The sequence below is a fragment of the Ictidomys tridecemlineatus genome, unplaced genomic scaffold (assembly GCF_052094955.1).
Source record: "Ictidomys tridecemlineatus isolate mIctTri1 unplaced genomic scaffold, mIctTri1.hap1 Scaffold_847, whole genome shotgun sequence".
Taxonomy (NCBI): domain Eukaryota; kingdom Metazoa; phylum Chordata; class Mammalia; order Rodentia; family Sciuridae; genus Ictidomys; species Ictidomys tridecemlineatus.
The window spans coordinates 101,976-173,908 of record NW_027526098.1 but is presented as its reverse complement, the minus strand read 5'-3'; the positions used below and the strand labels follow the sequence as shown (position 1 = coordinate 173,908).

At 46.8% G+C, this 71,933-nt stretch overlaps 1 long non-coding RNA gene and 1 pseudogene across 3 annotated transcripts; one reads left to right on the top strand and one right to left on the bottom strand.

Moving 5' to 3' along the window:
* Positions 1–22,694: 22,694 nt before the first annotated feature.
* On the top strand, positions 22,695–69,314 carry LOC144374731 (uncharacterized). 3 transcript variants are annotated; one of them, XR_013434057.1, is made up of 6 exons: positions 22,695–24,611; positions 24,935–25,004; positions 30,983–31,099; positions 64,255–64,360; positions 65,645–65,842; positions 66,165–69,314. It is a non-coding gene; the product is annotated as an uncharacterized LOC144374731 (long non-coding RNA). The 3 variants fall into 3 exon arrangements; XR_013434056.1 differs by having other exon boundaries at positions 65,645–65,857; XR_013434058.1 differs by lacking the exon at positions 30,983–31,099 and having other exon boundaries at positions 22,697–24,611; positions 65,645–65,857.
* Positions 55,205–56,645, bottom strand: LOC144374732 (homeobox protein TGIF2 pseudogene; annotated as a pseudogene).
* Positions 69,315–71,933: the final 2,619 nt, after the last annotated feature.

Below are 71,933 nucleotides of genomic sequence, written 5' to 3'. Positions count from 1 at the left end.
CGAATGGCCTGGACGGGACGGGGCGGGGCGGGGTGGGGCGGGGCGGGGCGGGGCTGGGGGGGGGCTCAGGACAGTGGACAGGGCTGGGGAGGGAAGGGTGGGGGGCGGCTGGTGCCAGCAAGGGGAGGCAGGCTCGAGGCCCAGGTCTACTGCCAGGCGTGAGGGTTCGGGATGCGGGACCAAGGGCCCGGGAGAGCAAGGCGCCCAGGCCAGGGGCAGGGCTCTGTTTCCAGTAGGGAGCCTGCAGGACGCACAGGCCGGCCAATTCCACTGGGCTGCCCCAGGGGAGCAGATCCTCAGAAAGGGACAAGGGGGCCTGGCAAACGAGGGCCTAAGGAAGGAGGGCCCCGTGTGGGCATGCAGGAGGTCCAAGAGGGGGTGCGGGGAGAGCCAGGACCCAAACGAGGAGCCCAGGCTAGGGGCGAGCTGGGGAGGGGAGGGGAGGGGAGGGTCCGGGGCCCTGGTGCAAGGCTACAAGGCACCAAGGGATTAGAGGGGAGGTGCACGTGTGGCCCCACGCAGGAGGGCGCAGATCCTGGCACAGGGACAGGGTCTCAACAGGGCTGGGGAGGGACCGCAGGGGAGGCCATGGGGCAGGGGCAGGTAGGCTCAAGGCCCGGGTCCACGGCCAGGGGCCAGGCTTGGGGAGCTGGCGGGCAGAGAGAGGGCAAAGGGTCCAGGCGAGTGGCAGGGCTGCCTTGTCCCTTAGGGAGCCCGCAGGGCTGGGAGGCCAAGGGAGCATCCTGGGAAAGGGATCAGGCAAAGGTGCCGGGGCAGGGACAGGGACCAAACAGGGGCCAAGGGAGGGAAGAGTGCGGGGACGGGCTGGGCGCTCAAGGGGGGGGCAGCGCGACTTGGGGCCAGGACCCAAGCAAGGAGCCCAGGCTAGGCACCTAGAGGAGAGCCCACGCAAGAGCAAAGCAGGGAAGGGGCGGGGCGGGCGGCACTAGTACAGGGCAGTGCGGGCAAGCCAAGGAGAGCAGGGAGGCGGCCCAGGCAAGGGGCCCACCGTCAAAGCCCAGGGGCGCACTGAGCCACAAGGGCCAGCAGAGGCTCAGGCCAGGAGCCAGGCCAGGGAAGGCAGAGCCAGGGGCGAATGGCCTGGACGGGACGGGGCGGGGCGGGGTGGGGCGGGGCGGGGCGGGGCTGGGGGGGGGCTCAGGACAGTGGACAGGGCTGGGGAGGGAAGGGTGGGGGGCGGCTGGTGCCAGCAAGGGGAGGCAGGCTCGAGGCCCAGGTCTACTGCCAGGCGTGAGGGTTCGGGATGCGGGACCAAGGGCCCGGGGAGAGCAAGGCGCCCAGGCGAGGGGCAGGCCTCCGTTTCCAGAAAGGCGGAGTGGCCGCCAGGAGAATTCCTGGGCCAGGGCCGGGGACAAGGGGGCCTGGCAAAGGACGCAGGCCTGGAGGAGGGCGACGGGAGCGCGGCGAGGGGTCACGGAGGGGAAGGAGAGGGGTGAGAGCCAGGACCCAAGCAGGGAGCCCAGGCTAGGGGCGAGCAGGGGAGGGGAGGGGAGGGGAGGGTCCGGGGCCCTGGTGCAAGGCTACAAGGCACCAAGGGATTAGAGGGGAGGTGCACGTGTGGCCCCACGCAGGAGGGCGCAGATCCTGGCACAGGGACAGGGTCTCAACAGGGCTGGGGAGGGACCGCAGGGGAGGCCATTGGGGCAGGGGCAGGTAGGCTCAAGGCCCGGGTCCACGGCCAGGGGCCAGGCTTGGGGAGCTGGCGGGCAGAGAGAGGGCAAAGGGTCCAGGCGAGTGGCAGGGCTGCCTTGTCCCTTAGGGAGCCCGCAGGGCTGGGAGGCCAAGGGAGCATCCTGGGAAAGGGATCAGGCAAAGGTGCCGGGGCAGGGACAGGGACCAAACAGGGGCCAAGGGAGGGAAGAGTGCGGGGACGGGCTGGGCGCTCAAGGGGGGGGGCAGCGCGACTTGGGGCCAGGACCCAAGCAAGGAGCCCAGGCTAGGCACCTAGAGGAGAGCCCACGCAAGAGCAAAGCAGGGAAGGGGCGGGGCGGGCGGCACTAGTACAGGGCAGTGCGGGCAAGCCAAGGAGAGCAGGGAGGCGGCCCAGGCAAGGGGCCCACCGTCAAAGCCCAGGGGCGCACTGAGCCACAAGGGCCAGCAGAGGCTCAGGCCAGGAGCCAGGCCAGGGAAGGCAGAGCCAGGGGCGAATGGCCTGGACGGGACGGGGCGGGGCGGGGTGGGGCGGGGCGGGGCGGGGCTGGGGGGGGGCTCAGGACAGTGGACAGGGCTGGGGAGGGAAGGGTGGGGGGCGGCTGGTGCCAGCAAGGGGAGGCAGGCTCGAGGCCCAGGTCTACTGCCAGGCGTGAGGGTTCGGGATGCGGGACCAAGGGCCCGGGGAGAGCAAGGCGCCCAGGCCAGGGGCAGGGCTCTGTTTCCAGTAGGGAGCCTGCAGGACGCACAGGCCGGCCAATTCCACTGGGCTGCCCCAGGGGAGCAGATCCTCAGAAAGGGACAAGGGGGCCTGGCAAACGAGGGCCTAAGGAAGGAGGGCCCCGTGTGGGCATGCAGGAGGTCCAAGAGGGGGTGCGGGGAGAGCCAGGACCCAAACGAGGAGCCCAGGCTAGGGGCGAGCTGGGGAGGGGAGGGGAGGGGAGGGTCCGGGGCCCTGGTGCAAGGCTACAAGGCACCAAGGGATTAGAGGGGAGGTGCACGTGTGGCCCCACGCAGGAGGGCGCAGATCCTGGCACAGGGACAGGGTCTCAACAGGGCTGGGGAGGGACCGCAGGGGAGGCCATGGGGCAGGGGCAGGTAGGCTCAAGGCCCGGGTCCACGGCCAGGGGCCAGGCTTGGGGAGCTGGCGGGCAGAGAGAGGGCAAAGGGTCCAGGCGAGTGGCAGGGCTGCCTTGTCCCTTAGGGAGCCCGCAGGGCTGGGAGGCCAAGGGAGCATCCTGGGAAAGGGATCAGGCAAAGGTGCCGGGGCAGGGACAGGGACCAAACAGGGGCCAAGGGAGGGAAGAGTGCGGGGACGGGCTGGGCGCTCAAGGGGGGGGCAGCGCGACTTGGGGCCAGGACCCAAGCAAGGAGCCCAGGCTAGGCAACCTAGAGGAGAGCCCACGCAAGAGCAAAGCAGGGAAGGGGCGGGGCGGGCGGCACTAGTACAGGGCAGTGCGGGCAAGCCAAGGAGAGCAGGGAGGCGGCCCAGGCAAGGGGCCCACCGTCAAAGCCCAGGGGCGCACTGAGCCACAAGGGCCAGCAGAGGCTCAGGCCAGGAGCCAGGCCAGGGAAGGCAGAGCCAGGGGCGAATGGCCTGGACGGGACGGGGCGGGGCGGGGTGGGGCGGGGCGGGGCGGGGCTGGGGGGGGGGCTCAGGACAGTGGACAGGGCTGGGGAGGGAAGGGTGGGGGGCGGCTGGTGCCAGCAAGGGGAGGCAGGCTCGAGGCCCAGGTCTACTGCCAGGCGTGAGGGTTCGGGATGCGGGACCAAGGGCCCGGGGAGAGCAAGGCGCCCAGGCCAGGGGCAGGGCTCTGTTTCCAGTAGGGAGCCTGCAGGACGCACAGGCCGGCCAATTCCACTGGGCTGCCCCAGGGGAGCAGATCCTCAGAAAGGGACAAGGGGGCCTGGCAAACGAGGGCCTAAGGAAGGAGGGCCCCGTGTGGGCATGCAGGAGGTCCAAGAGGGGGTGCGGGGAGAGCCAGGACCCAAACGAGGAGCCCAGGCTAGGGGCGAGCTGGGGAGGGGAGGGGAGGGGAGGGTCCGGGGCCCTGGTGCAAGGCTACAAGGCACCAAGGGATTAGAGGGGAGGTGCACGTGTGGCCCCACGCAGGAGGGCGCAGATCCTGGCACAGGGACAGGGTCTCAACAGGGCTGGGGAGGGACCGCAGGGGAGGCCATGGGGCAGGGGCAGGTAGGCTCAAGGCCCGGGTCCACGGCCAGGGGCCAGGCTTGGGGAGCTGGCGGGCAGAGAGAGGGCAAAGGGTCCAGGCGAGTGGCAGGGCTGCCTTGTCCCTTAGGGAGCCCGCAGGGCTGGGAGGCCAAGGGAGCATCCTGGGAAAGGGATCAGGCAAAGGTGCCGGGGCAGGGACAGGGACCAAACAGGGGCCAAGGGAGGGAAGAGTGCGGGGACGGGCTGGGCGCTCAAGGGGGGGGCAGCGCGACTTGGGGCCAGGACCCAAGCAAGGAGCCCAGGCTAGGCACCTAGAGGAGAGCCCACGCAAGAGCAAAGCAGGGAAGGGGCGGGGCGGGCGGCACTAGTACAGGGCAGTGCGGGCAAGCCAAGGAGAGCAGGGAGGCGGCCCAGGCAAGGGGCCCACCGTCAAAGCCCAGGGGCGCACTGAGCCACAAGGGCCAGCAGAGGCTCAGGCCAGGAGCCAGGCCAGGGAAGGCAGAGCCAGGGGCGAATGGCCTGGACGGGACGGGGCGGGGCGGGGTGGGGCGGGGCGGGGCGGGGCTGGGGGGGGGCTCAGGACAGTGGACAGGGCTGGGGAGGGAAGGGTGGGGGGCGGCTGGTGCCAGCAAGGGGAGGCAGGCTCGAGGCCCAGGTCTACTGCCAGGCGTGAGGGTTCGGGATGCGGGACCAAGGGCCCGGGGAGAGCAAGGCGCCCAGGCCAGGGGCAGGGCTCTGTTTCCAGTAGGGAGCCTGCAGGACGCACAGGCCGGCCAATTCCACTGGGCTGCCCCAGGGGAGCAGATCCTCAGAAAGGGACAAGGGGGCCTGGCAAACGAGGGCCTAAGGAAGGAGGGCCCCGTGTGGGCATGCAGGAGGTCCAAGAGGGGGTGCGGGGAGAGCCAGGACCCAAACGAGGAGCCCAGGCTAGGGGCGAGCTGGGGAGGGGAGGGGAGGGGAGGGTCCGGGGCCCTGGTGCAAGGCTACAAGGCACCAAGGGATTAGAGGGGAGGTGCACGTGTGGCCCCACGCAGGAGGGCGCAGATCCTGGCACAGGGACAGGGTCTCAACAGGGCTGGGGAGGGACCGCAGGGGAGGCCATGGGGCAGGGGCAGGTAGGCTCAAGGCCCGGGTCCACGGCCAGGGGCCAGGCTTGGGGAGCTGGCGGGCAGAGAGAGGGCAAAGGGTCCAGGCGAGTGGCAGGGCTGCCTTGTCCCTTAGGGAGCCCGCAGGGCTGGGAGGCCAAGGGAGCATCCTGGGAAAGGGATCAGGCAAAGGTGCCGGGGCAGGGACAGGGACCAAACAGGGGCCAAGGGAGGGAAGAGTGCGGGGACGGGCTGGGCGCTCAAGGGGGGGGCAGCGCGACTTGGGGCCAGGACCCAAGCAAGGAGCCCAGGCTAGGCACCTAGAGGAGAGCCCACGCAAGAGCAAAGCAGGGAAGGGGCGGGGCGGGCGGCACTAGTACAGGGCAGTGCGGGCAAGCCAAGGAGAGCAGGGAGGCGGCCCAGGCAAGGGGCCCACCGTCAAAGCCCAGGGGCGCACTGAGCCACAAGGGCCAGCAGAGGCTCAGGCCAGGAGCCAGGCCAGGGAAGGCAGAGCCAGGGGCGAATGGCCTGGACGGGACGGGGCGGGGCGGGGTGGGGCGGGGCGGGGCGGGGCTGGGGGGGGGCTCAGGACAGTGGACAGGGCTGGGGAGGGAAGGGTGGGGGGCGGCTGGTGCCAGCAAGGGGAGGCAGGCTCGAGGCCCAGGTCTACTGCCAGGTGTGAGGGTTCGGGATGCGGGACCAAGGGCCCGGGGAGAGCAAGGCGCCCAGGCGAGGGGCAGGCCTCCGTTTCCAGAAAGGCGGAGTGGCCGCCAGGAGAATCTGGGCCAGGGCCGGGGACAAGGGGGCCTGGCAAAGGACGCAGGCCTGGAGGAGGGCGGACGGGAGCGCGGCGAGGGGTCACGGAGGGGAAGGAGAGGGGTGAGAGCCAGGACCCAAGCAGGGAGCCCAGGCTAGGGGCGAGCAGGGGAGGGGAGGGGAGGGGAGGGTCCGGGGCCCTGGTGCAAGGCTACAAGGCACCAAGGGATTAGAGGGGAGGTGCACGTGTGGCCCCACGCAGGAGGGCGCAGATCCTGGCACAGGGACAGGGTCTCAACAGGGCTGGGGAGGGACCGCAGGGGAGGCCATGGGGCAGGGGCAGGTAGGCTCAAGGCCCGGGTCCACGGCCAGGGGCCAGGCTTGGGGAGCTGGCGGGCAGAGAGAGGGCAAAGGGTCCAGGCGAGTGGCAGGGCTGCCTTGTCCCTTAGGGAGCCCGCAGGGCTGGGAGGCCAAGGGAGCATCCTGGGAAAGGGATCAGGCAAAGGTGCCGGGGCAGGGACAGGGACCAAACAGGGGCCAAGGGAGGGAAGAGTGCGGGGACGGGCTGGGCGCTCAAGGGGGGGGCAGCGCGACTTGGGGCCAGGACCCAAGCAAGGAGCCAGGCTAGGCACCTAGAGGAGAGCCCACGCAAGAGCAAAGCAGGGAAGGGGCGGGGCGGGCGGCACTAGTACAGGGCAGTGCGGCAAGCCAAGGAGAGCAGGGAGGCGGCCCAGGCAAGGGGCCCACCGTCAAAGCCCAGGGGCGCACTGAGCCACAAGGGCCAGCAGAGGCTCAGGCCAGGAGCCAGGCCAGGGAAGGCAGAGCCAGGGGCGAATGGCCTGGACGGGACGGGGCGGGGCGGGGTGGGGCGGGGCGGGGCGGGGCTGGGGGGGGGCTCAGGACAGTGGACAGGGCTGGGGAGGGAAGGGTGGGGGGCGGCTGGTGCCAGCAAGGGGAGGCAGGCTCGAGGCCCAGGTCTACTGCCAGGCGTGAGGGTTCGGGATGCGGGACCAAGGGCCCGGGGAGAGCAAGGCGCCCAGGCCAGGGGCAGGGCTCTGTTTCCAGTAGGGAGCCTGCAGGACGCACAGGCCGGCCAATTCCACTGGGCTGCCCCAGGGGAGCAGATCCTCAGAAAGGGACAAGGGGGCCTGGCAAACGAGGGCCTAAGGAAGGAGGGCCCCGTGTGGGCATGCAGGAGGTCCAAGAGGGGGTGCGGGGAGAGCCAGGACCCAAACGAGGAGCCCAGGCTAGGGGCGAGCTGGGGAGGGGAGGGGAGGGGAGGGTCCGGGGCCCTGGTGCAAGGCTACAAGGCACCAAGGGATTAGAGGGGAGGTGCACGTGTGGCCCCACGCAGGAGGGCGCAGATCCTGGCACAGGGACAGGGTCTCAACAGGGCTGGGGAGGGACCGCAGGGGAGGCCATGGGGCAGGGGCAGGTAGGCTCAAGGCCCGGGTCCACGGCCAGGGGCCAGGCTTGGGGAGCTGGCGGGCAGAGAGAGGGCAAAGGGTCCAGGCGAGTGGCAGGGCTGCCTTGTCCCTTAGGGAGCCCGCAGGGCTGGGAGGCCAAGGGAGCATCCTGGGAAAGGGATCAGGCAAAGGTGCCGGGGCAGGGACAGGGACCAAACAGGGGCCAAGGGAGGGAAGAGTGCGGGGACGGGCTGGGCGCTCAAGGGGGGGGCAGCGCGACTTGGGGCCAGGACCCAAGCAAGGAGCCCAGGCTAGGCACCTAGAGGAGAGCCCACGCAAGAGCAAAGCAGGGAAGGGGCGGGGCGGGCGGCACTAGTACAGGGCAGTGCGGGCAAGCCAAGGAGAGCAGGGAGGCGGCCCAGGCAAGGGGCCCACCGTCAAAGCCCAGGGGCGCACTGAGCCACAAGGGCCAGCAGAGGCTCAGGCCAGGAGCCAGGCCAGGGAAGGCAGAGCCAGGGGCGAATGGCCTGGACGGGACGGGGCGGGGCGGGGTGGGGCGGGGCGGGGCGGGGCTGGGGGGGGGCTCAGGACAGTGGACAGGGCTGGGGAGGGAAGGGTGGGGGGCGGCTGGTGCCAGCAAGGGGAGGCAGGCTCGAGGCCCAGGTCTACTGCCAGGCGTGAGGGTTCGGGATGCGGGACCAAGGGCCCGGGGAGAGCAAGGCGCCCAGGCGAGGGGCAGGCCTCCGTTTCCAGAAAGGCGGAGTGGCCGCCAGGAGAATCCTGGGCCAGGGCCGGGGACAAGGGGGCCTGGCAAAGGACGCAGGCCTGGAGGAGGGCGACGGGAGCGCGGCGAGGGGTCACGGAGGGGAAGGAGAGGGGTGAGAGCCAGGACCCAAGCAGGGAGCCCAGGCTAGGGGCGAGCAGGGGAGGGGAGGGGAGGGGAGGGTCCGGGGCCCTGGTGCAAGGCTACAAGGCACCAAGGGATTAGAGGGGAGGTGCACGTGTGGCCCCACGCAGGAGGGCGCAGATCCTGGCACAGGGACAGGGTCTCAACAGGGCTGGGGAGGGACCGCAGGGGAGGCCATGGGGCAGGGGCAGGTAGGCTCAAGGCCCGGGTCCACGGCCAGGGGCCAGGCTTGGGGAGCTGGCGGGCAGAGAGAGGGCAAAGGGTCCAGGCGAGTGGCAGGGCTGCCTTGTCCCTTAGGGAGCCCGCAGGGCTGGGAGGCCAAGGGAGCATCCTGGGAAAGGGATCAGGCAAAGGTGCCGGGGCAGGGACAGGGACCAAACAGGGGCCAAGGGAGGGAAGAGTGCGGGGACGGGCTGGGCGCTCAAGGGGGGGGCAGCGCGACTTGGGGCCAGGACCCAAGCAAGGAGCCCAGGCTAGGCACCTAGAGGAGAGCCCACGCAAGAGCAAAGCAGGGAAGGGGCGGGGCGGGCGGCACTAGTACAGGGCAGTGCGGGCAAGCCAAGGAGAGCAGGGAGGCGGCCCAGGCAAGGGGCCCACCGTCAAAGCCCAGGGGCGCACTGAGCCACAAGGGCCAGCAGAGGCTCAGGCCAGGAGCCAGGCCAGGGAAGGCAGAGCCAGGGGCCAATGGCCTGGACGGGGCGGGGCGGGGCGGGGCGGGGCGGGGCTGGGGGGGGCTCAGGACAGTGGACAGGGCTGGGGAGGGAAGGGTGGGGGGCGGCTGGTGCCAGCAAGGGGAGGCAGGCTCGAGGCCCAGGTCTACTGCCAGGCGTGAGGGTTCGGGATGCGGGACCAAGGGCCCGGGGAGAGCAAGGCGCCCAGGCGAGGCCTCCGTTTCCAGAAAGGCGGAGTGGCCGCCAGGAGAATCCTGGGCCAGGGCCGGGGACAAGGGGGCCTGGCAAAGGACGCAGGCCTGGAGGAGGGCGACGGGAGCGCGGCTCAGACACGACGCCAAGGCCACGCGACGCAGGGGACTGGGGCGCGAAAGGGTCAGGCTTAGGGACAGGCTGGGTAGGGGTAGGGGTAGAAGGAAGCATGCAAGGCCAGAGGGCAGGGGAGGGTGGGGAGGGTAGGAAGGATGGCGCATGGCCCACGTCCACTGCCAGGTGTCAGGGTTCGGGCAGCCAAGGGGGCCCAGGCCAGGGGCAGGGCTCTGTTTCCAGTAGGGAGCCTGCAGGACGCACAGGCCGGCCGATTCCACTGGGCTGCCCCAGGGGAGCAGATCCTCAGAAAGGGACAAGGGGGCCTGGCAAACGAGGGCCTAAGGAAGGAGGGCCCCGTGTGGGCATGCAGGAGGTCCAAGAGGGGGTGCAGGGAGAGCCAGGACCCAAACGAGGATCCAAGGCTGGGGGCGAGCAGGGGAGGGGAGGGGAGGGGAGGGGAGGGTCCGGGGCCCTGGTGCAAGGCTACAAGGCACCAAGGGTTTAGAGGGGAGGTGCATGTGTCCAAGGGTCGCTGTGCAAGGCTTAGGTGTACTGGAATTTATCATGGTTTGGGGATCAGTAACAAGACCCCATACTGTGCAAAGGGAACATTTGTTGAGCAGTGGTATTATTCCCAAAAGTAATCCTCTGAGCTTAGATGTCAAGTTTCGTCCCCTACCTCAGGTGAACATCTTCTGACAGGGACCTGGAAGAGTGCCCTGGTAAGGGGCAGGGGCAAAAGAAGGGGCCTAACTGGTTATATAAAAGAGAGAGGAGAGGAACGAAGAATTGAGCCCCAGTAAAGTAATCAGAGGAATGTCTGCTCTAGGAGAAAGCATTTAATTGGAGGAGTCTGGCAGTCAAGGGTACCACAGTGCATGGGAAACTTGGGAATAGATGGAGTCCAAGCAAGTGGCCTACCTGACAGGGGACATGGAGGCACTACTTGAGAAAGTAAGCCTGTGTTTCAAGGGGGGAGCCCTGCCCAGGGTTGTAGTGCCAAGGGGTCTGGTTAGGATATGCTAGGGTATGCATGTATGGGGAAAGATGTAGGATATCTTGCAGGGAGTGGTAGGATCAAAGGCCAGGCCTACTGCCAGGTGCCAGGTTTGGTTAGCAAGTCCAATGACCTGGGTAAGGGGAATCAGGAGAGGGACAGGGCAGATGGAGGATAAGGAAACTGAGGTCACCTAGGGCAAGGATGGGAGTCTATCGCCATGGAAGTTTTACACTATGACATGGTAATTTTGTGAGGCCAAGTTGTTCAGACCAGGAAGTAAACATGCGGGAATGGGATAATGGCACAGGACTGGTGCAGGGAGTGTCAAAGAAATGTAGCAAGTGTCCAAAGCAAGAAATCTAGGCAACAAGTGTAAGGAGCCTGTAAACACAAAAGGAAGAGTAGCTGGGGCAGGGGGCGGGGGGCGGGGAGGCACTTATGGAGTATCTATCTGCAGCTTCCCCCGAAAAAGGCCACAACTCTTGCACTGCCCAGCCACATCCCCATTTCCAATGTCCACACTTGCACTGTCCAACTGCATCTGATTTCCTGCACTCATGCCTACTGTGCTCCTGTGTCCTTTCCTCATAACCATTTCTCACACTTGCATGGTAGAGCTGAGAGACCTGATTGCCTGTGATGTTTCCAGCTCTGCTGCTGTGTTCCAGTGTTCAGCCCCAGGTGTGACAGGAACCCTACAGTCCCATGACTATCCAGTCCCAGGAAAACCAAAGTCCTAGTCAACACCCTACCCCCACCCCATCCCACCACTATATGAGGGAAGGAGACTCACCATCGGAAGCAGGGACATCCAGCTTGGCCATCTGTACAGCCCCTCAATGTGGAAAGGGTTTCTTCCTCTTCGTTTCAGTCACATGATTCTCACACATCAGACACTGGCTAGGAATGGGTCAAACGGGCCCTTCCTGGAAGTCTGACATGGGAGACTTCCAGGAGCGAGTCTTCTCAAATCTCAGTTTGTTTGTGTGAGAATGATGCAAACCCATAAAAAATGCTGAATTGTTGACAGAAACTTTACCTCTGTGGTTCCAGTTACAGTCATATATGACATAACATTTGAGTCAATGAAGATCAGTTTATAAGTAGGTCCCATCAGACTAGATCACCTAGTGATGACACTTTATGTGGGTACATATACTGATGTTTGTATACGGACAAAATCACCTCAGGATGCATTTGTCAGAAAACATTCCATCATAGAGCAATACCATAAGTGTATGTCTGTGAACAAGCATCATTTTGTTCTAGGAAAATCCTTTATATAAATCACTCTTACTTAGATGCCTTAAAATTAAAATTGTCTACTGTGCTCCAAAAAAGAGGCTAAGGTAGAAAGGCTGCCTAAAATTATACAGCCTGCTGCCTAAAGCTAGGAATGTCAATCAGTGATTGCTTGCCTAGCTTATACCAGGCCCTGGTTTTAATTACCAGAATGGCAAGAACCAAACAAGACTTAGAGCCTTAGTCTGCTAATTTCACCAACAATATGGGGCCATCAAACCAGAACAAATTCAATTGAACTTGCTCTTTCTCATCTCAGATATATATTGCTCTATGGAGAACATGTCAATCCTGTGTTAACTTCATAAAATCAATGCCCTGCTATAACAATCTCCCTCATGTCCTGCCCTTTATGAGTCTGGGTCTCTTCTGATACTCTAGACACTTGGACAATACAAAGTCATGCAACAAATTACATCATGAAACTCAGCTGTAACAACTAAATTATGGGGGCTGGGGATGTGGCTCAAGTGGTAGCATGCTCGCCTGGCATGCGTGCAGCCCAGGTTCAATTCTCAGCACCACATACAAACAAAGATGTTGTGTCTGCAAAAAACTAAAAAATAAATATTAAAAAAAATTATCTCTCTCTCTAAAAAAAAAAAGAACAACTAAATTACGCTAAAATAAAACCAATAATAGAATCTGATACTTTTTTTTTTTTAAATCTGGAAAACCCATAGTTAAGGCAATGCCACCATTTTCCAGAGGTGAATGTTCATGAGGTTCTGACTTTACCAGTGGGTTCATCTATTAGATGGCTTAATAATTTGAACAGACCACAGGTAGGTGGTGAAGAGTATAGGCATATGGGGCATGAATGGAGGAAGTAGGTCATTATGGGTTTGCCCTTGAGGACAGTATTTGTCCTTGGCCCCTTCCTCCTCAACCCTGCTTCCCCAGTGCCAAGAGCTGAGCAGCTTTCTCTACCATACCCTTCTGCCATGATATTCTGCCTCATTTGGGTGCCAGATCAATGGTGCTAACTGACCACGAACTGAGTCCACTGAAACAACGAACCAAAATAAACTCTTCTTTCTCAAATTTATTCTTATTCAAGTATTTTGGTCACAGCCATGAAAAACTAACATAGCATCTTTATATTTTTTTCGTGTTAGGTTATTCTTTTTTAAAATTTTTTTGGTTGTCAATGGACCTTTATTTTATTTATTGATATGTGATGCTGAGAATCAAACCCTGTGCCTCACCCATGCTAGGCAAGCGCTCTGCTGCTGAGCCACAACCTCAGCCCTGACGTCATTCTTAAAAAGTATTTATCAAATGTATAAAATCTCAATCATATAACCACAAATATTGATTTAATAAAATTATTAGTCACACCACCAGAAATATACCACTTGCCTGAGTCTCTGTTCCTCACAATTAATATCCTGGAGGCTTTAACCTATAGGAACTTGATGTCAAGTACCAATATTAAAGTATTTTAATTTTTAAATACATAACTGAAATTATTATTAATTTTAAAATAAAGGCACTTGGCTTATTTTTCTATGAAATATTTATACTGAAAATATAAATGTGCCCCCAGGTAAGGAAACATCCACCAAGTGGCTAAAAGCATGAACCAATTACAAATGTATTCCTTAAATATATCTTATCTTCATTTTTCTTGGAGTTAATAGTCAATGGAAATTAAAGTTGATAATTCCCTTCCATCTTATAGAAGATAACACTCAACTATTACTAACAGTTAACCATAAAAACCAAAATTCCTGAGCACTGATAACTATATGGAATACAACTATTTTAATTCATTTGGCAAGTGTTGCTGATACTTAACCTTGTGCCAGACTTTACAAATAACTTCTACTAAATTTCCATTTCTATCATTTTTGAAAACACACAAATAACAAAAATTCTTTTAACTCCCATATCAATATCATGTGGTCAATGCCCACAGGTCAAGTACAAACTCCAAAGCAAGACAGACTACCAAGAGACCCACCAAGGGGTCTGACACAAGAAAGAAGGTCCACCTGGTTGCATCTGTGTGGGCCAGGCCACCTAATACCACTTCCCTTCCAATTCCTTCTTCCAGAAGCTCCTCACCCTGTGTGCATTTTCAGCTGCACTCACCCTAGGACTTTGTTCAGCAGGTTCTTCACCTGAGTACTCACGGTTTGTAGAGACATACGAGGGCACTGGCTGCAGATGGGGAGGTGAAGGAAGGAGGTGTGAAAAGTCCAGTTTCACTTGAAGGGTCAAAGCTGAAGGACAAATGGAAGAGCTCATGGATGCCAGGCCTGGGAAGAACCTCAGTGTCCACTGTACTATCCCACTGCTTCCTCTCAACCCTCCTCTCAACAACTTTGCAACTTACTGCACCATCTACTAATTTATTTCCTATTCCCAATCTCTCCCCCACTAGAGCATATATCCTGTTAAGGGCAGCATTTTGCCTGGTAAAGAAACTATTGAAGCAAGGGCCCCCCACAGTCTAGATTGAAAAGGATCATGTTATGATTTGGATATGAAGTGTCCTGAAAAACTGTTAATGCAGAACTATTCAAAGGTAAAGTGATTAGACTTAGAGCTGTGAATTAAATCAGTTCATTTATTTTGAATAGAGTAATTGGGTGGTAATCATAAGCAGGTAGGGTATGATTAAAGGAAGTGGGTTACTGGGTACCTGTCCTGAATAGGTCCATATTCCCTATGGCCTCTTCCTCTTCCCTCTGTCTCCTGGCCAACAACAATGGGGCAGCACTCCTCCATCATGCCCTTCCACAGTGACATTCTGCCTCATTTGGGGCCCAGATCAATGGAGTAAGTCCATCATGGACTGAACCTCTCAAACCAATTGTTCTTGTCATGTACTTTCTTGTTAGTGACAAAAACCTGAGTAACACAGGCCACAAGCCTTTCTCTAGGGGAGGTGAAGGATACAGGAATGCACAGACTAGAAAATGCCTCCTTGGAGGGCCAACCAGTAAATAATTCTGCCTTGTGGCTCATCCAGTCTGCACCACTACTTAACTGTGCTCCTCTGCCAAGAAAGCAGCCATGACTGTGTTCCAGTAAAACTTTACTTAGATAAACATGTGGCAGGCCAAATTTGACTCACAGGTAGTCCTTTCCTAATGAAATAAAGTTCAAGTACAGAGAAAAATGCCATGATTGGGTTGGGTGGATCGGTCAAACAGCAACAACAACAATGGCAGAGGTTTTAACAAGTCTAATAGTGACACAAAAACCTGAAAATAATGCCCCAGGCTGGGAGTGGTGACTCCTACCTGTAATTCCAGCAGCTCAGGAAGGTAAGGCAGGAGGATTGTGAGTCTGATGTCAGCCTCAGCAATTAATTGAAGCCCTAAGCAATTTAATGAGACCCCGGTCTCTAAGTAAAATATTAAAAAGTGTTCGGTAGGTGACTTGGTAGTTAAGCACCACTGGGTTCAATCCTCAGTACCTTAAAAAAAGAAAAAAGAAAAAAAGAAAGAAATTAAAAGAGACCACACTGCCAGCTAGAGACAAGACCACAAATGTAAACATTAGGAATCTGAATCTAATATTGACCTCACAGCCTCAAGAGCATATTTTGTAAGGTCAATACCCACTTGACCTTTTGTTAAACCAAAAAGAGTTTAACACAGGTACAACTGAATTCTATAACCAGCCTCCTGGCTGAGCTAAAGGTCACAAGCATTCAGGGACCAGATAGGAGTACTGAAGAACATTTCTACTACCTGATGATACCTGCACCAATTATACAAAGTAGAAGAAAGAAAGAAAGAAAGAAAGAGAGAAAGAAAGAAAATAAATGAAAATGAAAACTCAACATTCCTTATTCTCATGAAAATCATTAAAAAAAAAATCACTGAATCAGCAATAACCTCCTACAAAAGTCCCTTTCAGGGCTGGGGAATATAGCTCAGTTGATAGAGTGCTTACCTTGCATGCACACCGACTTTGGTTCAATTCCTAGCACCACCAAAGAGAAAAAAAAAGTGTCTCTTTCACAACAGACATAAAAAGTTTAAATCCTCAGGAACAAACAATATAAAAAATATGCAGAGCCAAACTTCAGTAAGGGGTACATGTGGTGACTGGAGTGAACACATGCCCTACATGGGTCAAAAAAACATTAATTTTGGAAACAAGACGTCATAATGAATGTAATTTTAATCAAAATCACAAACTTTGGGGGTAAGACAAAGTTGTTAGAAAAGATTTTTGAAGAGGTGTGGGGAAGGAGGCCAACCTTGTAAAGAGAGGCTGTGATCAGTGGGGACCTGGTGTGAATGCTTTGTCTACTTCTGGACCCCACAGTCCTGCTGGCAAGAGCAACCAGGCTTTTTGTTTGGTTGGAGGTGGGTGGTGAGGGCAGTGCTGGGGATAGAACCCAGGGTCACTCTATCATGGAGCAACAATTGTGGCCATTTTTATTTTGAAACAGCATTTTGTAAATTGCTGAGGCTGGCTTCCAACTTGCAGCCCTGCGCTTAAGCCTTCCCAGTCACTAGAATTACAGGCATGGGCCACCAGGCCAGTCAGGTTTTTTTTCTAAGAACTCATTTTCCCCACCCACTTACCACTTACAGCCCCTGGGTAAGACTCTAGAATGTACAAAGGCTTGGAATAATGGAACCTTATGTCCACCTGTCCATGGTTTGAGTGTGGAACCAGGGCAGAGGGTGGCTTGGTTTTGGTGCTGGGCCGTGTGTTATGTGACTATGAAATGATCCTAAATACTTCTAAAGTTTGATGTTTTTGGAGCATGTTCTCTCCTCGCTAGAGCATGATGTGTTGCCAGATCTCATTCGTCCCATCAGACTCCCCACATGTCAGCTACTGACCTCAACTACTGAGCTTCAGAAAGGAGCCTAACTCAAGAGTTTGACAGACACCTTGAGAGTTTAGGTAAAGGTAGAGCCACACTGTCATGTGAAAGCCCATGACACTTCTCTGAAAGCCTAGAGCCAAGCAGTGACAAGTCCTCATCAGCTGCAAATTAATCTCAGAAACCTCACCAACTAATACCACCTGCTACCAACTAGCAATTAGAGACCTTACCTGTTATCGTGACTGTCCACCCAGATGGTCAAGCTGGCTTCTCCAAGAACTGCTCCTGTACAGGAAAACCTCAGCTTCAATGAGACTTGACTTTTCACAAGGCCTGTTTCCATATTAATTGAACAAGGGGGCTTTAAGAATTTTGGAAACTATTACTATGTGGTTAAAGTACTTTTCTTGGTATATTCTATAAGGTTTTTTCACACTATTCTCTCCCCTCTGAGCACTGTAAACCTACACAACAATTCAACTGTATTTTCAACTTTGATGACCTGGAAAGAATTTCTAAAAGTGGCACAAACTATAAGAATTCTGTGTCATGCTCACAAACACTTCTGTTAAATTAGTTGAGTACATAAAGCTGTTCTCACTATAAATTGTGATGTATGCACTGCCCAGTACCTTAGGATGATGGCATAATTGGGGCTTTTTTTTGACCAGTAAGTATATAAAGGTAAATGAGTAAATTACTATTCTTATTCTTTTCATTTTGAAATTTGGAAACTATTCTATCATAACAAGCTAGAAATTTTTAATTTACTTATTTATTTAGGTAACAGGAATTAAACCCAGAGTAACTAATCACTGAGCCATATCCCCAGCCCTACTTTGTGTTTTATTTAGAAATGGGGTTTTTTAGGACCTTCCTAAGTTGCAGAGGCTAGCTTTGAAGTTGTGATCCTTCTGCTTCTGCCTCCTGAGCTGCTGAGATTATAGGCATGCACCACCACACCCAGCTAAACTACCAAATTTTAAATACATGGTATACATAAAACAATAGGTTGGAAGCCAGGTATGTGCATGGAATCCCAGTGACTTGGGAGTCTGAGGCAGGAGGATCACAAGTTTGAGGCCAGGTAGGAAATTTTGTGAGACCCTGTCTCAAAATCAAATTTAAAATAACTGGGGCTATAGTTCCATGGTAGAGCACCCATATATACCAGCAAATTAAGGTATGAAGATCTCTACTGTCTACACATAGTAAATTAAAGACAGACAGACAATTTCAGATCATACAGACGGTTCAACTAGAACCTGTTTAAATCTCAGAACAAGGCTTATGTAAGGACTTTAGAAGTTTCTTTACAGGTTTAAGACATCAAGAATACACACTGCCTTTTATGAAAACCCGAACAACTGAGTGTTGTGAAGGCACTTATCTCACAGGAAAAATTTACATACTCACCGCTGCCACAGAGGAGCTACAGCAAAATGGGGGGGGGGGACGCGAAGAACTTGGGAAGGTTGATACAGCAGGAGTGGAAGCCGTTTATTGTAGGACAACACAGGTATTTATACATTTTGCACAGCTTATCTTAATTAGCATAAACTAGATACATCAGTCAACCAATAAGGAATCTCCACACTTAATGGCTCGCTTTTGTTACTTCTCAAACCATTCCCTCTGGCATTTTGCCAGGCACCATCCAGACTTGTTTACAAACTCTAACATTCCCCTGGCAAAATGCCAGGTGTTATTTTGACTTGTTTACAGACTCTAACAATGGGCTAATAATGAAATTTCCACACTCTTTATAATCCTATTACCTCTGTCTCTGTCAAATGCTTTAATACCTTGCTTAAATAAAAACTTCAATTGCTTACTAAACACTTAAAATAGAGGCAAAGACTAAAGTTCTATAGCAGGGTATAAAGTCATTAAAAAAAATGGAGAGGACGTGGTCCCTTGTAATCCCAGCAACTTGGGATGCTGAGGCAGGAGGAATGCAAGTTCAAATCCAGCCTCAGCAACTTAGGGAGGCTCTAAGCAACTCAAGGAGGCCCTAAGCAACTCACTAAGGCACTGTATCTAAATAAAATATAAGAAACTGGCTGGGGATGTGAGGCAGTGCCTCTGGGTTCAATCTTCAGTACCAAAACCAAACAAACAAACAAAGGTATAGATACAATAGCAACACTCATGTGAAAATATTACTACCAGCAAGGATCACCAATACATCTTATTATACATAAGATCACCATTGATTATCATAAACACTTGAAAGACTTAATTAAAAAACAAGAGAAGGCTGAAGTTGTGGCTCAGTGAGCTTGCCTGGCAGGTGTGAGGCACTGGATTGGATTCTCAGTATCACATATAAATAAATAAATTTTTAAAAAGGTCTGTTGACAACTAAAAAAAAAAATTAAAAACCAAACAACTAAAATAATTGGAAAACAAGCAAACAAAAAAAAATGAAAGCAAGGCAGAGTGGTAACCATCTATAATTCCCTCTAAGTCATTGGAGGAATAAGGAAGAAAGACAAAAGTTAGTGAACAGCCTGGGCAATTTAGGCCTTGTGCAGAATAAGCAATAAGATCTGCCATGGCCTAGTCAAGTGAGGTAGTGGAAACCTATAGTTTCAGTGGCTCCAGAAGCTGAGGCAGGAGGATTGACAGTTCAAAGCCAGTTTCACCAATTTAATGAGTCAGTAAGAAAATCGATGTGACTATCTGTAAAAAAAATATTTTAAAAGGGCTGGGGATGTGATTCAGTGCTTAAGCGCCCCCGGGGTTCAATCCCTTGTACAAAACAAAACAAAAAACCTCAATGGCTGTAGCTCAGTGGTAAAACTCCACTGAGTTCTATCCCCACTATCAAACACACACACACACACACACACAGACACAAACACACACACACACACAAGCGCGCACATGCACACGCACACACACACCCCCCAAGAATGAATGTCCAACTCGTTAATGAGGTGCACACATTTCTAGCAACTCTGCAAATAGAGGAAGGAGGAATCAAAGTTTGAAACCAGTCTCAGCAACTGAGGGAGACACTGTCTTAAAACAGAAAGCAAAAAAGGGCTGGGGCTGGGGCTCAGAGGCAGAGCGCTCACCTGGAGTGCATGAGGGACTGAGTTCGATCCTCAGCACCACATAAAATAAAATAGTTATTGTGTCTACCTATAATTAAAAAATAAATATTTTAAAAAATTAAAAAATAGAAACCAATAAGGACTTGAATGTAGCTCAGTGACAGAGAATATCTGGGTTCAACCCCTAAATCCCCACAAGAAAATAAAAAGGATGCTGGCCCGTGAGTGCAGCTCTGAATTCAAACCCCAGTCCCGCCAAAAACAGAGTACATATATTGTTATTCACTAAATTGTTTAAGTGGGCTGGGGTTGTAGCTCAGTAGAGAGTGCTTGCCTAGCATATGTGAGGCACTGGGTTTGATCTTCAGCACCACATAAAAATATACAAAAACAGAGGTATTGTGTCCGTCTATAATCTAAAAAAATATTAAAAGACATTGTTTAAGTGATAAGAATACTAGAAAACAAATATCTTTACAAACAAGAATAACCAGTTAGAACACAATGGGGAAAACTCATTAGGAATAGACGAGGAGGTGGTTGGGGCCCACCTGCACTTGAACTCTAGACAGTAAACCCAGGGCCTCACGCATGTGCAACATTCACCCTACACCCTCAGCACAGAAATCAGCAATTCTTAAAAGTGTATAACATCTTGGGCTGGGGATGTGGCTCAATCGGTAGCGTGCTTACCTGGCATGCATGTGGCCTAGTTCGATCCTCAGCACTACATACAAACAAAGATGTTGTGTCCGAGGAAAACTAAAAAATAAAATAAATATTAAAATTCTCTCTCTCTCTCTCTCTCTCTCTCAAAAAAAAATGTATAACACCTAGGAATAAACTCTCATGCAAGCTCTACAGTTATAAAACTGCAAAACACTCTTGAAATGATGAAAAACTTCACCCAACTGGAGTCAGACCTCTATTTGGATGAAAATGATAAGGAAAACAAAAGACAAATGCCTAAACCTTGACACAGAGCCTAAACCTGGACACAGAAGGTACCAGCCTGTAGTCCCAGCTGCTCAGAAAGCTGAGACAGGAAGACAACTTGCACCCCAAACTTTAAGGCAGGCCTGCACAATATAGGAAGATCCTCTTAAAAAAAAAAAGAAAAGAAAGAAAGAAAACCAACAGCAACAAATATGAAATAACTGTACTCTGGAGGTGAGGCCAAGGATGAAAAGTTGCAGGCTAGCCTGCTTCTAAATAAAGAATAAAAAGGGCCAGGGATAAAGCTCAGTGGTAGATCACTCCTGGGTCCAATCCCTAGTTCCAGAAAAAATAATAATAAAAGAGTCATAAAGCAGTTCACAAACAACAGGGATGGCTGGCATAGTGGCACACATGTGTAAACCCAGCAGAGCTTTGGAGGCTGAGGCAGGAGGAGCACAAATTCAAAATCAGCGTCAGCAATTTAGTGAAGCCTTAAGCAACTCACAGAGACCCTGTCTCTAAATACAAATAAAAAACTAGCTGACAATGTACACACACACACACACACAGAAACACACACACACACACACACACACACACACACACACACACAATGAATGTCCAGCTGGTTAAAGAGGTACACTCCTTTAATCCCAGCAACTCGGCAAAATAAAGAAGGAGGAACCAAAATTTGAAGCAAGCCATGGCATTTTATTTTAAAAATAAGTAAAAGGGGCTTGGGTTTAGCACAGTGGCAGAGAATCTCTGGATTCAACCTCAAAATTCCCACCAGAAAAAAATAAGTTGGCCGATGAGAGCAGCTCTGAATTTAATCCCCAGTTCCGCCAAAAAAATAGAGCATGTAATATTATGATCTGTTAAATTAAGAAATACTAGAAAACAAATATCTTTATAAACAAGAATAACCAGTTAGAAAACAATTTGGAAAAACTTGTTAGGAATAGAGGATGGGGGTGAGGGGTGGGGGGGTGGCGTGGCACTGCAGGTGAACTCCAGACATTAAACCCAGGGCCTCCACACGTGCTCAACATTCACCCTAGACCCTCAGCACAGAAAACAGCAATTGTTAAAAATATGTAACACCTAGGAATAAACTCACATGCAAGCTCTACAGTTATAAAACTGCAAAACTTTCCTGAAATGATGAAAAACTTCACCCAAGGAGTCAAACCTCTATTTGGATAAAAATCATAAGGAATACAAAGACAAACGCCTAAACCTGGATGCAGGAGGTACCAGCCTGTAGTCCCAGCTGCTCAGAAAGCTGAGACAGGAGGACAACTTGAGCCCTGAACTTTAAGGCAGACCTGCACAACATAGGAAGACCCTCCTCCAGAAAAAGAAAACAAACAACAACAACAAATATGAAAAAACTCTACTCCAGAGGTGAGGCAGTAGGATGAAAAGTTGCAGGCTAGCCTGCTTCTAAATAAAAAATACAAAGAGCCAGGGATAAAGCCCAGTCATAGATCACCCCTGGGTCCAATTCCTAGTTCCAGAAAAAAAAAATAAGAAAAAAAACATAAAGTAGTTCACAAACAACAGGATAGGCCCCAAAACAAAAAACAAACAAGCAAACAAAAGATATATGTACAATAGTGACACTCCTGTGGAAACATTACTACCAGCACCAATCACCAATACCACTTAAAGATTAACATTGATTATCAGAAACGCTTTAAAGGAAAAGTCTTCATTAGAAACATGAGAGCCAGCCACAGAGGTGACCAACTGTAATCCCCTCTCAGTCGCTGAGAGGGAACTAAGGCACTAAGGCAGAAGGAATGAAAATTAGAGAGCAGCCAGGGAATTCAGACCTTTTGCTAAAATAAGCAATGAAAATTGTCATGGCTGAACCAGGCAAGGTGCACACGTGTAATCCCAGTGGCTCAGGAGGGGAGGCAGGAGGATTGTGAATTCAAAGCCAGCCTCAGCAACTTAGCAAGTCACTAAGCAACTCAGTGAGACCCTGTCTCTAAATAAAATATTTTAAAAGGGCTGGGGATGTGGCTCAGTGTTTAAGCACCCTGGATTCAATCCCTAGTAAAACAATAAACAAACAAAACACCCACATAGCTGTAGCTTAATGGTAAAACTCCCCTGTGTTGAATGACCATTATCAAACATACACACACACACTCACACTCATACACATGCACGCAGGTGCGTGCACACACAAGAAAATTAATGTCCAGCCAATTATAGAGGTACACTCCTTTAATCCCAACAACTCTGCAAACTGAGGAAGGAGGAATCCCAGTTTGAGGCCAGCTTCAGCAACTGAGGAAGACACTGTCTTAAAAAGTAAAAAGGGGGGCTGGGGTTGTAGCCTGCCTAGCACATGTGAGACGCCGTTCCACCCTCAGCATCATATAAAAATAAAATAAAATAAATGCAGTGGGTCCAAGTACAACGTAAAAAAAAACTCAAAAAAAAAAAAAGTAAAAATGGCTTGGGATGTATCTCCGGAGCAGAAAAATATCGGTGTTGAAGCCCTAAATCCACAACAGAAAAAAAAAAAAAAAAAGAAAAAAAAAAAGCTGGCTCATGAGTGCATCTCTCAATTTAATCCCCAGTTATGCCAAAAATACAGCATGTATATATCTTTCATTAAGTCATAAAAATTCTAGAAAACAAATATTTTTATAAACAAGAGTAAGAACACAATGGGGGAAAATTCATTAGGAATAGAGGAGCAGATGGAGGGGGGGTGGCGTAGTGTTGCCTGTGAACTCCAGACATTAAACCCAGGGCCTCCACAGGTGCTCAACATTCACCCACCCTAGAACCTTAGCACAGAAAACGGCAATTGTTAAAAATATATAACACCTAGGAATAAACTCACATGCAAGCTCTACAGTTATAAAACTGCAAAACTTTCCTGATACCTTCTTTTAAATGATGAAACACTTCACCCAACTGGAGTCAAACCTCTATTTGGATAAAAATCATAAGGAAACAAAAGACAAACGCCTAAACCTGGACCCAGAAGGTATCAGCCTGCAGTCCCAGCTGCTCAGAAAGCTGAGACAGGAGGACAACTGGAGCCCCAAACTTTAAGGCAGGCCTGCACAACATAGGAAGACCCTCCTCCAGAAAAAAAAACAAACAACAACAAATATGAAATAACCTCTCCGTAGGTGAGGCAGTACAATGAAAAGTTCCAGGCTATCCTACCTCTAAACAAAAATTTTAAAAGGCCAGGGATAAAGCTCAGTGGTAGATCACACCTAGGTGCAATTTCCAGTTCCAGAAAAAAAAAGTAATAATAAAAGAACCATAAAGCAGTTCACAAACAACAGGATAGGCCCCCAAACAAACAAGCAAACAAAAGATATATGTACAATAGTGACACTCCTGTGGAAACATTACTACCAGCACCAATCACCAATAAGCTTACTATACAAAAGATTACCATTATCACAAATGTTTTAAAGGAAAAGTCTTCATTAAAAAACGTGAGAGCCAGGCACAGAGGTGACCATCTGTAATCCCCTCTCAGTCACTGAGAGGGAACTAAGGCAGGAGGAATAAAGTTAAGAGAGCAGCCTGGGAATTCAAAACTTCTGCCAAAATAAGCAATAAAAATTGTCTTGGCTGAACCTGGCAAGGTGCACACCTGTAATCCCAGTGGCTCAGGAGGGGAGGCAGGAAGACTTTGAGTTCAAAGCCAGCCTCAGCAACCTAGCAAGTTACTAAGCAAATCAGTGAAACCCTGTCTCTAAATAAAATATTTTAAAAGGGCTGGGGATGTGGCTCAGTGTTTAAGCTCCCTGGATTCAATCCCTAGTAAAAAACAACAACCAAACAAACAAACAGAAAAACCACATAGCTGTGGCTTACTGGTGAAACTCCCCTTGGTTGAATCCACAGTATCAAACACACACACCCGCACGCGCACACACACAACTGAATGAAAGCCCAGCCAGTTACAGAGGTACACTCCTTCAATCCCAACATCTCTGTAAACTGGGGAAGGAGGAATCCCAGTTTGAGGCCAGCTTCAGCAACTGAGGGAGACACTGCCTTAAAAAGTAAAAACAGGGGCTGGTGTTCTGCCTCAGTGGTAGAGCGCTGGCCTACCACGTGTGAGACAAGGAGTTCAATTCTCAGCACCACATATAAACAAATTACTAAAATAAGGTTCATTGACAACTAAAAATATATTTTTACAAAAATGGACTGGAGATGTAGCTCAGTGATAAAGTAGTCCTAGGCTCAATCCCCACTAGCAAAAATAGTTTAAACAAACAACGGCAGACTAGTATGAGGAAATATCTGTGCATTGGCTTATTCAGGCTTCTAAAACAGAACCCCATTGCATCTCTTTCTTACAAACAACCGTTTACTTCTTACCGTTTTGCAGGTGTAGAAGTTGGAGATTGAAGACTGCTTCCAAATTGCTTAAGACACCTTCCTGCAGGATCCTCACAAAAGAGAGAATCACTTTGGACCTCCTTTACATAGCCACAACCAGATCCTGGGGTGTGGACTCCACCCACAAGGTCGAAGGGTCCTCCCCCTAAGAGATAAGTTTCAGCACACTAATGGTCCACTTCTGGCGCCACCACTCCCTCCATAGGGTGGAGTAAATTAGAGTGCATCCAAACAAAATATCACTCAGCCTTTGGGAAGTTATTTAGACCATGAAGCAAATAAACTTTTCACATTTTGAGACAACTAAGGAAATCCAAACACCATCAGTGTGACAATAATAATGATTACTGTTGATAGTCTTGAGTATTTATGAAGACTTAACTTTTTTTTTTTAAAGAGAGAGTGAGAGAGGAGAGAGAGAGAATTTTTAATATTTATTTATTTATTTTAGTTCTCCGCGGACACAATATCTTCGTTTGTATGCGGTGCTGAGGATCCAACCCGGGCCGCACACATGCCAGGTGAGCACACTACCACTTAAGCCACATCCTCAGCCCAGAAGACTTAGCTTTGAGAGATACACAATAGAACATTTAATGCAATGGTTTTGCTGACCATGAATGGAGAACTATTGAACATAGTGAGCCCCTAAGCAACTTTGCAAGACCCTTTGGCAAGAAAGAGCAGGCTGCATCTAAATTGAATGGCAAATATCCAGGAACTAAGGGGAATGCTAAGCATAGTATTCTATGCAAATAATGTAAATTTCCAAAGGTGCCACCCAGTCCTACAGGAGTTGAAGCACAGGGGAGAGAGGGCATGTTCCTGGAACAGCCAGAACACCCACGTGCTTTCTAATAAGACAAACAGCTCAGACCCTGAGGCATAAGGATAGTTTCCATCCCTTTGTACCCACCAAGAGATCAATCTGATGCTAAAAATTTTAAATTATAATCCCTCCACTCCACTGAAGAAGTGCGTGATGCGGGTACCACTACCCTTATGTTCACAAGGAAATGAAAGGCCAGGAGCTTGTGCTATATTCAGCATCTCTCCCCACACTGGACTTTAAAGCCCTTCTTAGAGGGTCACCCACAAGCCAAGAGTAGAGGCTCATGTTTAGAAGTCACCACTAGGAGAGCTGAGGCAGTAGGACTGAGAATTCAATGCCAGTCTCAGCAACTTATGAGGCCCTTAGCAACTTGGTGAGACACTCTGATTAAAAAAATAAAAATGGACTGGGGATATGGATCAATGGGGTTAAGTGTCCCTGGGTTCAATTCCTGGTGCCAATAAATAAATAAATAAGAATAAAAATTTTAAAATAACAGGGAACAAAATTTGAGTTAATTCAGGTAAATTTATTTTTTATATGTGCATGTTAAACAAATCTAGGGTGATATTCTCAAATTAATTATGAAAATATTTATACTGGAGTCACATTAGACTCTGATTTCCATGACTACTTCTTAATGAGATCTTTCGACATCACTTGAATTTAAAAAAAAACTTTATTTTGACAATTTATTAAAATAAAATTATTTTATTTTCTAAATGATACAGAGGCACAAACATTAAGAAGATCTACTAAGATGCTAGGGGCATAGCTCAGTGGTAGGGTGCTTGCCTAGGATTAGGAGGCATATTTGATCCCCAATACCAAAAAGCAAGGGGAAAACAAGGGGGAGATTAAAGCTGCAGACCTAAGGTCAGTTGAGGGTCACCCACAAAAAATGCAGAAATAGCAAGGAGCAATAGAAGCAGATACCTTACACAGACAGTGGGCAGAGCAGGACAGTTCAGAGAACCACAGACCAATCAGAGTCAGGAGAGGTAGGGAGGGGCTGAGGGGGCAACCAAAGAATTCTGATTCTCCTTCAAAAGACAAAGGAAAGAAAGAGAGGCTGCATCTAAATTAGCAACAAGACTTGGAGGACCTAAAGAGAGTGCTCAGCTTAGTATTCTACACAAATAAGTTGAAGCACAGGTCATAAGGAGTTGAAGCACAGGTCACAATCTAGGTGAGAGGGGATGTTCCCAGAACAGCCAGAACACCCACAGGCTTTCTAATAAGACAGCTCAGACCCTGAGGTGTAAGGATAGGTTGCATCCTTGAGCTTGCAATCCTCTTTCCTCAGCCTCTGGAGTGGCTGGATTTACAATAATGTTAAATACTGAAGATGAAGGAAGGCAGACTGGTATCTGCCTTCATGTCAAAATGATCATCTCCACACTAACAATTACTTATCCCTTTCCACCACTCCTTCAAATGCTGCTCCAAAGGGAGTCACTTTTCCATCTGTTAAAGTTAAAACTGCCTGAAGAAATCATTATATTACGGTACCCTCCAGGAGGTCTGGAAGAGCTCCACTAACCCATGTCTACAATCTAGGAGCTCAAAGCTCTTTGGAAGTGCAAAACTCCAGAGATTGCTTAAGCATGATAATTCCTGCCCTCTACTCAAGCTGCATGTGTGTTGGGGAAGAGGAAGAGGGTACATTCAGGTATCCCAAACCAGGGAGAAAGGATTCTTAGTAATTCAGAGCCATTTCATCTCTTAGGCTACTTCTTTGGAGAATATAAAGGTACTTTTTTGGAGGGGAGGGGGGATAGCACAGCTAGAGATGCCAAATTCAGCAGGGTAGAGGTAGAAATAGCTCTGGAAACTTCTTTTCCAGGGTTTCCTTAGTTAGATTTCTGATTAGTTTCTTGTTTATTCAGCCTTTCAGAACTGCCTACTATGTCTTCAGAAATCTGTGTACTCAGGGGGAAAGTCAAGCCCATTAAATAAGAAGTTGAGAAGTTTAGGAGAGTAATGTACATGTGAGTAGTCCTAGGTCAGGGGATAAATAGGTGTGGCAGACTATGGACATGGGGCCTGGAGCTTCTTGATGGTACAGAACCAACAGGAGACTCATAAGGAGTTCAACAAGGTAGAGGAGCTTCTGAGACCCCGGGACTCAAGGACAGTTCAGTGGACCCCTGATGCTGGCGAAAACTAGGGCTGGGGGTGTAACTCAGTGGTAGAGTGCTTGCCTAGCATGGGCGATGCCCTGAGTTCTACCCAAGTGTGGGGGTGGCTGGGGACACACCAGCTAAAAACTTTTGGGAAAGGGAGTGCATGTTGCACTTACAAATTTTGATTATTGCCTTCCATTCTCCAAGACAGGCAAGAATTCAATTCAAACTGATGCCCTAAGTGAGCCAGATTCTGTTTTTTAGATTGTTTCGGTATATGTGTGTGTGTGTGTGTGTGTGTGTGTGTGTGTGTGTGTGTGTATGGTACTGGGGATTCCACCGGGCCTTGTTCCACAGGGCCTTGTGCATGCTAGGCAAATGTTCTATCACTGAGCTATACCTACCCAGCCCATCTTTTCCTATATCAAGCCAGGGTCTTGCCAATTTGCCCAGGATGGCCTTGAAGTTCCCAATCCCACTGTCTCAGCCTCTAGAGTGGCTAGGATTACAGACAATAGGGCCCAGCCAGATTCTGCTTTAATTTTAGGTGTTGATGCTGATACTGACAGTCAGCCCAGATAACCTGCCTGGCCAGCAACCCTGCAGGCAAGACTCAGCTGCCCCAATGCATAAGAAATAAGGAAGCAAGGAAATACAAATTGTATGCCTGTTGACCAAACTGGGAAGAAGCAGCTAGATTGTTTCTCTATAAACCCTAAAGAAACTGGTTACAACTTACAGAAATAAAAGACAAGAGATATATATGTACAGATGTAGCTTGGCTATGTAGCCAGAGAATGCGAATTTCACTTCCTTGGCAGGAGCTTGGTCAGGACTTGCTCTTAATTTCAAAGGGGATCTATTTCAATGCTGTCTATACATTTGAATTGAACAGTTCCTCATTCTGGTCAACTTTAACCATGTCCCTATGAGCACTTTTCTCAACTAAGCCTCACTTTCCATAGCCTAGTTTAAACAAAATCATCCTACCCTGGCTTTTTATCACTCTCAATATTTAATCAAATTCTTCACTCTCCCCACCCTTGATGTCTCATCACCCTAACCTGCCTTCAGCAAGAATCCTGCTTAGTAATTCTAGTAAGAATCTCCCCTACCCTTGATGTGTTGTAGTAATTTTCCATCCACATTGCCACCAGCCTGTTCCTTGACTATACTTGCACTCAATGTCAAAACCAAAAGCAAAACCAAAAAAAATCTTCCATACTGCAACAGTCTTATCACTTTGACCTATCACAATAGTCCTTAATAAATCTTCCTTACTCTGTTAACTAGGGTCAGATAAATTTTTATTAAAAAAAAAAGCCCCACCTATTCTAGACAGCCCTGATATGCATCTCCAAGAACTAAGAGACACTTATCAGGATCTTATTACTTGATAACATAAGGTGAGGGGGTACAGGACCAAATCAAAGGATACCAATTTCTCAGAATATTTTTTCCATTTCTTAGTGGAGAGAGAGAGAGAGAGAGAGAGAGAGAGAGAGAGAGAGAGAGAGAGAGAGAGAGAGAGAAAGGAGAAATCACATCCTTAAATGCAATAAAGTTGTGATATGGAAAAACACCAAAGTGTTTAAAATAACAATATCCTAATAATCATTCCATTTACACAATAAAATTAAATATGGATTATTAATTAGTTTCATATTAATATCCTTCCAGAATGTCTTAACATGGAGTCATATTCTTCAGATAAACGGCCTTGATCGGGAGTTGGACACAATACCCTAGCCACATGGTTGTGTCACACTGTATCCCAACCACCTCTTATCACAGCCTGGGCTTCTCCAGGGCAGGAGCTCTGGTTAGGAGTCAGGATGGGAAGCTGCTCATCACAGCTGAGCACAGGCCTCTAATTCCATTATCTCTTGAAGAGTATCAAGTACAGGACTAGTGTTGTGGCTCAGTGGTAGAGTGCTTGCCTAGCACGTGTGAGGCCTTGGGTTCAATCCTCAGCACCACATAAAAGTGGATAAATAAAATCAAGATATTTTGTCCATCTAAAAATAAAAATTAAGAAAAAAATGAATAAAAGGTACAAATTGTGGACCATGAGAAGCTCCAGACAATATTTTGGTTCCTTAGATATCCAATAATGTAAATAAGTATATAATGCAAATAAGTTATAAATTTGTGCCTAGAACTTTTGAAGTTGAAACTTTTTTAAAATTTATTTTGTTGTACTGGGGATCAAAATCAGTGCCTCCCACTTGCTAGCCAAGCACTCTATTATCGAGCTACATCCCACTCCTTTTTATTTTGGAATTACAGGTGTGTACTACTACAATGCACAGAAATTTAATTCTTTAAAAAATTTTTTAATCATAGCTGGACACAATACCTTTATCTTATTTATTTATTTGCATGTGGTACTGAGGGTTGAACCTAGCACCTCACATACTAGGTGAGCACTCTACCACTGAGCCACAATCCCCACCCCAGAAATTGAATTCTTTATTGCCCCTCTGGTCAAATTATGTCTGGTGCTATTTCTTTATATCATTACTTGATCTCAGTTAAAAAAAAAGAGAGAGAGAGAGAGATTTAAGATTTTTTTTTAGAGAGGAGAGAGAGAGACAGAGAGAGAGAGAGAATTATTTATTATTTATTTTTTAGTTTTCGGCGGACACAACATCTTTGTTTGTATGTGGTGCTGAGGATCGAACCTAGAGCCTTGCATGTATGAGGCAAGCCCTCTCCTACTAAGCTATAGCCCCAGCCTTCCCAGCCCTTTTTTATTTTTAAATTTTGAGACAGTGTCTTGATAAGTTGCTCAGGACCTGGCTAAATTGCTGGAGGTAGTCTCAAACTTGTGATCCTCCTGTCTCCGCCTCCTGAGTCATTGGGAATACAGGCATGTGCCACTGGGATTACAGACATATGTCACTGGGCCTGAAACGAGTAGGAATTATTGATAGAACAATTTTTATAGCAAATTTTTAAGAAGAGAAAGTAGGCAGGCCCAGGCACATGCCTATAATCCCAGTGACTTGGGAAGCTGAGACAGGAGGATTACAGGATCAAGACCAGCCTCAGCAACTTAGCAAAGCCTTAAGCAACTTAATGTTGCTGTCTCAGAATAAAAAACCAAAAAGTTCGGTGGTAAAGACCCCTGGGTTAAGTCCTCAGTACAAACAAACAAACATAAAAAGATAAGGAATGAGCCCTAAGTTTTTTTACACTTTTTTTAAATGTTTTTAGTTATAGATAGACACCATATCCTTTATTTATTTATTGTTTATTTTGTGTGGTGCTGATGATTAACCCAGTTCCTCACACATGCTAGGCAAGTGCTCTACCACTGAGCTACAACCCCAGTCCTTCTTATAGTTTTTGATCTAACAATTTTTTAACCTTTCTAGAACGATTCTATATGTACTTTTTCATTTGCAAGTCAAAATTCTAACTAAAAATATAATTTAGGTTACATGAGTGATGTACACATTTCAGGAAAACATTTATTATGTAAACAAAACTTTAATAATCAATATGTACACATTAATGCCTTATGCATCACCCTCAGTTTATGGTTCAAGATGGTGGTGATGATGATGATGATGATGATGACGACGACGAGGACGGCAAGGATGATGATGAAGCCTGATTTAGTTGAGAGCATGCTCTGTGACCAGGCATAGAGGTTGGTGCTTTCCTATGGTCCCAACTACTATGGAGGCTGAGTTTGAGACCAGACTGGGCAATTTAGAGAACCTCTGTTTCAAACTTTAAAGAGCCTGGGGGGGTGGTAGCTCAAGGGTACAGTGTTCCTGCGTTCAATCCCCAGTGCCAGGCAGGGTGTGGGGAAAGAACAGTTGGTGGAAGAGGATTGATTTAATTCCTGGCTCTTACTCTTATTGACTGTGTTGTCTCAAGGAAGTTACTTAATCTCTGGACTTTAATTTCCTTATCTATGAGAGGTCATGATGATCATGATTCTGATAATAATAATACCTAGCCCATAGGATATTTATGAGGATCAAATGAATTAATATCTGCACCGTTTTAAAATAGTGTCTAGCACTCAAATTCTTGATGAATTAGAATAGTGCCTAGCATATAGAATACACAAAGTAACTATTTTTTAAACAAAGCAATGATAATTAATATTCGCTGCAAACTTACTGTGTGCCTGATTCCAAGTTTAGTACTTTGAACACATTATTGCTTTTCATCCTCCCAGAATCCTATATGAAGGATAGAGATTCAGGTTACAGATGAGAAAACCTGAAACCCAGAGTGCTTAAGTAGTTTGTCCAAAGTGGCACAGCTAGTGTGTAGCAGAATTGAGCTGAGTTAGCCTATCTCTATCTAAAGGTTATATTAATACCCACTGCATGTCCTTGTTGCATTTAAACCATTCTACTATTGATGGAGTTGATTCTATACAATTTTCGTTCCTCTACAACCTCAGTGAGCTGCATAAACATTCCACTTTGTCATTCTTTTCTTTTTTGTAAGTATTCAGATAAATCTTAATTTATTCTTATCTTTTTGATATCAAGGTATACACATTTTTTTTTGAGACAGTTTCTCCCAATACTGTCCAGGCTGCCCTCAAATTTATAATCCTCCTACCTCAGCTCTCTGTGTAGATGGGATTTCAGACATGTGCCACCATGCCTGCATAGAGATATATATTTAATGCCAAACAAAATAACATAGATATCTTTAATAAACATATAAGGATAATAAAAATGGTATTAGGCTCACAAATATTCTGTCTCTGCTAATAAGGAGATTACTTGAATTATTTAATCTATTACTTTGGTGATCAAATATTTTATTTGTTTGACCCCAGATTGAATTCTTCTGAAGTAGAGTAAGGCCAGAGGTACCAGGAATTGAACCCAAGGGTGCTTAACTACTAACCCATATCCACAGCCACTCCCCAGCATTTTTTGTTTGTTTGTTTGTATCAGGGATTGAATTCAGGGGCACTCAACCACTGAGCCACATCCCTAGCCCTATATTGTATTTTATTTGGAGACAGGGACTCACTGAGTTGCTTAGTGCCTCACCATTGCTGAGGCTGATTTTGAACTGGTGATCTTCCTGTTGAAGTGGCACTCCCTTTCTCCACAGAAAAGCCCTCTTCACCATGGCTAATTTTAGGACTGTCAGCAAAAGAGTCCATTGTAGATAAACTTCATATTTTCATGTCACACTGTTGACTTGGCCACTGGCCGAGAAGATACTAGCACTCCAGGTGCTGGACACCCCCTTACTAGTTTTCACAAACGTATCCAGTATAGTACTTTGAAGAAATGTGCAAACAAGGCCTCTGGTCTTGAGCTGGGCTTCACCGAGATATCTACATTTTTAAGATAAGTTACAAATGGGCTCCATGGTGACAGCTGGCAGGGGGGGAGGAAAGAAAGGGGAGATGAAGCTCTCCCCTTCTCAGGTGTTGTCCTTAAAGAGTTAACTTGCCCAGAACAGTGAAAGCAAAAGCTGCTTTTATGTGAACTTCTGCAGACTGTGAACTTCTGAGCCCCTTCCCTTACATGCTGGGTATAAAACTCTGAAACTCCCTGAACTCAGGGTTCAGGGGATTAATTGATTACAGCAAAAGCTGTACCCTTTGAACCTGGCTGCAGCCAAATAAAACTGTTTCCTGCTATCTTCGGTGCCTTGCCTCCTTTGTCCCTACACAATTTTTGTCGACCCAAATGGGACAGAGGAGGTAAGAAAGGCTATTCTGCCTCTTTTGTCTCTGGGGACCGGCTTCCCCAGGGCAATGGGGGACTGCGGTCCCCTTGTCGGCCCAGGCCACTCTTGGCCTGAAGGAGTATCCACTCATCCAGCGCCCTGGGGCTGCCACCCCAGAGCACAACAGAACCCACAGGCAGCAGGAACCAGAATTAGGGTTTTGGAGCACCACCTAGCTGAACAGGTAGAACCGGGTCCATTTGGTTTTGCAGCCCACCTGACTTCCCCTTTGAGGCCTAAGCAGGTGGAAGAGAGGCTTGATCACCCTCTGTTGGGTCCTGAGTACCCTCCAAAGTGGTTGGAGCTGAAATGGACCCAGGGAGTCGCCCGAGTAGCCTCTGTTCAGGATCAGCGTGGTTTGGAATTGTTGGAATTTGGGTGGTATAGAAATTCTGTCCTGGCCATGTCTGTGTGAAAGTGTATAAATGAGATGGACAAAGGGAAGGGTTCCGACCCAACCCGAGGGCCGAAGCAAGTGCAGAGTCCTGATCCGCGGTTCCATGGCACCTCATACAGTCTATGGTGGAATTTCACCAACCAACATCTAGGTGAAAGCTCCAGGTTGGGGGTTGATACCGACCTACAAGGCTAACAGGGCCCTAAGTCCCCTAGAGGGGAGCGGCCAGAGATGGACGAAGCAAGTCTTGTAGTAAATGTGTTTTGTTCTAAGTGTGTGACACAGATGCAGGGTGGAACATGGGAGGCACACTAAGGAAACTGAGCCTTCTGAAATGTGTCTTAGAAACCTTTAGGAAGGTTTTTCTGGTAACTGTGGGGTGAGACTCACTCCACAAAGGTGGCATACTCTGTGAATTAGAGTGGCTCACCCAAGATGTGGGCTGGCCACCAGAAGGATCTTTACATGAGAGAGTCATTGCTGAGGTCCTTTTGATTGTTGTTGGAACCCTGAACCAATTCTCTTATATTGATTGTTGTCAAGAGATAGTACAGAAACAGCCCCCTTGGTTGAGAGACTGTCTAGATGGACAGTCCAAGCTGATGTCAGCCAGGAGCATAGTGGTCTCTAAGACCCACCGGAAAGCAGCTAAACAGAAAATCTGACTAGGAAAGACAGGAAAGGAAACAGTTTTCCCCATGAGCCAGAAGAGGACCCATAACCAACTTTGCCAAACCACTGGGACAGCAGAGTGTCCCCTCAGCCCTCTTGTCCTCAGAGGCAACAAATGATGGCCCCAATATTGGCTATTCCTTCCTCTGTGATGTCCTCAGAGCCAAATGCTTCCTAGGACCAAAGACTCTTTCACCTCCCAAGATGAAGGTGGGAGATTTGTCCCAAGATCAGAGCCATAACTCAGATGAGAACTCTCCAGATGCCCCTGCAAGGGATCAAAGGACACACCCATGTTGACCACAAGGGAAATGTCTGAGGGAGACAAGGCAGTTTTGAGTGCCAGCCTTTCACCACCATTGAGCTCATAAGCTGGAAAAACCATACTCCCTCCTACACGGAGAAACCCTGGGCCATGACTGATCTGATGCAGCCCATTATCCAGACCTACGATGGGGCCCCAATGAAGAAGGTCTAAAGATAAAGAGATGTCAAGGAGCCCTCAGAGAAAGTCTAAAAGAATAGAAAAAGAACAAAACATTGTCTGTGCTAAAGAGTTAGAAGGAATCAGAGCCAGCCATGAGCCCCAGCCTAAGAGGGCTTTTCTGTAGAGAAAGGGGGTGCCACTTCAATTCCCCCCTTAAATGATGCTCCCCAAAATTTAATCCTTTAAATTTAAGAGCAACATTACCATTATCTTGGCTTAAAGCCTTATATAATGCCATCCTTGTCATCCTTTCAACAGCAGCTTCTATAGTGGACCCCATAGTTTTAATGCACAGTGGAGCCAAATATGGGAGCAATGAACAGGTTAACAGCAGAATAACCACTACACCAGTTAAGCTTTTAAATCTACCAAGAGTTGAAAACTATCTCCCAAAAGCATGTTTGGGACTCAAACTTTAATGCCTTTCTAGGTATGAATGGGCACATGTGCTAGTTCTCTTGTGTTGTTGGCTATATTTTAACTCTTTGTCTATTGTCATCCATTGAGATGCAACAATCTGAGCTGTTGAACTCTCCACATATTTCTCTTTCCTCAGCCAGTAGTTAATCTAATGCCAAGCAGTTTTGATAATTAGCCACTTGCATCTGGTCTGTTGTGTGGCTACGAGGTCAAAGACTGTGGCAGTCTGATTAATAATAATTTCTAGTACAGCTTGTAAGTGAATAATTCTGTTTAACATGTGAATAGGAGTTTTATAGCTCCAACTGTCATTCTGTGCCCAGGTAGCTGGAGCATAAGTGGCAATAGTCCTCTGGGGTGGCCAGTTACCTTCACCCCAAGATTGGTGACCTCCTAAATCAAGTGTCTTTCCAATGGACCTCTTTTTCCTTTCCAAACAGTCATCCATCCATTGCATTCCTCTGGTGGACAGTTCTTAATATATGTTTTACCACCTCTTACTTATAGTGGATTGTCTTGACACATGGTTCACATGAACTTCTTGGTTAGAATAGGAGAAGGACAGAACCCCTTAAGGTTATCAAAGGAAACCAAACTGAATAATAGAGTAACATTTTGGTTAGCATATGTTAAACAGCATAAATTAATAAAGCCAAACTAATAACACCAAACAAATCCTAGAAAAATTATAATAAGCAAGATTAAAAAGTATAAGTAAAATTTTGCTACCCAGAGTCCAGTCAGTAAGAGTTCCTGTTATCAAACCAGTAGCAAAAACCAAACAGAGAATTAGGTATATATCTAGAAGCAAGAGGTGGCAATGCATTACAGTGTAAGAACTATCTTAGAGGTTGAAAGAGTTCATTAGTCCTGGTGGGAAGTTTATCTTTCACTGTGCTTTGATCAGCCAGTCCCTGAGGGCTGAAACAGAGCAGTAGTCTCCTGAAGCTTCCCCAGTGAGTAGACCACTCAGCTTCCGGAGTGACTGGAGCAGGACTGTTGTCCTTCTGATCCTCAGTCTTCTCTGGTGCTCCTTTTTCTTCAGAATGGTCAGCTTTAAGGACATAGCAGCATCTGGAGAGCACTCCCAGTCCTCAGCTGCAGGCATGACTCTGGTGTAGTGAATCCAGAGACCTATCTCTGCAAACCTTACTACAGTTGGGGTGGAAAAAAACAACAGTGAAAGGGCCCTTCCAAAGAAGTTTAGGAGTTGAATATTTCATTTTTTGACCAGACTCAATCACCAGGCTGGAAAGAGTATGCACCTGTGGTCAAACTTACTGGCAATCTTTTTCTAACTCATTGGTTGAGAACCTGTAAAGTTTTCTCTAAGTCCTGAAGATGTCATCTCAGGGTTAATTTTCCTACCTCTCTTAAGTCTCCCTGTAGACCCCTAATAAGAGGGGTCTCCTGTATATTATCTCAAAAGAAAAGAATCTATTCCTCCTAGTGGAAGTGGATCTAATCCTCAGCAGTGTAATAATGAGAAATTCATCACAATATAGGTGAGTCTCCTGACACAGCTTACTCAATTGAGCCTTAAAGTCCTGTTCATCCTTTTAACTTTACCAGAACTCTACAGCCTATAGGCAGTATGTAACTTCCATTCTGTTGGCTAGTCGGCCAGGCAGAGGGCAGCATTTAAACCTAGGACTGGATTTTCTTCCCATTTTTTGCAGACAGCTAACCCAGCCTCTCTGTCAGCTCTGTGGTTGCACTGAGAAACTAGTGTTTCCCATTGGATGACCTTGGCAATATATAATCACAACTTTCCTGGGAGCCCACAGTACACCCAAAAGTTTAAAAATTTCTTGCCCATACATCATGTCCCTTTTTTTTCCCTCTCCTGAGTAATTAGCCTACATAAGGCCCTATGAACATGAAGGCAGCGAATGCATATTTTGAGTCTGTAAATATCCACACAGACTCCTGCTGTCAACTGAGGTGCTTGAATCAAGCAATAAGTTTTACTTTTGTGCTGAAGTTCTCTGAGGCAGACATTCTGCCTCGACAGTAGAGTCCAGAGTGACCATTGCATATCCAGCAAAACATACCTCATCTTTTATAAAACTGCTTCCATCTGTGAAGTACTCTGCATCAGCGTCTTTGAAAGGCTGGTCTGTTAGGTCTGGTCTGCTGGAGAACACAACATCCATGACCTCAACATATTAATCAGGTTTTCCAGGTCCAATGGGCAGCAAAGTTGCCAGATTTAGAGTTCTGATGACCTCGAAGTGGATACGTGGGTTTTCACATAACATGCCCTGATATTTGATCATTTTTTTCATTAGTCAACCAATAGTGTCCTTTATTTTCTAACAATATCAAAATTGAATGAGGAACTCTGACAACCAGTTCTTGTCCCATGGCCAGTTTATCAGCTTCCAACACCAGAAGAGCTGTGGCTGCAAGGGCCCATAAACAAGGTAGCCAGCCCTGGGCTACAGAGTCCAGTTGTTTGGACAAATAGGCCACTTGACGGTGCCATGTCCCCAGCATCTGAGTCAAAACTCCCATAGCCACTCCAGACCGATCATGGACATACAGAAAGAAAGGTTTTGTGAGGTCAGGGAACCCTAACCCAGGTGCACTGGGAGTGCTTGTTTAATGTCCTCAAAGGCCTTTTGCTTAGTTGACCCCCATATTAGATCCCATTCTCCCCCCTTTGTGGCTTCATAAAGGGGTTTTGCCATAACTGAAAGCTGGAGATCTATATATGGCTGAACCCAGTAGCTCCCCAAAATTCTCTAGTCTGATGGCAGGTTGAAGGGACTCAGGAATTAAGCAGATCTCCTGTTTCTTTTGAGGCTCAGTGGTTGTTCTGTTGTTGAGTCAGATGGTAAACAAGGTATTTGAATTTTTCTTGATAAATGTGGACTCTAAGTTAGAGTCCAGTGTTGTCGCAAAGATGGTGTACTCAAACACCTGGGAGAAACTGTCATTTAGGGAAGGGAGGTGTACATAGAGCCTCTGGTGCTTTAAGATGCAGGAATTTTTTTGTTATTTCCCAGTGCAGGATCTTAATTGCTAGATTTTCCAATTCTTAATCTAATGTAAATCTTAGCAGAGATTGATGACCTGGGACATCATTTGTATAAAAGGCACCTATGTCATTTTCACTGTGGGCCATCTGCCAAGGTTGGAGGGCAGCGATGTGGTCCCATGCAGGTCCCAGTGTGGCAGCCACATTGTGCCCAGCTAGGTGTTTCTCTTTGTCTGCATGGTTTTACCCTCCTGCCAGGTGGGAGCCTGCTCTAATTGTATATAGTAGCTGCCCCCCTTGTGTTTTTGTTCAGTATGACTGGGTGCATGGGGCTCTGTGTCCCTTCATTCTGGTGGCTCACAGTGTGTGGCTTGGAGCCAGGGTGGCATGTCCTTTTGGAGTGAGCACCCTATGGCCCAGTATCAGCTGTTTACATGAATATATTCCTTGTTCATTTTGGGGCTTACAGCAGCTGAGCCCTCCTGAGGCACTAGGACCTGTGCATCAGATACAGTTGTGTGTGTCTATGGGACCCCTGCCATATTTGTCAATCATCAAACTTCTGAGCAAGCGGAAAGAAACTGAAAGGAGGAGCTAGGTCCAAAGGCTGGGGAAAATCATTCACTCCTTCTCTGTTCAAGGCTTCACATTTGAGCATGGCAGTGGGTGCTTGCCCACTGGGGCCACTGGAGGCGTCCCCTTTTGTCTGGCCAGGATTTTTTTTTCCTTATAAACATTTGAACCATTGGCTTTGTTCTAGTGAGAATGCCTTTGAGTGACCTCTGGGTTTGTGGTGAGGGCAGCTGTAAAGAGATCCATACTCCTCTCTATCTTGTTGGTCTGCCTGTCTTTGAGCCTCTGTGTATTGATTGATGGAAACTGTGGTGGCCATCTTCGTCAGCTCACTGGCACACTTCTCAGTAAAGCCCTCTAGGATTATAATTTTTGGCAAATGGCTCTCTGAGCCTGTCCCACAAAGGCTGCATTGATCACCTGTTGTTGCACCTGTGCATTTCTTCACCGACAAACTTGCATTGCAGCTGCAATGTTTGTATGGTGCCCCCTCCTCCCCCAGGCCCCTCTGGGTGGGGAGAGGGGTGGCAGTGGCAGTGTCCTGGACATTTAGCTCTGAGTCAGTTGGGCACATCTCTTTTGAATATTGCTGCCAGTTTCATAGGGCAGAGGGGTCTTAGGCAGATGTGGGGCCCAGAGAAATGTTCAGGGCTATCAGAGATTTCGAGAGGGAGATGCTGGAGCAGGGAGAGGCTTATCTTGGCTCTGTTTGTCTGTAGAAGCACTTGGCTTTGGCTAGGCCTCAGAGCTGGCTCCAATTCCTTCTAACACTTGGGCACAGACAGTGTGTTTTGATCTCTTTTTTCTATTTTTTTCAGACTTTCTCTGAGGGTCTCTTGACATCTCTTTATCTTTAGACCTTCTTCTTTGTTGCGACCCCATCCTAGGTCTGGATAATGGGCTGCATCAGATCAGTCATGGCCCAGGGTTTCTCCGTGTAGGAAGGAGTATGATTTTTCCAGCTATGAGTGCAATGGTGAACAAAGACTGGCACACAAAACTGCCTTGTCTCCCTCAGACATTTCCCTTCTGGTCAACATGGGCGTGTCCTTTGATCCCTTGCAGGGGCATCTGGAGAGTTCTCATCTGAGTTGTGGCTCTGATCTTGGGACAAATCTCCCACCTTAATCTTGGGAGGTAAAAGTGTATTTGTATTTGCCTTTGGCTCTGAGGCCATCACAGAGGAAGGAATAGCCAGTATTGGGGACCATCATTTGTTGCCTCTGAGGACAAGGGGCCTGATGGGACAGTCTATTGTCCCAGTGGTCTTGGCAAAGTTGGGTAGAGTGGCACATAAGGTCTTGGGTCCTCTTCTGGCTAATGGGGAAAACTGTTTCCTGTCCTGTATTTCCTAGTCAGGTTTTCTGTTTCGCTGCTTTCCACTGGGTCTTAGAGAGCACTAGGCTCCTGGCTGACATCAGCTTGGACTGTCCATCTAGACAGGCTCTCAACCAAGAGGGCTGTTTCTGTACTATCTCTTGACAGCAATCAATATAAGAGAATTGGTTCAGGGATCCAACAACAATCAAAAGGACCTCAGCAATGACTCTCTCATGTAAAGTTCCTTCTGGTGGCCAGCCCACTTCTTGGGTGAGCCACTCTAATTCACAGAGTATGCCACCTTTGTGGAGTGAGTCTCACCCCACAGTTAACAGGAAAAACCTTCCCAAAGGTTTCTTATATACATCAGAAGGCTCAGTTTCCTTAGTGTGCCTCCCATGTTCCACCCTGCATTGGTGTCGCACACTTAGAACAAAACACACTTAGGACAAGACTCGCTTTGTCCATCTCTGGCTGTTCCCCTTGCAGGGACTTAGGGCCCTCTTAGCCTTGCAGGTCGGTATCAACCCCCAACCTGGAGCTTTCACCTAGATGTTGGTTGGTGAAATTCCACCATAGACTGTATGAGGTGCATGAAACCGCGGATCAGGACTCTGCACTCCCTTCGGCCCTCGGGTTGGGTCAGAACCCTTCCCTTTGTCTGTCTCATTCACACACTTTCACACACTTTCTCACAGACATGGCCAGGACAGAATTTCTATACCGCCCAAATTCCAACAATTCCAAACCAAACAAAGGAGTCATGGTTTCCCCTCTGCTCGCTGACTCCGAATAGAAGCTACTTGGGCAATTCCCTGGGTCCATTTCAGCTCTAACCACTTTGGAGGGTACTCGGGACCCAACAGAGAGTGATCAAGCCTCTCTTCCACCTGCTTAGGCCTCAAAGGGGAAGTCAGGTGGGCTGCAAAACCAAATGGACCCGGTTCTACCTGTTCAGCTGGGTGGTGCTCCAAAACCCTAATTCTGGTTCCTGCTGCCTGTGCGTTCCTTTGTGCTCTGGGGTGGCAGCCCCAGGGCGCTGGGTAAGTGGATCATCCTTCAGGCCAAAAGTGGCCTGGGTGTGCCAAGGAGACTACTGTCCCTCATCGCCCCAGGGAAGCCAGTCCCCTGAGACAAAAGAGGCAGAATAGCCTTCCTTAACTCCTCTGTCCCATGTGTGTCACCAAAAATTTTGTAGGGACAAATGAAGCAAGGCACCGAAGACAGCAGGAAACAGTTTTATTTGGCTGCAGCCAGGTTCAAAGGGTACAGCTTTTGCTGTAATCAATCAATCCCCTGAACCCCAAGTTCAGGGAGCTTCAGAGTTTTATACCCAGCATGTAAGTACAAGGGCTCAGAAGTTCACATTCTGCAGAAGTTCACATAAAAGCAGCTTTTTCTTTCACTGTTTTGGGAAAGTTAACTCTTCAAGGACAACACCTGAGAAGGGGAGAGCTCTTCTCCCCTTTCTTTCCTCCCCCTGCCAGCTGTTACCATGGAGCCCATTTGTAACTTATCTTAAAAATGTAGATATCTCTGTGAAGCCCACCTCAAGGTCAGAGGCCTTGTTTGCACATTTCTTCAAAGTACTATACTGGATACGTTTGTGAAAAACTAGTAAAGAGGTGTCCAGCACCTGGAGTGCTGGTATCTTCCTGGCCAGTGGCCAAGTAAAACAAAGCAACACGAAAATAGGAAGTTTATCTACATTGGACTCCTTCGCAGAGACTCTTTTGCTGGCAGTCCTAAAATCAGCCATGGTGAAGAGGGCTTTTCTGTGGACAAAGGGGTGCTACTTCAATGGGATTTGGGCCTTTTTTAATCAGTTGATGGTTAAAGAGGAGTGTGGGGGCCAGACACTTTGTCAGGAGGGGGTAAAATTGTGATGTATGCAGTTGGGGGGAGAAATAAGGAATGGCCATGTGCTTCTGCCCCTTTAAATGCTTTGTTCACTCAAATTATTCAATGCAATTTCACTCTATAGGTTCTTAATCAAGAAAATGACAATCCTTAATGGTCAGCACTACAATAAACATAATCAATTCACAGCCAACAATTCTAGATTAATTCTAAGCACTGCAAAACACACTTAATCATGACAGGTTGATGACAGACATTTCCTGTGTGTGCTAATTTTAAAAGTCTTAAGCCTTAAGCTTTATGTCCAGCAGATGCACATTCACTTAGACCACAGTGACCAGGTCTGGAACCAAGGCAGGCTTTTCCTGGTGTGGAGTGGATGACTGGTTGAGCAGAGGATTATAGGGAAGGTGCAGCTCTCACCAGGGTCCAGATGAGTTGGTAGATTTTGAGAGTGGTGAGGATCGCAAGAGGATAAGGAAAGGATGACAAGTGATGGGATGTCAGGTCCTCATCAGGCTCTCCAGTTTCTACTGGCTGAATCCCTGTTCGTCAGCTCTATTATTTATACTAAATTTGGGGGCTTTTGACCCCTCTTTCAATCCTTATCAGCTACCACCAGATTTCTCAGTGATATCATTTACGCTGGGGTCAGAAACATCTGATCTGGTGGTCTCCACCCTGATCTTCTCGCCTTTTCCTCTTACCAGGCCAGTACAGCCTGCCAGGGGCTTCACTCTGTTTATCATGGTAAGGGGGAGTAACTTGTTTGAGGTCATCCTGGAGGGCTCTGTGGGTGTGCCTGGTGAGATTGCAGGTTTCAAACTGGAGTTTTTAAAATGGAGTTGCTTAGGCTCAGGCCTAAGGTCATCCTCACACACCTCCTGAGTAAGAGGCTCCCTATTGGTTGGGTTACTCTGGAGAGCCATGGCTAATACCAAATACTATTTTTTTCTTTCATTTTGGTCTAAAAACTCTTTCCTTGTAATCAGTCATAATGTGTGTGGCATAGCTCTTGCTAATAATTCAACTAACTCATAGGCGAATAGAGGGGCAAATTACTGGATTCCATTAGATTTCCCAGCCCTTCCCTATACCCCTCAGTCCCTATGCCTGAGAACCAATTCTTGAGGATGGCAAGAGCCAAAATATCTCTGAAGGGAGAGACCAATACAAAAATGGTTACGATGTTGTTGTGCCATTTTTAGGAAGAACCATAGAGGGAACAGCCATCAATTACCCAAAAACTTTAGACTGTGCCTATGTAAATTCCCAGCAACATTCTATTTATAGCCTAGGCTAATTAAATGTTCTCTAAGGTTCCTTGTTAACAAAGGTTTTCTGGCTCTTGTCAAAACTCAAGTGCCCAGGCCTGAGAGCTAGTGAGGTGCCATGGGGCCAGGACCTGCTCCTGACTGAAGCCCACACCTCCTCCCACGGAGACTCTGGGCACCTGCCCGAGAGCTCTTAAGAAAACCCGCAAGCTGTGCCCATTGGTGTCCCTGGGGAAGCAGGTGTCTTCCCCAGCAGCCTTGCCAGGCTGTACCGAGGACTGTACACCCTTGGTTCCCTGAGTCAGTGCCTTCGAACCTCCTCCTCACTTTTCAGGGGACCTGGGGGCCCTGCCTGCTGCTCCCCTTTTCTGGCCCCTCTCTTCATGCTGCCATGTTTCTCTGCTGCCAAATTGGGCTCCTTAGCCCCAGTTCTGCTTTTGGGGTGGGGGCAGGATTTCTGTCATGCCATACCTTGGAGCCCCAGCCTGGGAACAGTGGACACCAAGTGCCTTTCAAAGAGCCCCATCTTGCCCACTCAGCTTTCCCAGGGGCGTGGCTACCATCATCAGCTCCTGCGTGGACTGGCCTGCAGGTTGCTGAGGTCTAGGCTGGTCCAGGGGGAGCCAGTCTCTTCTCACCCCACACCTCCCTTGGAACTGACAGAGCCCCCACCAGTTCCTGTCTAGGCAGGGGAGGGCCCAGAGGGAAGAACCTCTTACCCCTTGTGAAAGGAGCAAGGGTCTTTCCTTCAGGACCCCACAGTCCAGCTTCTCCAAGGCTGATGGCTACTCCTTATGTCACCCAAACTGTGACCCCTTCCTTCGGCCTTAATTACCCCAACGCCCTGGAGCTTGGCTCACCATTTCTGAGTATCGGGACATAGGCAGGACCCCCTTGTGGTGCCATATAAATATGTATATGTGTATATAGGTTTTTAAGGGTGGAGAGAGGGAAGGGTGGGCATAGAGGCACCCTCCCTTGCCACTTTCCTGGGCCCAGAAATTGGGGGGAGTAAGGGAAAGGATTTTTACATTTTTTAAGCTGCTATTTTCTGAAAGGAACAAGCTGGGCCAAGGGGCCCCAGGCCCTTTTCCTTGTCCTTCACAGCCCTTTTGCTCCGTTCATTCAAAATACAATTATTGAGCACCTTGTGTGTCCAGCACTATGCTAGGCCACCAGCTAAGTGGGGGGCCCACCCCTAATTGGTGCCTTCTCCACCCACCCCAGAGTTCACCAGTGCCTTTGGGGTATCTGCAGGTGATGGAAACTTCTTGTGAGGTTTGGAGGGTCTCTAGGAATCTGGGCCAAGCTGTCCCTGTCCCCTGTGCCAACCCACCCACTGCAGCCCCTCCCTTGCCCCCTGCTGGCTGGGGGAAGCTCCCAGAATGTCTGCCTTCCAACTCTAACTTGTTTCTGAAACTCTTCCCCACACTTGCTGAGTCAGGAGGTCAAGGCCTTGGGCTCTCCCCAGGGTTGAACAGTTAAGTGGACCCACAAACCAGTGCCAAGGGAGTTGGTGGGGGGAGGGAGGAGATGGTTGACCTGAAGAGAGTGACCTTCGCATTTAGTGCCTTCTTGGTGACCCAGAGCCTCACAGTGTAACAAGAACTAAAGAGAAAGCCAGACCCCCCTAAAAAACAAACAAACAAACAAACAAAAAACACAAGTGAAAGGTTTTTAACTTGTTCATTTCCTCCTCTTGCTCTTCTTCTTCTTCTTCTTCTTCTTCTTCTTCTTCTTCTTCTTCTTCTTCTTCTTCTTTGAAAATAGTTTTGTTGTTGCTTATTTCCTATGTGGTGATGGAGATTGAACCCAGAGCCTCATGCATGCTAGGCAAGTGCTTTACCACTGAGCAGATACCCAACCGCTGCTCTTTTTTTTTTTTCAATGAAATCAGTTTGGAAGTCTCTTCTAGAGCAATGTCTTTAATTGGAGATTGCTTCCTCATTCATGAATGAAAAATGTGTCTAGCCAGGACATTGTTAAGATTCCTTCAGAATGAGCAGGAAACTATGGTGGTGCTCTATTCAGGATTGCAGAAACATCTGGAATATTTCTCTGTAACAAGAGCAGAACTTTATGGGAGGAGAAAAGTCAGAAGATGAATTTTTTAAAAAAGGTAAGAAATGGAGAAAAGAGTCTTTAAAATACAAAGCACAATGGACAGGGTCAAAGATAGTGAGTTGTGAAATACAAATAAGAAGAGATGGAGGACAGAATGAAAGGCACTGACATTCATCTGAGTGGCTAGTGGTTTAAGATATTAGGTCTTTTGTTTCTCCACATTACAGGAGATGAATCTTCTAGATGAAGACTCTCAGATACTTTGCTGTCCTTTAAAATGTTTCTCTTGAAAATTACCATGTGAAAAAGTGATAACCATAGTGAGATTGTGAAAAAATAATCACTTTTATTAATTTAATAAAATAGGCAATCAAATTTAGTAATTCAAGTAACCCCTTCTGGGCCCGATCCATAGTCCATCTTATTTTTAATTTAATTTCATTTTTTTTTTTACATTTGAGTCATACTAGGGAATGAAATCCACCACTGAGCTACATTCCAAACCTTTGTATTTGTTGAAACAGGGTCTCACTGACCTTGAACCAGGTTGTCCTTGAACTCATGATCCTCTTCCCTCATCCTTTGGAGTCTCTGAGACTATAGGCATGGGTCAGTGTGCCTTCCTTGTTTTTATCCTCCCCCCCTCCACAGGACTGAGGACAGGACCCTGGGGTGCTCTACCACTGAGTCATGAACCCAATCTTCTTTATTTTTATTCTGATACAGGGTCTGGCTAAGTTACTTAGAGCCTTTCTAAATTGGTGAGGCAGCTTTGAACATGGGATCTTCCTTTCTTACCTCTGAGTCACTGGGATTACAGGTGTGTTCTCCCCCACACCTGTCTCTTCTTTTTATTCTTAAATAATCTCACAGAATAAATCAGTTTCCCTTTCTCTCTCTCCCCCTCTTTCTCTGTCCCTCTCTCTCCCCCTCTCTCTATCTCTCTTTTTTCCCCCCTGGTAGTAGAGATGAACCCAGGACCTCAGGCATGCTTATTTTACTTTTATAAGTACATAGACTTTAAATTGATTAATATTCATATTATTAAAAATAATTTTAGTTGTAGATGGACACCATACCTTTATTGTATTTAATTATTTTTATGTGGTGCTTAGGGATTGAATCCAGTGCCTCCCCCCATGGCTAGGCAAGCACTCTACCACTGAGCCCCAGCCCTAGCCCCTGATACTCATATTTTGGCACTTACACACTGTTGCAAGGGGGCAAAATTGTGATGTATGCAGTCAAGGGGAAAAATAAAGACTGTCCACGTGCTTCTGACCCTTTCAATGCTTTATTCACTCAAATTATTCAATACAGTTTCACTGTATAGGCTCTTAATGAAGAAAATGGCAATCCACAATGCTAGGCACTGCAATAGACTTAATCAATTCACAGCAAACAATTCTAGATTAATTCTAAGTACTGCAAAACACTCTTAATCATGACAGGCTAATGACAGGCATTTCCTCTGCATGATAAGTTCAAAAGTCTTAAGCCTTAGGCTTTGAGTTCAGCAGATGCATACTCACTCAGACCACGGTGACCAGGTCCAGAACCAAGGCAGGCTTTTCCTGGGGTGGAATGCATGACCAGTTGAGGAGAGGGTCATAGGGAGAACTTGCAACTCTCACCAAGGTCCAGAGGAGGTGGGAGAGTTTGAGAGTGGTGAGAATCACGCAGAGAATCAGGAACATGACAAGTCATGGGATGTCAGGTCCTCATCAGGCTCTCTAGCTCGAGTGCATTCTTGTTTCAGCTGGCTCAATCCCCATTCATTTGCTCTATTAATTATACTAAATTTGGGGGCTTTTGACCCCCTTTCAATTCTTATCAGCCACCATTGGATTTCTCAGTGATATCATTTACCATGAGGTCATAAGCATCTTGTCTGGTGGTCTCCACCCTCATCTTCTCCCCTTTTCCTCCTGTCAGGCGAGGACCCAACAGAGGGTGATCTGAAAAGGGTGACCTTTGCATTTACTGCCTTCTTGGTGACCCAGAACCTCACAGTGTAACAAGAACTAAAGAGAAAGCCCCTGCCAGGGGCTTCACTTCACTTTGTATATGAGGGTGAGAGGGAGTAACTTGTTTGAGGTCATACTGGAGGGGCCACTGGGTGTGCCTGGGGAAACTGCAGGTTTTAAACTGGAGTTGTGAAAATTGGAGTTGCTTAGGCTCAAGCCATCCTCACACACTCTCTTAGTTCCAGAATTGCCAGTGTCTCCATATAATAAAATCTAACATTTATTCAATGTTCATTATATACTGAGCACTGATAGATGGTTTGTGTATGCTGTCTCATTTAATTTCACAACAATCAAACATGGTGAAGTGGCACCACCTTTCTCCACAGAAAAGCCCTCTTTACCATGGCTGATTTTAGGACTGTCAGCAAAAGAGTCCAAGTAGATAAACTTCCTATTTTCATGCCACCCTGTTTACTTGGCCACTGGCCGAGAAAATACCGGCACTCCAGGTGCTAGACACCCCTTTACTAATTTTTCACAAACGTATCCAATATAGTACTTTGAAGAAATCTGCAAACAAGGCCTCTGGCCTTGAGCTGAGCTTCACAGAGATGTCTACATTTTTAAGATAAGTAAAACTGGGCTCCCTGGTAACAGCTGGCAGGGGGAGGAAAGAAAGGGGAGAAGAAGCTCTCCCCTTCTCAGGTGTTGTCCTTGAAGAGTTAACTTGCCCAGAACAGTGAAAGCAAAGCTGCTTTTTTGTGAACTTCTGAAGAATGTGAAATTCTGAGCCCCTCCCCTTACATGCTGGGTATAAAACTCTGAAACTCCCTGAACTTGGGGTTCAGGGGATTGATTGATTAGAGCAAAGGCTGTACCCTCTGGACCTGGCTGCAGCCAAATAAAACTGTTTCCTGCTATCTTCGGTGCCTTGCCTTGTTTGTCCCTACAACATTTTTGGCAACCCAAATGGCACGAAGGAGGTAAGGAAGGCTATTTTGCCTCTCTTGTCTCTGGGGACTGGCTTCCCTGGGGTGATGGGGGACAGAAGTCCCCTTGGCATGCCCAGGCCACTCTTAGCCTGAAGGAGGATCTACTCACCCAATGCCCTGGGGCTGACACCCTGGAGCACAAGGGAACCCACAGGCAGCAGGAACCAGAATTAGGGTTTTGGAGCACCGCCCATCTGAAAGGTAGGACCTGGGTCCATTTGGTTTTGCAGCCCACCTGACTTCCCCTTTGAGGCCTAAGCAGGTGGAAGAGAGGCTTGATCACCCTCTGTTGGGTCCCCAGTACCCTCCAATTGGTTGGAGCTGAAATGGACCCGGGGAGTCGCCCGAGTAGTCTCTGTTCAGGGTCAGCAAGGAGAGGGGAAACCGTGACTCCCTTTTTGTTTGGTTTGGAATTGTTGGAATTTGGGCGGTATAGAAATTCTATCCTGGCCATGTCTGTGAGAAAGTGTGTGAAAGTGTGTGGAATGAGATGGACAAAGGGAAGGGTTTCAATCCAACTCAAGGGCCGAAGGGAGTGCAGAGTCCTGATCCACAGTTCCTATGGTGGAATTTCACCAACCAACATCTAGGTGAAAGCTCCAGGTTGGGGGTTGATACCAACCCACAAGGCTAAGAGGGCCCTAAGTCCCCCAAGGGGAGGGGCCAGAGATGGATGAAGCAAGTCTTGTCCTAAATGTGTTTTGTTCCAAGTGTGTGACACCGATGCAGGGTGGAACATGGGAGGCACACTAAGGAAACTGAGCCTTCTGAAATGTGTGTTAGAAACCTTTAGGAAGGTTTTTCCTGGTAACTGTGGGGTGAGACTCACTCCACAAAGGTGGCATACTCTGTGAATTAGAGTGGCTCACCCATGATGTGGGCTGGCCACCAGAAGGATCTTTACATGAGAGAGTCATTGCTGAGGTCCTTTTGATTGTTGTTGGAACCTTGAACCAATTCTCTTATATTGATTGCTGTCAAGAGATAGTACAGAAGCAGCCCCCTTGGTTGAGAGCCTATCTAGATGGATGTTATCTATGTTGAGATCTTCAGAACTCTAAACCCAACAACTTTGGTGCCCATTGGAAAGCCTGATCAATATGTTGAGGTCATGGATGTTGTGTTCTCCAGCAGACCAGACCTAACAGACCAGTCTCTCAAGGATGCTGATGCAGAGTACTTCACAGATGGAAGTAGTTTTATAAAAGATGAGGTATGTTTTGCTGGATATGCAATGGTCACTCTGGACTCTACTGTCGAGGCAGAACGTCTGCCTCAAGGAACTTCAGCACAAAAGTAAATTATTGCTTTGATTCAAGCACCTCAGTTGACAGCAGGTGTCTATGTGGATATTTACAGACTCAAAATGTGTGTTCACTTCCTTCATGTTCATAGGGCCTTATGTAAGGAAAAGGGACTCAATGACTCAGGAGGAAAAAAAAAAAGCTTGATGTATGGGCAAGGAATTCTTGAACTTTTGGATGCACTGTGGGCTCCCAGGAAAGTTGTGATTATATATTGCCAAGGTCATCAAAAGGGAAACACTGTGGTTTCTCAGGGCAACTGGAGAGGTGACAGAAAGTCCAGGTTAGCTGTCTGCAAGAAATGGGAAGAAAATCCAGTCCCAGGTTTAAAATGCTGCCCTCCTGCCTGGCTGACTATTTAACAGAATGGGAGCCAACACACTCCCAACATGAAAGTAAGTGATTTAAGACTGAACAAGAAAATTTTCTCCCAGGTGGATGGTGGAGATTTTCTGATGGCTGAAATAGCCATCACGGAGTTTCTAGCCCCAGCCTTTATCAAACAGTTTCGCAGGAAAATATGTTGGACATAGAGCACTTGAGACAGTTCTGAGTCAACATTTCTATGACCCCCAGCTCATAGACATCACCTGGATGATCTGCAAACAATATGAGGTTTGTGCTCACAACAATTCTTGTCAGGGGCCAAAGTTTCACCAGGAATCCTTTTGGAGACTTGGAAGTAAACTTCACTGAACTACATGGGGCTATAAATAACTTTTGGTTTTTTTGTGAGTTCATACTCTGATTGGGTGGAAGCCTTTCCCACCCTCACTGAAAAAGCTAAGGTGTCCCAATAATTATTGGCTCAGACAATGGGCCAGCTTTGGGCAGAAATGATAGGATTACTAACCAAGAGTTTAAATATCAGATGAAAGTTAAGTACTGCTTATAGGCTGCAGAGTTCTGAAAAAGTTCAAAGGATGAACAGGATTTTAAGGCTCAATTGGGTAAGCTGTGTCAGGAGATTTACATTGTGATGAACTTCTCCCTATCACACTGTTATGGATTAGATCCACTCCGCCTAGGAGAGCTGGATTTTTTTATTTTGAGATAATATATAGGAGGCCCCCCCTCTTATTAGGGGACTACTGGGAGACTTAAGAGAGATAGGAAAATTAACCCTGAGTCCACAGCTTCAGATCTTAGGGAAAACTTTACAGGTTCTCAACCAATGGGTTAGAGAAAGATTGCCAGTAAGTTTGACCACAGGTGCACACTCCTTCAAGCCTGGTGATTGAATCTGGGTCAAAGAATGAAATATTCAGCCCCTAAACTTCTTTGGAGGGACCCTTTCAATGTTATTTTTATCCACCCCAACTGCAGTAAAGTTTGCAGAGATAGGTCCCTGGATTCACTACACCAGACTCACACCTGCAGCTGTAAACTGAGAGTGCTCTCCAGATGCTGCTATGCCCTTGAAGTTGACCATCCCGAAGAAAAAGGAGCACTAGAGAAGCTTGAGGATCAGAAGGACAACAGCCCAGGTCTTGTCACATGGGAAGCTGACTGGTCTAAGAACGGCCAAAGCTTGAGAATACTGCCCTGATTCAGCCACGCAGGAGGGACTAACTGATCAATACATGGTGAAAGAAAAACTTCCCACCAGGATTATGAACTCTTTCAACCTCTAAGATAGTTCTTATACTATAATGCATTTCCACCCCTTGTTTCTGGATATATGCACAGTTCTCTGTTTGGTTTTAGCTACTGGTTTCTTAACAGTAACTCCTAAATGACTGGACTCTGGGTAACAAAATTTCACTTATATTTTTTAATATCTTGCTTATATAAGTTTTCTAGGTATTGTTTGGTATTATTAGTTTGGCTTTGTTAATTCATGCTGTTTAATCCATGCTAACCAAAATGTTAGTCTATTATCTAGTTTGGTTTCCTTTGATAACCATAAGGGATTCTGCCCTACTCCTATTCCAACCATGGAGATCATGTGAACCATGTGTCAAGACAATCCACTATAACCAAGAGGTGGTAAAACATATATTTAGGACCTGTCCCACCAGAGGAATGTTATAGATGGATGAGTGTTTAGAAAGGAAAAAGAGGTCCATTGGAAAGAAACTTGATTTAGGAGGTCACCAATCTTGGGGTGAAGGTAACTGGCCACCCCAGAGGATTATTGTCACTTATGGTTCCACTACCTGGGCACAAAATGGCAGTTGGAGTTATAGAACTCCTATTTACATATTAAATAGAATTACTCACTTAGAAGCTCTACTAGAAAATTATTATTAATCAGACTGCCACAACCTTAGACTTCCTAGGCATACAACAAACCAGATGCGAGTGGCTAACTATCAATACTGCTTAGCATTAGTTGACCTACTGACTGACAAAAAAGAAATATGTGGAGAGTTCAACAGTTCAGATTGTTACATCCAAATGGATGACCATAGACAAGCAGTTAAGAATAAAGCCAACAACACAAGAGAACTAGCACATGTGTTAGTTCATACATAGAAGGGCATTAAAGTTTGGGTCCCCAAACACGCTTTTGGGAGATGGTTTTCAACTCTTGGTAGATTTAAAAGCTTAACTGATATAGTGGGTATTCTGCTGTTCATCTGTTTATTACTCCCATGTTTGGCTCCACTGCGCATTAAAACTATTGGGTCCACTGCAGAAGCTGCTGTTGAAAGGATGACAACAACTAAGGTTTTGACATTGTATAAAGCTTTAAGCCAAGATAATGGTAATGATGCTCTTAAATTTAAAGGATTAAATTATGGAGAGCATCATTAAAGGAAAGAATTGAAGTGGTACCCCCTTTCTCTACAGAAAAGCTCTCTTCACCATGGCTGATTTTAGGACTGTCAGCAAAAGAGTCCATTGTCAATAAACTTCCTATTTTCATGTCACCCTGTTTACTTGGTCACTAGCTGAGAAGATATCAGCACTCCAGGTGCTGGACACACCCTTATTAGTTTTTCACAAATGTTTCCAGTATAGTACTTTGAAGAAATGTGCAAACAAGGCCTCTGGCCTTGAGTTGGGCTTCACAGAGATGTCTTCATTTTTAAGATAAGTTACCAACTGGGCTGCATGGTAACAGCTGGCAGGGGGTGGAAAGAGAAGGGAGAAGCTGCTCTTCCCTTCCCAGGTGTTGTCCTTGAAGAGTTAACTTGCCCAAAACAGTGAAAGGAAAAGCTGCTTTATGTGAACTTCTGCAGATGGTGAACTTCTGAGCTCCTCCCCTTACTTGCTGGGTATAAAACTCTGAAACTCCCTGAACTCGGGGTTCAGGGGATTGATTGATTACAGCAAAGTCTGTACCCTCTGGACCTGGCTGCAATCAAATAAAACTGTTTCCTGCTATCTTTGGTGCTTTGCCTCCTTTGTCCCTACAACAATGGTAGGGATATTATTTTCTTACTTTGACAGGTGAAGGAGAGTAGAAGAAAGAGTTTAAGACACTTGTTCAAGGTGATAAAAAGAAAAGAATACACATTTTGGGCCAAGGTTAATTGCTTGGAAGAGTGATCTATTTTATTCCTATTTATAATTCACTCCTTTGCATTACAATCCTTCCCCTCTTCTTCCATTATCACCCATCCTATCTCATCCTCTCTACCCACAAATCAAATATATCTATGTCCTGGGAAAAAATATCTAGATAATTCAATGGGTTTGTATTTGTTCTTTTCTTTTTTCATTAAGTATCCAGGGAATTTGCTTCTTTCACATTTCATTACAATGGTAGAGGCCTGGGTTGTGGCCTTTCCTATGTCTTCTAGGAATGAAGGAAAATTTTTCAAACTTGATTCTCTCAGAAAGCAATAGGATTTCATGAACATCCTTAGGTCAGTATTTAGACAAGAAATTCATTGCTGTGATGGATCCTCCTATAGCCTGGCTGGAATGGAGCTTGCTTTGTCATGTGTTTGGTACAGATTCTAGAACAGCCTCCACTGCTTTATACAGCTGGAACATGATGCTAGATTCACAGTCCAGAATCCCTGGGGTGACTGAGTGGGCTCCATTCCCAGGCTTTCTCCTTACTGTACAGATGGTGTCTCATACTTTTTGTTGAAATCTTGACAGGCCAGCAAGGCTAATTAAAAATAATAATAACTAAATAAATAAGTGGTTCTTCAGAAGAGAAACCTCTGCAGGAAGCTGTTGCTTCTGCAGGGAAGTCTCTAACTGGCAGTGCTTCCTGAACTTTACTGTGACTCTGAATCATCTGGGGATGCTGCTAAGGTCAGGTTCTGATGCTGGGTGGGGTCTGAGATTCTGAGATTCTAGCAAGCTCCCCAGTGCTGTTGCTGCTAAGGGAACAAGAACTGCAAGGGTGTACACACCTGTGCAGAGCCAGGAGACTGCCTTTCAGTGTAGCCAGCTGCTGGCCAGATTATAGTTTGGGTGGGCTGACCTCAAAAGTCATGCTAAACCCTAAAATCTGCCTCACATTCTCCCACCTTGTCACTTTTGCTGGGAGGAACACAGTGGAAGGAGCAAAATGTAACTTGTGAACAAAAGACACATTAGCAAAAGAAAGCCCCAGAGGGAGAACCCAAAGCCAGCCTGTCCCCATGATACCAGACTAGTGACACTGAGCTGAAAGAGGGATGATCCCTGGAGGAGTTATCAAGTGACACTCTCTTAATTACTCATTGAAAAGAGTGCTGCTTCCCCAGAGCATTGTTTCCTGTCTTGTCAAATATGCTTTCTGGCCATTTATAACCAAACCTTTGATGTACTTGTCCTGAGAAAGAGAATCACCTTCTCAGCCATCTGCACTTATCAGCAGCCCACATCCCACAGGACCCACAGAAGTTTCTGTGTGGAGCTATTCTGACAAGTTGGAAACTCCTCATCACTTGCTGTGTGTCAGGGACATTGGGCTATGGATTACAGAGGCAGACATGTCCCTTTGTAGCCCCTTGTGTTATGCCCCTGAGGCAGGCCTCTCTTTTAGGGAAGGGAAGGGGTTCTTGTGAGCCCTCTTTGAGTCATCTTGACCTGGACTTTCTGTTGTTGCCTGAAGGACTTGTGGCTGGCCATCCCATGATGTGCTGAGAGATGGTCTGAGGGCAGATTGTTCTCCCTTCCCTCCATGATACCACCTCATTGATTGGAAAGGCTATTGACGAATACAGGGGATTGAATAGTGTCCTCTCAAAGTTTGCCTATATCCCATTCCCAGAATGTGTCTGATTAGAGTTAGCCATTCTTTTCTTTTTCTGTTTTTTTTTACAAGGTTGGTTTTTATTTTATTTTGTTTATTCATATGTGGTGTCGAGAATCAAACCCAGTGCCTCACACATGCTAGGCAAGTGTTCTACCCTGAGCCACAACCCCCAGCCTGAGGCCTTTCCTTTCTATGGATCTTTTGTCTTCTCACTGAGGAGGCCTGAGACTTGGCAGAGTCAGCAGAGAAGTCCCTGTCACAATGCAGTGATGCCAGCTGCCACCTTCCTGCTAAAGACCTCTGGACAGAGAAGATGGTCCTGATGCTTGGCAGTGATCTATGAAGACCCTCTGTATGGAAGGGAAGTGAACCAGGAACCCAGAACAGCTGTCTTGAGCCTTGAGCACCCTTGTTGGCTGATGCTTTCTTGGAGTTCTCAAAAACTAAAGTGATAGGAATGTGTAGGATCTAGGGTGCCAGGTCCTGCTGCTCCTGATGAAGGCCTAGTTCTTTCAATTGACTCTAATTTCTACCTGTGAGGGTATTGTCTGCATTCAATCATTTCTTTTGCCTAGTTTATTAACTGTGGTGTGTTGATGAGTCCATCTGCGGGGTTCCCAGTCTCAGCCCTGGTCAGAAGGGCAAGTGCACTACCAGAGGTCAGTAGGGGAGGGACTCTCCTTGTGGGAAGAGGGCTGCTGGCTTTCCCCACTCGCCTGTGTGGAGCAGCATGGAGCACACAAAGAGCACATTGACGGGACCTGGTACAGATACAGTAAGCACCGAGAGGCTGTACCACCTGGCAGGGCCACTTCCCAGGGCCTAGCACTGCGATAGGAGATGGTAAACTGATTAGAGTCTTTGCCATCCTGCCAAAGCGTGTCTGGGGAAGCCACTACCAGAGGTTGATGAACCAATTACATGTGTGCAGCACTGAGAGGTAGGTCCTTCCAGAAAGGCTCAACTTCTGAATTGAAGGGCAGGGCTTGAAACAGTACAAGTACAGCCAGTCCCAGAGGATCTTCATAGACCCCTTGGGCAAGTTCCCTCTGCACTTCCTCTTGCCAGCCAGGGAGAGAAGGCCTTTGTCTTCACGCAAATCATGTTTGACAGGGTGCCTAGGAGCTAGACAGGGTCTTGGATGAGCTTTTCCTAGTGGCTTTCAGACCAACTTGGTCTTAGTCTGGGCATTCTGGGTGGGACAGGGGAAACCGGGGTTGCACGCAGCATATTGACCAGTCCTGACAGCTCACGGGTCTTCCTCCTAATCTTTTTTTTTAATTTTTTTTTAAATATTTACTTTTTAGTTGTAGTTTGACACAATACCTTTTTATTTTATATATTTATTTTTATGTGGTGCTAAGGATCAAACCCAGGGCCTTGCACATGCTAGGTGAGCGCTCTACCATTGAATCACAACCCCAGCCCTAACCTCCTGAGCTTTAAGAGAATACCTTCATGTGTTTTAAGCCATTAAGTGAATGTGGTAAATTGTCTGCACTCAATCATTTCTTCTGCCTTGTTTATCAACTGCTTAAAGTAAGAATTTCTGACTTTCTATAATTAGATTAATTTAGGCTGTTGAAGGAAAGAAACTATATATATATATATATTTAGTATTTCTTTTATGGGCTGGGATTGTGACTCAGCAGTAGAGTGCTCACCTGGCATGTGCGGGACCCGGATTCGATTCTCAGCACCACATTAAAAACAAAAAAACACATATATCTGGGCTGAGGTATAGCTTAGTTGGTAGAGCGCTTGCCTTGCATGCACAAGGCCCTGGGCTCTAATACCTTGAACCAAAAAAAAAAAGGAAAAAAAAGTATTTCTTTTATTTCCCTGCCCCCAACCCAGTTTTGGGGATTGAACCCAGGGGTGCTTCATTCTTAGCCCATTTTTAAAATGTTTTGTTTTGAAACAGGATCTCATCAAGTTGCTAAGGCTGGCCTCAAACTTATAATCCTCTTGTCTCAGCCTCCCAACTTGCTAAGATTACAGGCATATGCCATGGTGCCCAACTCTTTTTCCTGTACTTCTTAGTAACCAGAAAATTACATACACATATATGATCACCTCTAAATAAATATGCAACTCCATGCAACAGCATTTTACTTTTTAATTTTTCTCCTCTTTTTAAAATTTATTCTTTTAGATATACATGATGGTAGAGTGTATTTTGACATATTATACTTACATGGAGTACAACTTACACTACTTAGGATTCCATTCTTGTGATTGTACACGATATGTAGTTTCACTGGTCATGTATTCATATATGCACATAGGAAAGTCATATCCAATTCATTCTACTGTCTTTTCTACTCTTATCCCCCATTCCTTTCATTCTCCTTTGTTTAATCTAATGAACTTCCATAGCTGCCCCCATTGTGTGTTAGATCTGCATATCAGAGAGAATATTTGACTTTTGGTTTTTTGGGATTGGCTTACTTTACTTAGCATGATAGTCTACAGAACCATCTATTTACCATAATTTCATTCTTCTGAGAATATTCCATTGTGTATGTGTACCACATTCCCTTTATCCATTCATCTGTTGAAGGATAGGTTGGTTCCATAGCTTAGCTGTTGTATATTGAGCTGCTATAAACATTGATGTGGCTGTGTCATTTCATAATGCTAATTTTAAGTCCTTTGGGTATATATTGTGGAGTGGGATAACAGGGCCAAATGCTGGTTCCATTCCAAGTTTTCTGATAAATGCAAGAGCATTTTAAAAGTCAAAAATTTTTAAAATAGGGCTGAGGGTATGGCTCAGTGGTACATTGCTTGCCTAGCATGTGCAAGGCCCTAGGTTCAATCCTCAGCATTGAAAAACATAAATAAATAAAAAAATAAATTTAAAAATTAAAATCCCCAATTGTTGTCATTTCAAAAATGATCATTGAACTCACTGATGAAATTATAATGCAATTCAGGGAGGAAACAGATCAATTGTCTAGCAGCCTTCCAAGGAAGCTACACTTTGTAAAGAATGGTATGTCTGTGTCCCTTTTAGTGACAAGTTAAACTGTAATAGAATGGATGGGCTATCTTTGATGCAAATGAGTTACCTACAGATGAATAGAAATATACCACTTTCTTACTAGCTTGGGGAAGAGATCAGCCTGCTTGCTAAGGAGAATGAATTGTTAGTGCTTGAGAAGTGGGAAAAACTCCGAGGGGTCCTGAATTCACAATGCTTAGCTGCTGCTTTGTATATGTTTTGTTGAATTTAATTTTGTACTTTGGAACAGAAAACTTAAACTTTAATAAATTGATACAGTTGACATTCTACTTAGTATTAATACACATATGATGAAATGATCTCAAGGCCTGGGGCTGGGGCTCAATGGTAGTGAACTTCCTGGCATGTGTGAGGCACTGCATTGCATATAAATAAATAAAATAAAGGTCTATCAACAACTAAAAATAAATTTTAAAAAAAGAAAAAAAATGATCTCAGTCCTGATGTTCTGCCCCAGAATTCGAACACCATTGGAAAAATGATAAGAGAGTTCTTGAGCCTCTTAAGAAAAATAGAATGGACAATAATGCAAGCAGGGAGTGAGACAAAAGGAGATACTCTGTTCTTTTAACACAGTTGATTTCTTGATATACTGATTTGCTAATCCCGGCTGCTGCTTCTATGTAAAAGAACATCAGTCATCTTGACCCATTAGGCTTTAATGATTTTGGTAATTATCAATTCCATTTGCATTTTCCTTTTTGAGGGGGGGCAGGGATTGAACTCAGGGGCACTCGGCCTATCCCCAACTCTATTTTGTATTTTATTTAGAAACAGGGTCTCACTGAATTGCTTAGCGCCTCACTTTTGCTGAGGCTGGCTTTGAACTTGCAATCCTCCTGCCTCCAGCCTCCTGAGCCACAGGGATTACAGGTTTGCGCCACCATGCCCAGCTGCATCTTCCTTTTGACCATTCAATTGCACTCCAAGGACAGAGGAAATTTTGCAACAGTGTCTGAAATTGAGCAGAAAAAGATTTATTTCATTTAAAACACTTGGGTAAACAGGGGAGATAACAAAGAGTGTGCTAGTAACACTGGACCCTGCTGCATGTCTGCATGTATTCTGGCTGAGATTCATGGTTTATCATCGGTAATAGCTACTGTCTGTCATTGTTGCTGCTTCTTTCTCTTGGTCCCCTGGGCACCTAACAGCTTAACTCAGATGGAGTCCCTAGAAGAAAAAAGTTTATTTTTCTGTTTCTTCCAAATTGGTGGCCAGGCTGTATTGCTCCTATGCTAGTCTTCCATACATCACAACTCTCTGCTTGTTCTCGGCCAGCTGCTTAAGGTACACTGGACATACTATTAGACTTATTGACTGAAATGATGCATCAATTAAATGACAATACATAAAAATATTTCCTTATAAACTCACAATACCTGACATTAGCAAGTGTATGGCTTGTCTCAATTAATTTACCCCTAAAACTCTCCAAGAGCCTGAGGATGAAGGTGGCAGATGATTTAAGTGGAAGACAGAACTTAGCTCTTAGCTGAGGTGCTCTGAGCCCCTCACCTTGGTTTGAGTGTGGTGCTGAAATCCCAGTGCCAAGAGTGAATAGGTTTTCTTCTCATTCTCTTCCTCTTATTTTGTGATTGTGTCTTGTCAACTGTCATGGACTTCTTCCTTTGTCTTCCCACAGCAACCCTTTTGTGCTTTTCCTGTGCCATTTTGCCTTTAGAGTTGTTTATGTTGGGCCTCAGCTCCTATAAAGATTAAGTTCCTTGACAGTCAAAAATTTATCACTCAGGTTGGGGCTGTAGCTCAGTGGCAGAGAACTTGCCTAGCCTGTGTGAGGCACTGGGTTTGATCCTCAGCACCACATTAAAAAAATAAATAAAGTCAGTCATGCTGGGCTGGGGATGTGGCTCAAGTGGTAGCGCTCGCCTGGCATGCGTGCGGCCCGGGTTCGATCCTCAGCAACTCATACAAAACAAAGATGTTGTGCCTGCCGAAAACTAAAAATAAATAAATAAATAAATAAATAAATGTTTAAAAAAATAAATAAATAAAGTCATGCTGTCTATCTATACTACAATTTTTTTTAAAGTTATTACTCACATTTGTCTCCCTCACAACATATCAAAGTTCTGCGCACATACACATTTGCTGAGTATATATTGATTGAATAATGGCAACTGATTGAATTATTCACTTACTGATTCCTACAGGGCCAGGTCTGCAATGGCCTGGAAGAGTGACCTGGTAGGTGCTTAACAAGGATCTTTACTGTATCCTTTAAAAAATTATGTAGAATATAATTTTTTAAGCAAATTACTTTTTTAAAAAAAATATATATTTTTTAGTTTCTGATAAAACTTTATTTTATCTTATATGTGGTGCTAAGAATCAAACCCAGTGCCTCACACATTTTAAGCTAGTGCTCTACCACTGAGACACAACCCCAGCCCAGCCCTGCTTTTTGTTTTAATTGATGATGTTTACATTCATAGCAAGTTTTGCTTTTTTTTTTTTTTTTGGTGGTGCTGGGGATTGAACTCAGGGCCTTGTGCATGTGAAGCAAGCACTCTACCAACTGAACTGTATACCCAGGCCCATAGAATCTGACTTTTAAAAACTGTACTTATCCATCAACTCTGCCTTATTTTATTTTTTGCCATACTCAGGATTGAACTATAGCCTGGCACATGATAGGAAGCACTCTACCAGTGAGTTGCATCTTCAGCCCTATCTTATTCATTTGACAAAGAACATGTATATAAGGTTATTTTAGAATTTTTTACATGACCAAGCACATCCAAGGATAATTATTATTTGAATAGAATTTATTGTCTCTAGAAGTCTTGGAGCTTCAAATTTCATTGAAAAGAAACACTGATGAAGTCTAAATCAATCACGGTAAGAAAAAATGAGGTAAATTTGTCACTTGGAGTCATTAGGATGGTTTCAAACTAGCCCTTTTTTCTCTGTTTGAAAATGATGTTCAGTTAATCTGTATTGCCTTTTACATAGATAAACTAAAAGCCCATTCTAAAAGCTGTACTTTTAGCTATTGAAATCAAACTGATAGTTTTTTAAAAATATATTTTTAGTTATACATGGACACAATATCTTTATTTATTTATTTTTATGTGGTGCTGAGAATTGAACCCTGTGCTTCACAAGTGCAAGGGAAGTGCTCTGCCACTGAGCCACAACCCCACTCAAACTCTGCTAGTTTTGATGGTTCATATCAATAAGCCCTTATTCCACTAGGTCACTATATCCCTCTGTCAGAAAAAAAAATCCTTTTAGGAAGAGGAAAGAAGGCATGTGAGTGTTCATGCTGAGAAGGACCCCTCCTGTCCATTCACCTGTCCATTTAGAGCACAGGTAACTCCAAAATGTGTCCCAGACCACCTGTATTATTTTTACCTATAATATCCAATTATCAAGAGACCCATAAAACTGTGTCAGGCTAAACCAAATAAAATAAATAACCTAGAGTGAAAAAAATTGAGAATATTTGGAAAGTTACACAAAAAGTTTAATAAAAAGGTAGAGATCATTCACTCATATTTGAATTAAATTCTATAGTCATATAATATATTAAATAAGAAATATTGGATCTCCGATTTCCATGTGTTTCTGACATTATCTAGATCTTGAGGCTAGACATGAGTGCTCAATTGATCAGGCACTGTGCACTGCCATAATTAAGCCTATGTGAAATAAAAATGTTTTTAACAAATATATCGTGGAATGTATCTAATTCAGCTACTTTCAGTGGAATTTGAATTCTGGAATTATCAAAGAAATTATCAATTTCTTTGTTATTAAAAGGACTGATTTGTACAAAATAAATGTATTGTCTATTATTTGTGACTCAAGTCTAATTTTTTTTTGGTAAATGAATAAAATCTTTACATAACTATTAATCTGGTGTTTTACAATACCAAAAAAGAAAGTGTTGACATTTTATAATTTGTTGCTGAAACAAATCCATAAAATGAAATGTCATCCTGTAATTATTTCTTAATTCCAGTCTATCACAATTCCTACACTAACTTTTAAATGTGCTGTGTTTAATTTTCAGGTAGCATCAATCTCCCTGCAGCATAACTCAGGTTATTCAACATAATCTTCAGATCAAACAGTGCCTTCTGTCACTGTATAAACACTTTGTGTTCCAATAAGTTTGAAAAATGTGTGAATAAATTCAGTTGCAATCCCTAAGGCAGGCTTCTGATTAAGGGTTGTTAAAGTAATCACTATCCGTTGAAATCAGGGGAATATTTATTCTATAAATTCACATTTGGAATCACCATTTGGTGAAGAAAAATCCCTCTTCATTAAAGCTGGCAAACATGAGAAATGGCTGATATAATCACTTCACTAATTTATTAATTTGTTTAATTCTTTTTTTGGTACCAGGAATTGAACCCAGGGGTGCTCAATGATTGAACCACATCCCCAGCCCTTTCTTAATATTTATTTAGAGACAGGGTCTTGCTGAGTTACTTAGGGCCTCGCTAAATTGCTGAGGCTGCCTTTGAACTCACAATCCTCTTGCCTTAGCCTCCTGAGCCATTGGGATTATAGGCATGTGCCATGGCATCTGGATAGTCACTTGTTTATTTTTCAAAAAATATTGATAATCTTCTGTGTGACACCCACTTGACAAATACTGCAGATACAAAAGTACAAAGTAGACATGGTCTCTGCCTAGAAGAATTTGCATTGGAATTAAGTCAGTCATGTGTTGCCACATGCACTTTTTTTAAAAAAAAAATTGATCTCTTTATTTTTTATTTGTTCTTTTTAGTTATACATGACAGTAGAATGTATTTTGACATATTATACCTATGTGGAGTATAACTTCCCATTCTGTGATTGTACATGATGTGGAGTTACACTGGTCATGTGTTCATATATGAACATAGGAAAGTTATGTCCAATTCATTCTACTTTCTTTCCCATTGCCATCCCTCCTCTTTCCCCCATCCTTCCCTGTCCAAAGCAGTAAACCTCCAGCCCTTCCCTCAGTGCCCTCACCTATTGTGAGTCAACACCCACATATCAGAGACAACATTTGGCTTTTGGTTTTGGGAATTGGCTTATTTCCTTTGGCATGATAGTCTACAGAGCCATCCATTTACTGGCAAATGCCATAATTTCATTCTTCTTTGTGGCTGAGTAATATTACATTGTGTATATATACCACATTTTCTTTATTCATTCATCTGTTTTTACTTTATTTGTTCTAATTAGTTATACATGACAGTATGAAGCATTTTGACACATCATACATTAATGGAGTACAACTGCTCCCTCTTCTGGTTGTACACAATGTAGAATCACACTGGTCATGTAATTGTATATGCACATAGGGCAATAATGTTTGATTCATTCTACTACCCTTTCTACTCCCATATTCCCTCTTCTTCCTTCACTCTCCTCTGTCTAACTCCAATTACATCTGTTCTTCCCTAGCCCCGATGCCTTATTGTGAATTAGCATCCACATATCAGAGATAACATTTGGCCTTTGTTTTTGTTTTTTTTTTTTTGGAAACTGGCTTATTTCCTTTAGCATGATACTCTATAGAGCCATCCATTTACTGGCAAATGCAATAATTTCATTCTTCTTTAAGGTTGAATAATATTCTACTGTATATATGTACCACATTTTCTTTATCATTCATCTGTTGAAGGGCATCTAGGTTGGTTCCTTAGTTTGGCTATTGTGAATTGAGCTGTTATAAACATTGATGTGGCTGTATCACTGTAGCATGCTGATTTTACATACTTTGGATATATATTGAGGAGTAGGGTAGCTTGGTCAAATGGTGGTTCCATTTCAAGTTTTCTGAGAAATCTCCATACTGCTTTGCATTATGGTTGCACCAATTTGTATTCCCACCAGCAATGTGTGAGTGTACCTTTCCCCCTACATCCTCACCAATATAAGCATTTATTAATGCTTATATTCTTAATAATTGCCATTCTGACTGGAGTGAGATGAAATCTTAGTTTTGATTCGCATTTCTCTAACTGCTAGAGATGGCGAACACTTTTTCATATATTTTTTTGATCGATTGTATTTCTTCTTCTGTGAAGCATCTGGTTCCATTCCTTAGCCCGTTTATTGATTTGGTGGAATAACTTTCAGTTTACAGCTAGCAACTAGCAGCTATGAGCAGCTCGGAGTGCTTGAAGAATCTACACTTGTTCAGGCCTGATAGGAACAGGATGCTCTGATCTAGCCAGCCTTTATTGAAACCACATCCTTAGCACTTGTGGTTAGTGTGGCCAAGCTGCCAGGCCAGGAAAATGATGGGCAGGAGCTTCAGGAATGGAAGTTCTAACTTAGAAATCCCCTCCCCTAGGGACAAAGACCCTTTCTGATGATAGCAATATTTAGAATGTCCTCATAGTGTGGTTACATTAGGCATAAGATGATTGGCTTATGGATACTATCTTGCTTGTGTGTGATTGATGGGCATGCCCCACTCAGACCCTATAACAATTGTATGCATTCCAAAAATAAACTGACCTACTAGACAACGACCTGAGGTGGGTCTCCAGCCAGTTCTCTCACCAGCTCCCAGAGTCTGTGTGTTGATTCTCCATCCCTACCTCCCCCCCCAGGACAAGGTAGCCGAGCAACTAGTTGACCAGAACCACAGCAATTTGGCACCTCAATGTGTCTGCTTGCACCCTCGCACCTCGGGACTGGCCATCCCATAGATTTCAGGTAGGATTTTGTGTAGTAGACCCCGTTTGTGTTCTGTGTGCTGCTGGTTCCTTGAAGGTGAGCAAGGAACCCCTTCCTCTAACCCCTTTCCTTGTCTTTATCGTACCGTTGTTACCCGAGTTGAGGCACACAACGTCATAAGGACTGGGGTCACCTTATGACCCCTTCTTCCTGTGGTTCACCGGGTAATTCACATAAGGGACTGGTCCTCCCAGAATTTGGAACCTCGGTTTGCTCTGTTAAAGGGAACTCTGCTCTGGAGACACCGTGTGGGCATATAGCCTTGATCTAACAAGTCAAGGGAATTCCCCACTAAGCACAAGACATTGGACCCTAAACACATCTTTTGTTTGTCTTAGGCAGGGCCCTCCATGTCAGCATCTTGGGCCCCTATATTAGGCATCTTGTCAAGTCAAAGACATTGCTTTAAGAACTCTTAAAAAAAAAAAAGAGGAATTGTTCAGAAAAATGATCCAAGGCCCCATGAATGGTTTCCTGACTTCTTACCTAGAATAATCCAGGCACTCTGGAAGCTCATTCAACCTGACCCTACTCAAGGCTCATTACTTAAACAATTGGCATGGGAAGCAGTGACTGCAGGAGCTAGGGCTGCAATTGCCCCAGTATGCAGCAAATCCCTTTTGAAATGGATCTCTGCTAAAAAGGAAATAGCCTCTCTTCAGGGCCCATTCAGGCATAACAGCTTGCTTAACAAACTATCAGTTAACAAAAATAATGGGCCTTCCCAACCAAGATCTCATCCCATTTGCTAGGGATGTAATCAGCCAGGCCACATTGAAGGTTACTGTCCTAAGAATAGCAGCCTCCCTGGCCCCAAGACACCTGCCCTAAAAAAGTCATCTCCCATGTACTTAAATGTTTTAAAATTATGGATGTTCCATGTCTATTAAAAAAAAGAGGCAACCTATACTAACAAGACATTTCAAGCAATTTGCAATGTTTTGCATATACATTATTTAATTGGGATTCCCTATAGCCCTGAGACTCAAGGCATTATAGTAAGAGCACACAAGAAACTATACCAACTCCCCTCATGATGCCTTGAAAAGAATCTTATCTGATTTAAATTTTCTCTCAATTTCAAAATTTTCTATAAAAATAGCAGCTGATAAGCTTTGGGCCCCCCTCTTGGGGTCTTCCCATCTACTTATGGTTTCATGAAAGGATCCCATAACAAATGCAAGGGATGGTCTGGGGCTCCTCTTAACCATGGGTGGAGGGTTTACATATGTTAACGGGAGCCTCACCCCATTTGGGTACCAGCAAGAAATTTCAGACCAGCCACTGGCTTCGGAAACCAAGCCAAAAGGAGAAGAAGAGATCATCACGACCTCCCCACCAGAGGGCTCACAAGATAACCTGGCCCTAGCTGATCAAGCTCAGACCATGTCACCTGCCAGAGACCAGAGCCCTGGTACTCTCTTCTTGCTTATGTGTGCAATTACAACCTGCAACTCACAAGTAAGTGCACAACAGGTAAGTATGGAGTATGAAAGGCCTCTGCCTAATGGCCTGATAACTCAAGGCCCTATGCTGGCCTGTCCAACCAAAATGGACACACTTCAAAGTATGACCCAAGAGGGAAAAATTGCTTTGCAGATAGCTATCACTCATGAATGGCTGTTCTGCGGGAAAATTCTCCTCTAGTGGAGAGCCTCTAGTGGCAAAAACCCTTCAGTGAGCAAAATACTCATGCCACTACAATTAAAAAACCATGAGAGCAATCCACATTCAATTAATAGTGATCAGGATGTCGTACATACTTCTCTCTTAAATCTTGCAGAATGCATCCCAAGGACAAAACTCACGAGGACAACAGGAACCCCCTGGATCAATATCATCATAAGGCTCGTGGTCCTCACAGCCACAATTTCAACTGCTGCTCTCTTCACTCCCCTGCACCAGACCAGAAGGACACACCCAACCAATTGGAAACAACTTATGCTGTTGCTGGGACTTTAATTGGACTTTCCCCTTCTTTTGCATCAATGCAGAAAAAACCCTTTATGCTTTTGTGCATCATTTTGTCATTCAGCCCACAAGTACATGCTTGGTGGGTGGGAGCTCCATCTCCCGGGATTCTTTTACCTGTTGGTTTAGATGATACTGTATTGCCTTTCTTGTTTGCTACTAATGTTTCCTCGCGATGCCCAGTTACATCTGACCCAATAGCAAGGCACACTTGGAATATGCCACTCTCACTTGATCATTCATGGGCCTTTACTATATTAAGGGATATGGCTAGGGCACAGAGGTTGTGTCAGTCTACAATTTTCCTTCACAATGATATTCTTTGGGAGCCAGGAATAGGAGGCATTATAGGTTTTTGGCCACTCTCCTTAGAAAGAGAAGCAAAAGTAGTCTCTGTTAGTGATCTGCCTAGTGGCATGACCATGACCCCTCATGCTAGAGACTCACGTTATTGGCCCTAATCCTTTCTGCAGAGATGTCCATGGAAAAATATTAAGGACATCAATGAAGGTATATCTCTAAGAGCTATATCTTGGAGAGATTGTCTCTCCCTTTCCAGACCCTATTAAATTTCTGATGAGCTTATTAGTTGGTCCAGACCCTAAACAAAAGGTAGACAAAGAATGGAATTTTTAACAGAAACAAATACATTAATATTTAAATATCATACAGATTGGATAACAAATGCTCAAAATACAAAAGAAAGACAGTCAGGAGACTTTTTGCAATTAGGCAAACAATTGTTATGTGGTGCTTACAAATGTATAGGTGTCAGTCCTATTGTCACCATGGGTGCCATTTTGTTCAACAGTTCTTTTGAGAAACCCTCAGCTAAACGTGCTACTAAAGGCCATGTATATGTTAAGCCACCCTTTTTCTTTGTAACTTCCACTCAAAATCACAAAAATGGTCATCTTAATTGTGATGTCCCCAATGTGAGTTAACCAGTTGTTGGAATTCTTCTGGTAAGACAGTAATGCTAATGAGAACACCCCCCATGTTATTGTTCCCAAAGGAGGATGACTCCTCCATTCAAGAGGTTCCCTTTACAAAAGATATTTCCCTTCCCAGAGTTAGGTGAGATTTTGGGATTACTGCTGCTATTATAGCTGCCTCCCTCACTGCAGTCACAGCAGATTCTGCCACTGGTGTAGCTTTGACCCAGTCCACAGCAAATACTGCAACCATTCATCAGGTAGTGCAGCGCTCCACTAAAGCCCTGACCACCCAGGAGTGACTAAACCTGCACTTGCAAGGAGGTATCTTAATGTTACAACAACAGTTTGACCTTACTGATGAAAAAAATGATATGCTTCAATTGAATGTTAGAGTACCCTGCAGTCCTCAATTTCTGTATGTTTGTCAAACCCCTGTCTCAATAAGAAACGTAACAGAAGCTCGACTTGAACCAGCAAATAGACTTAAGGGACCTTGAGATATGACTTAAAAATTTCATTGTGACACTGCATGCTCGGATTCTCAGCCTAAATGAAAGCAAAGCAGAGCTAATTCTTAACCCTCAATCTTACAGCTTCTATGGAATAAATTGCCAGTTTTAATTGATCCTACTAATTGGATCCTCGCTGGTATTGGCATAGTTTTTCTTGTTTTAGTATATGTTATTTTAAGATGTTTCCAAAAAAGGCTCAACAAAGTAGAAACAAAACAAGCTATGTTAGTTCATGCATGTAAGGAAAGTCAAAAGGAAAATAATGTTTCCCCCGCATCCGTATGGATGGTGGCTTCAGACAGGATCTAAGTAGTACCAACTAAGGGCCAGTTTTCTATGAGGGATCCTGCCCTGAGTCTTAGCACTGCCCTCTTTTTCATCTATCTGTGTCTCTCTCAGCTCTGTGACTATATTACTGTTTGTCTGTCTATGGCCTTTTTCCTTCCTTCCTGAATGCAGACTCACCAGCCCAGTGCTGTGAGCTGGGCCCTCCATGGAGAAGAAACCTGAATTTCCTGATCCTAAGGTAAACGCTGACATAGAGGCCACAAGGGCATTATCTATTAAGGAGACAGAGAACCCTCTCGGTGGCAATGCCTTGCACACTCTACATCACCTGTTTGGCCCCGGAGAATGGCTGGTTAGTCAAAGATGAGTAAGATTCCTCAAGGGAGGAATAACCTAAGACAGGCACAGCCACAGAGGGGCCATCAGGAGAAAACTTGGGGGCCAACAGAGGTGAGGCACAGAACCTCATCCCCCACCTGTGCAAAGGCCTAAGTCTTCACCCTTTCTGAGAGAGATCTCCTGCCCCCATGGCTGCTTTGCTCCCCATGCCCAGCTCAGATCAGGACCCAAGCAATAGACAGAGACCTAGTCAGCTGCAGCTGCCCTCTCACCACAGCAGGTAACAACTGCAGTTACAGGAATGGGCCATGTCTGCATCTTTCCCCTTTTCTCTTTCTTGGTTCTTTTCCATTTTTCTATGCTTTTCCCTCTTCCTTTCTTCTCTCATCATGGTTCTCCTTCAGCAACAAATTTAATAAAAAGAGAGGAAATGTTGGAATAACTTTCAGTTTACAGCTAGCAGCTAGCAGCTATGAGCAGCTAGGAGTGCTTGAAGAATCTACACTTGTTCAGGCCTGATAGGAACAGGATGGGATGCTATGCTCTAGCGAGCCATTAGTGAAATCACACCCTTGGCACTTGTGGTAAGCATTGCCAAGTTGCCAGGCCAGGAAACTGATAGACAGGAGCTTCAGGAATGGAACTTCTAGCTTAGAAATCCCCTCCTCTAGGGACAAAGACCCTTCCTGATGATAGCAACATTTAGAGCATCCTCATAGTGTGGTTACATTAGGCACCAGATGATTGGCTTATGGATACTATCTTGCTTGTGTATGATTGATGAGCATGCCCCACTGGAACCCTATAACAATTGTATGCATTCCAAAAATAAACTGAGCTACAGGACGACGACCTGAGGTGGGTCCCCAGCCAGTTCTCTCACCAGCTCCTGGAGTCTGTGTGTTGATTCCGCGTCTCTTCATGCCCCCCCACCACCACTGCGCCACAAGGTAGCCGAGCAACTAGTTGATCAGAACCACAGCACAGGACCCATTTGAAGAGCCAATGCTAGAAAGAAGGTGGGAGAGAAGAGGGTCTGGGCATTGCCAGGATACCACACCACAAGGGGAACAGAGGTGACTCACAGGAGGGGGCCAGTAAATGGGGCCTTAACCAGGGTAGAGGGGACTCGCCCCTCAAGGCAGGAGACCCTTCCCCCCTGGGGGGGCACTTATACAGCTATAGCCAGGGTAGCAGGGTCTCACCCCTCCCGGAGGGAGCACCCTTTCACCTGGGTGTCAGGGGGAGCTCCTATCCCACTGCAGCCAGGGTAGAGAGGATTCGTCCCTCAAGGCAAGAGACCCCTCCCACCTGCGTATGGGGGGAGCTCCTATATCTCTGCAGCCAGGGTGTAGGGGACTTGTCACTCCAGTCGGGAGACACCTCCCACCTGGGTGTCATGGGGAGCTCCTATACTGGCACAGGCAGGGTATAGGAGGTACATCAAAGTTCAATCCCTGGTATCTCCCGCCCTCCCCCCCATAAAATAAAATAAATAAAAATAGTGTCTTCTTTTAGGCCAACAATTGTTTGGAACACCTTTATAAGTCTGGGGCTTTCTAAGCTCAGATTTCTAAGACTCTACCCTCCAGGTAGGAGACTCCTCCCACCTGAGTGTCAGGAGAGATCCTATACAGCAGCAGCCAGGGAAGAGGGGACTGGACCCTCCAGAAGGGAGACCCCTCCCATCTGGGTGTGTGGGTGAGCTTATATATTTGGGTGAGCTTGTATAACACCTTAGCCAGGTAGAGGGGACTTGGCCCTCTAGGCGTGAGGCCCCTTCCACCTGGGTGTCTGTGGGTGCTTTTATACCAACACAGGCAGGGGAGAGGGAACAACTCTATCCTACAGGGGTCAGACTCCTCACATTTGGTTGTTCTGGGATTTCCTATATTGCAGGAGCCAGCATAGAGGGGACTTGTCCCTCCAGGACCCCTCTCTCCTGGGTTTGGGGGGTGGAGCTCATATACCACTGCAGCCAGGGTAGTGAGGACTCACCCCTCCAGGCAGGACACCCCTCCCACCTGGGTGTGTGTGTGGGATCTCCTATACCTCCGCAGCCAGGGTAGAGGGGACTCACCCCTCCAGGCGGGAGACCCCTCTCACCTAGGTGAGGGGGCGCTTATATACCACCTTAAACATGGTAGAGGGGACTTGCCCATCCAGATGGTCGACTCCTCCCACCTAGGTGTCAGGGGGAGGTCATATACCACTATAGCCAGGGTAGAGGGGACTCTTTGCTGCAGGCAAGAGATCCCTCCCAACTGCGTGTTGGGGAGAGCTAGAATACAGAGGCAACCAGGGTAGAGGGGACTTGGTGCCTCCAGGCGGAAGACCCCTCGCCCCTAGGTGTGTGTGTGTAGGAGCTTGTATACCGCTGTGGCCAGGTGAGAGGGGACTCGCCCCTCCAGGCCAGACACCCCTCCCACCTGTGTGTTGTGGGGGCGTCTCATATACCTCGTGAGTCAGGCTAGAGGGGACTTGCCCCTCCAGGCGGGAGGCCCCTTTCACCTAGTTGTCTGGGGGAGCTAGTATTCCGCCAAACCAGAGACCCCTCCCACCTGGGTGTCCTGGGGGGTCTCTTATACCTCTGTAGCCCTGGTAGCAGGGACTCGCCCCCCAGGTGAGAGACCCCGCCCACTGGATGTCAGTGGAAGCTAGTATACCACCTCAACCTGGGTAGAGGGGACTTGCCCCTCCAGGAGGGAGACCCCACCAGGCGGGAGACCCCTCCCACCTGGGTGTGTGGGAGGAGCTCCTATACTGCTGCATCCAGGCTAGAGGGGACTTGCCCTTCCAGTCAGAAGACCCCTCCCACCTGAGTGTCAGAGGGAGCTCTTGCACTCCAGCAGCCAGGCTATAGGGGACTCGCCCCTCCAAGCGTTAGACCCCCTCTCTCCTGGGAATTGGGGGGGGGAGACTCCTATACAGCTGCAGCCAGGGTAGAGAGGACTCACCCATCCAGGCGGGAGAACCCTCCCACCTGGTTGTCGCAGGGGCGGGGTTTTCCAATATCTCTGCAGCCAGGGTAGTAGGGACTCACCCCTCCAGGCGAGAGAGCCCTCCCACCTGGGTGTCAGGGGATCTAGCATACTGCTGCAGCCAGAGTAGACAGGACTCTCCCCTCCAGTAGGGAGACCCCTCCCACCTGGGTGTAGGGGGAAGCTCCTACATCACCACAGGCAGAGTATAGGGGACTTGCCCCTCCAGGATGGAGACCCGTCCCACCTGGGTGTCGGGGGAGCTTGAAACAGCCACAGCCAGAGTAGAGGGGACTCACCCTTCAAGGTGGGAGACCCCTCTCACCTAGGTGTAGGGTGGGGGAGGCTCATATACAGCTTCAGCCAGGGTAGCAGGGACTCGCCCCTCCAGGCAGGAGACCCCTTTCACCTGGGTGTCAGGGGGAGCTCTTATCCTGTCAAAACAAGGGTAGAGGTGACTTGCCCCTGCATGTGGGAGACCCCTCCCATCTGGGTAAGGGGGTGCCAAATGCCAATGTCTCAG